Consider the following 72089-nt stretch of genomic DNA (forward strand, 5'->3'; position numbering starts at 1 on the left):
GCCAAGGAAAGCTGAAGGAAGATTTTAAGTATAGGTGTACTTTCACTTCGTGACTGCTTTGCTCATTGATCAACTTAGTGGTCCTAATTGTTGCTAAATGAGGACTGCCTGTATGTAATGAACCCTCATGATGTTTGAATGGGATTTTGCTGTTCATAAGTTAAGCATCTCATGGGTACATGCCTTTGTAGAAACTGGCTTGCTGAATCCTGAATCCTAAGCCAAAATCTCCATGGAGAACATGCCTAAAGGTGGCAGAAAACAGGCTTTGACTGCACTAGCCTCAATTCACCAAGACTGTTTGCCACCATGGATATCTTTGGTATGCCAAAACATGTGTCAGGAGAATTTGGAAATCACCATAAATCCAGAAGAGCTATGCATCTCTATTAGGGCTGCTCTCACAATTGGCTGAGGATAACCCCAAACTTTTGCCACAAAAGCATATTCTTTGGGAACAGTTATTGGGACATCTCCAAATTCCTTGCCGTGGGTCACACAGAGGATGGCACAGATTTTGTTTTGATTAGAAGACCCGTGTTCAAAATAGATGAAGGCAACTTCAGAAGGTTTCTGAAGAAAATCTCAGCATGCAAGTTTTGCGGTGCAGAAGACATTTAATTTGGAATTGTGTAGTTTCCCAGCTTGGAGGATAAACACCACGGGCCCATTTCCCCCAACATTTTGCCATTCTTGCTTCCGTCTAGCTCAAAGCAATGCCAACATTTGACAAAAGATTAGACTTTCAAAAGCATAACAAAGAGAAGACTGAGAATTGATTACTATCATGCTGAGATTCTTTCACCCGTTACTCTAATTTCCTATTTTTAAACATTGCCCTTTCATCATCATTGGCTTCTATAAACTACAGTTATCAGCCCCACTCATCTACAGCAATACAACAGTACACATATCATCCTCACTGAGTCACAAAATTCAATTATTAAGTGAACTGAGAAACCAAAACAGTGATCTAGAGCTGATGTCAGGAAGTCAGGGCAACAACCATTGTTATCTCGGTTGGAAGCTGAAGTGCTTAGGAAATTTACGGCACATTTAGTTGCTCACCTACAGCAACTTAAACTAAGGGGCTTTATCAAGGTTACCTTACAACCTTGGGCTGAGAAAGAGGGAGCTCACACATATTAATGTATATAACCAGCGAGATTTTGAGTACGTTTCAAGGGAAAAGTTCTCAGAGAAGGTTCAATATAAAATAAGACATGCAGATATTCTATCGCTGTACAATTTTTTTCCCCTATAGGAAAATAAAACCACTCAATAAATATACTCTCTAAACAAGGGGAATATTACAGAATCCAAAGCTAACATTCAAGATTTTAACACTTAGAGTGATTCAACAATGACTTTTAAAATTAAAGAATAAGGTCATAGGCAGAAAGAAACTGTAGAAGGAAAACTATAGGTTATAGAAATTGAATAAACAAACAAATCTAAAATGAAAAAAATGGTGAAAGGGGACTTGAAGAGCAGATCTGAATAAATAATACTCATTAACAAAACAGCACATTGTTCACTTTCAGATAATCTGTAGGTAAATTAAAATAATCACTTTACAACTGATGCTTTTTTTAACATGGGCTAAAGGAGGAAGAATAGATTTATGGGATTAGAAGTTTTCCAAACAATGAAAGAAGAAGTTCGTGCACTGCCCATTGGTATATCCAGGTTTTGAGGTAGGTTTCTAAGCTATTATAATACTGAGTTTGAGTTTAGTGTATAATCTAAGCTTGAAATATTGAGTAACCAAAATAAAGTGGTAACTAACTGTTTGGTTCTGATAGACGAGGACTCAGAGTGGTTTACAATGAAAGAGTTTATTCAATACACATAAGTCAACTGACAACTGTCAAATGTTTCAAGCTTTTATAGTAGAACTGTTTAAACTGTAACCAATCATCAAACACTATTTTCCCGCTTCTTGTTACTTTAACCAATGGTTGCACCAGAATCTCCCGCTTAAAAACCCTACTTTTGCAACCTGCTATTTTCCCTGTTTGCAACTATTTACAGACACAACACTAACTATACAGCAGTGTATAAAAAGGGAATGGACAGCTTGTGAAAATCTGTGCCCATTTGTTGTTGATGGTTCCTGATGGCCCCACTCAGATGTCAAAAAAACATAATCTAACATGACAGAAAAATGTCACAGCATGGATTGTTCTTACATATCCTCCCCATCATCTGTCAACTTGTCAATAAGAATTTGGAAAATTTTGCTCTTGGCATTAACTATGGTTAATTCTTTGCTGAAAACCAAAATCTACCTATGTTTTTTTATAGTTGGTTTGTTTAAACAAACATGAACTTATATTAACTACAGATTTGGAATTCAGGTGGTGAACCAAGTACTATCTTCAATTAATATAAGAACACTTAATATTTTTATTTTCACACCTATGCCCAAGACTCAAGATATCTTAAACTGGAATATAGCTTGGTTCACGCAATACATTAAACCATAGTGCATTTTTGCTTATTATTATGTATGAATCTACTGGGATTCTTCTATGAAGCTACTATTGTTTATCCACTATGTTTTATGGTATAGCGCTGAATGAACCACTGTAGTTTATTCAGTGGTGGGATTCAAATATGTGAACAACCAGTACTCTGTGTGGATGTCACTTCCGGAAGTCCATTCTGGGACTGGGCAACAAAAAATTAGCTACCGGTTCTGCCGAAGTGGTGCGAACTGGCTGAATCCCACCACTGAGTTTATTCAAGAACATGTGCTCGAAATAAACAATGGCATACTATGATTTTTGAATCCAGTTACTGCTTTACCATGAGAAACGTAAACATTTCTCGTAAACATAAAGGTTGATAGGAAAACACATCCATTATTCAAATGGCATATTTACTTCCTGTTTCCTCTAAAATGGTAGATTTGTTTTGTTTTTTTTTTCTATGAGGAACCCCCTGCGCAAAACAAGTAGCACAACAAATGAAAGCTTTGTCATTTCAATGTCCTTTTTGTTCCTTATCATTTTATAATTAAGGAACAGATCGTATTCCAGGATTGGTCTTCCATATGGACATCCAATGTTGATGAGGCACCACTATTAAAATTTATAAGTGATTCTGATACAAATGAGATGCTTGGTGTGAATGGTAAGTGAATCTATGTCCTTGGATTTAATGAATTTGTCCTGTTATTAAGCAATTACCATATTACTAACTAGACATACAGTTCTAAAGACACATGTCTGCTGAAAATTGTTTGCAAAGCAAGGACTCCTAAAGAAAAAGAGCAGTCGTGTGCTTGCACCTACCCAACCTCCAAAATATAACTAAGGCACTACTGAAACTACGACATATGGCCCACATTTAGGAGCAATTTAACAACTTCCTTGACTTAATATGCAATATATTGTGCAGTCCAAATGGCATTAATATAAAAATGAAATAACCTAGGCTTATATAATGTTGAGGTATCTTCCAAAAAATTGTTGCAATACCAGCACAAAGACACAAATGGAGAAAACCTACATTTGATTTCAAAACATTTAAAATTAAAACAAATGGACATAAAAATAATGTAATGTATTTAAGAAGTTTCCCTTTCATTTCAGTTTCTTATGGTATTATGATCAAGATCAATAAAGAATTTTCTAGTTCTATTACAATAAAATTAAAATTTGATAAGAAAAAAATATTTGGATGTATAGCAACGGGGGAATACTTAATCAGTCAATATACTTTTATAGTCAGCTACTAAAGCTGAGTACAATTTTAAAACAAATCTCTAAAAAGGACAGTTAATTTTAAAAGTTATTAAAACTACTGAATAAGTTACCAAGCAAAAAAAGAAATCAAGAACAGCAAAATACATACTGCGGCATTCCTGTGATCCTACACCCACAAGTTTACAAGTTGTAAACTCTAATGTAAAATATAAAGAACATCGTTGAATAGTGTAATAGTAAGCAAACATTTTTGAATATTTAGGAAAGAGTTATTGGTGCAGTTATGGGATAAGCTTGGAAAAAATTTCACTTGCTATCTTGTGTTATAAAGGGAATATATTAATCAAAAGTTTGATTCCTCTGTTTGACACATGGAGAAACACACATACATAAAGAATATTAAATAAATAAATAATAAATAAATAAATAAATAAATAAATAAATAAATAAATAAATAAATGGTGGGAGGGAGGGAGGGAGGGAGGAAGGAATTTTCAATTTATATAATACAAAATTTAAAAAAATGAAATAAAATTTAATTGGAACTGATACAAGAAAAAGCTACATCAGTTTAGCACTTGAAGAATCCATATTGCAATTGATTCAGAAATTGACAAAACTGCCAAGAAGAATTATCACTCAAATTAAGAACAATTTAAGAAGAGTTAGCAAGAATTTCTAACCAACCTGGTCCTAGTCCTGTAGTCTTCGGCTGCAGCAATAGGGGGATAGCATCAAGTCTATGTGTAAAATTATAATCCATAAAAAGTTCCCAAATGGAGGTAAAGTTAGTATGAGTTATTTTTTAGAGATGAAATTATTTTTGACAATAATGCATGCTCTTAAAGCTTAATATCCCTGTCTCCTAATGAAGGAATTTAATGTATTTCCCAGTGGGAGGCATAGTAACTAGCATCCTAGTAGCTGTTATCATGTCAATATTTAAATTTTGTTCCATCCTATGATGAATTATCTACCAGAATTGCTGAGCTTTGCTGCATCAGCATTGAAAAATTGATCTAACCTGATTGTTACATTTCCAGACATTTTTTTAATGTTTTATTCATTTTGCCAGTCAACACAAGAGTATTGCATAAAAAATATACTAGTTTTCTGTGAGTATAATATTCACATAATATTTCAAATATTCAGTATAATATTTGATATTTCAAGTAATGTTTCCAGTATCATTCTTTTTTCTGTTTAAATTCTGCACCCATTTAATCATGCAATCTTTGAGTTGTCTGGTTTGTAAATACTTATGTAGCAAGTTTTATATGATCCGTAACAGATACTCTGAGCATTTTATATTCAGTCAGACCTAATGGCATCTTTTGTTTGGGCTTAATTTTGAACTGTATTACTTATCTGGAGATACTGAAATCAATTAGGCATTTCTCACCATTTTAAGGGGTGAGTCTCAAAAGATTTCATCCTTCTTGCATTGATGTCAGTCAGATGGACTAATTCTGCTTTATTGTAAGGCTACGTTACCAAAGGTTTCTGAGTCTGAAAGTATCTATGGAGATTCTCAGTCATCCAGGTAATGATTGTCCCAAAGGTGCTTTTTCAAAAGGCAACTGGACTTTGTTTTTCCTAAGAAAATATAGCCTTCCTAGGTAAAACAAAGTCCAGTTGGCTTTTGAAAAAGCGCCTTTGGGACAAGTCTGGAAGTAGATTTCTTTGTGATCACTTTTACAGTGCAAAAAACTAGAGGGGACCCCTTCTAAGATGTCTGCCACATCCATGTTCCTTCTGTGGGCTAAGCTGCTTTTTGTCAGGCTGTTTCCTTGGTTGTGGTTTTCCTGCTGCCTCCCAAGGTCTTTCCCATATACCCTTAAATCTCATGAATTATTATCTCTCTATTGATTATTTTTATTTGCCTTCCAATTTAATATTGAAGCAAGAGGTGATAAACCAGGGTTTATTTGCCTTTCATATTAACTCCATGCTTTTAATACCCTATTGAACCATGTCTTATGTACTGAACACTTACATTTGTATTAGAGATGTAGGAGGAGTGGAGGAACCTGGGTGTGGAGTTAAAAGAGGGATCAGCCTAGAATGTCTACATAGCCATAAGTGAACTCCCCCCCCCTTTGAATTCCATGGATCCTTATCTAACTCCAAGCAGATTCTAACTGTTAGTTGAGAAGATTTGTGTGCACAGGTATGAGTAGCAATGAATAACTTGAACTGGACTTTCGCATATGGACCTGGTTGTTTGTACCTGACCGAAGAGAGTAATTTACAAGGGTTTTTAAGAGTCTTGATCCTTTTTAGAAGTGAACCAGTTTTATAGTGATCCAGGTCAATCTCGTATAGCCAACCCACCCCATTCTTTTGCCTCTTGCAGAATTCTGAATTTCATCCTGTCTTTTCTTTGATTACATAAAATTACTTATTTATCTTTTCTATCCACCCAATAACTTTTATTCTATTTTTAATTGGGATTATTTAGTTAAAAATATTATTATTATTTTTACTGCCAACATTTTTTCTGCGATAAATTTTCATCATAAAATATCAACAATTCTCGATCTGTAAATAATGTATTGAATAAGTCTTTATTGTTTCTAATTCAGCAAATTTCTAAATATTTATTTGGTTGATTTGATTAAGCCCTATTCTTTGTTTTAAATGTGACTTTATTTCCTCTTCATATGCATTCCACATAAACTGTGCATATTATGTTCAAACAATAACACATAAACAAACTGTATGGTTGTATATATTCTACTACTGATTCTATGGAATTAATTGAGCAAAATGCAACTTTATTAACATTATACTCTTGATTTGTTCTTCATCCTGAAATTTTAGTTTCTTGTTGTATCATCTTTGCCAATTATTGTAATCCCAATAAAAACAGAGGGGGAAAGGGGGGGGGAGGAAGAGAGTCATTTTGTAACGATACATTTAGTGATAGAAATCCATTTATATTACTTTATACATTGTAAGTCCTCTATGAATGAAGGGAAAAATGAATAACCACTGATTTTCTCCAAAATCAAGAATATAAAAGGCCATTCAAATTATCTAAAATTTTCGCTATATGCAGAAAAGCCATACTTGCTCCCTTAGTTTTCTGATTAATATTGTTAATGCCATTAAAATACACAGGGACAAATCCAGTCTGATCAGGTGAATATATTGGCTAAAAGACTATTTGATCTTTTTGCAAGAACAGCTGTAAAAACTGTAATGAGATAGAGTTGTATGACATTTGACAGATTGGGCTGTCCCCATTGTTACAAATCAAATATATGAAAGTTTCTTGTCATAAAGAAGAAGTAGTTGTCATCATTTTATTTCATTTACTACCTAACTTAACAATCTGATCAAAATATCTTTGAAAGTAGGAAGCAAACCTCATGTTCACATTACCTAGTTGGATCATGAAACATCTGCAAACAAAAAATCACGTTCACAAATCACCAAGATAGACTTATATATTGAATTTTTAAAAGTCCAAATTTATTAAATTTACTATTGCTTCCTTTATTTTATTTTTTGCTTACTCAGGAATTCCTTTTGCTGATTTGTACATTTCATAATCTGCTATATCCAAATATTTGATAAGTTTGTCATATTGTTGAAAACTCTATTTCAGGAACTGATTCACAATCTCTTCTGAAGATGTGAAACACACCTAACATCCCAAACAAAAGTAAAAGGCCAACCATTTGTCTGGTTTGTTATCTCTTGTAATATATATCTGCATAACAATATCCATCTACAATGCATCCAAAGGAACTAGCTGATTTCAAATCAATTTAATATGTTGTTCCATAGCCATCAATGGATTCTGATTGTACTTTATATGACATTCTTTCTATTCAGTTCAAAAGAAATAAATATTATTCTCATAAATGTTTTATTGGATTCCCATACCATGAATTGAAGGGACGCGGTGGCTCAGTGGGTTAGGACGCTGAACTTGTCGATCGGAAGGTCGGCAGTTTGGCGGGTCGAATCCCGAGTGCTGCGTAGCAGAGTGAGCGCCTGTTACTCGTCCCAGCTTCTGCCCACCTAGCAGTTCGAAAGCACGTAAAAATGCAAGTAGAAAAATAGGGACCACTACGGTGGGAAGGTAACAGCGTTCCGTGCACCTTTGGCGTCCAGTCATGCCGGCCACATGACCACGGAGACGTCCTCGGACAAGCGCTGGCTCTTCGGCTATGAAACGGAGATGAGCACCGGCCCCTAGAGTTGGAAACGACTAGCACGCATGTGTGGGGGAACCTTTACCTTTACCTTACCATGAATTAGAAAAAACAGACGCTGAATAGAAGGTGTTTAACGCAAATTGGCACATTAATTTGATATTGTAATAATAATAAACCATTCAATCTTCATCTTTTTGATTTAGTGCCTCTGTGAATTATAACAAGTTTTGAATTACAGTATGCATATGTTTCAGCAATTGCTTCAAATTCTACTTTTATAAGTATTTTTTATAAGTTTAGGTAACAGTGAAAGACATCCAAAATATATCCATTTCTGATTAAGATTTATACAGAGAAAAATAACCTTCCTGTAAAGGTACTTATGTTTATACACATCTAGAGAGAAAGCAACAACATCAATCTACAACAACTACAGTGAAGTGCTTAAAGTTAAATGGCGGCATTATTACAAAGTCAGCTTATTGCCCCCAACAATCTGGGTCCTCATTTTACCTACCTCGGAAGGATGGAAGGCTGAGTCAACCTTGAGCCTGGTGGGATGCGAACCTGCACTAATTGCAGGCAGCTGGTGTTACTTAGGGAGGCATTAGCCCACTGTTCCACCAAGGCTCAAGAAAAATCAGAATTAGTGGTTGTGGCTTCACTGGACACATGAAAGGTTTTTGATATGATACAGTGGAAGTTATAAAACAGTTGAAGTAGAATACAGTTTATCTATTTTTTTCTTAAATGGATAAATATATGGTATTCTATTTCTTCCAGAGTAATCACAAATAGATTGAATCCTCCAGAATAAGATATCTCAAGGATGTGCCCTATTAACTTTCTTTTTAATCTGGTCTTGGAACCATTACCCTGCTTTTTTAGGGAAAAAAATAGACAATGAAGAATAATAGTTGATGGAACTGCTGTCCTGGTATATTATGTTTTGTTGATAAGTACATATTTTCTAGGCCAAAGTCCTAGACTTCCTGTTGACTTGAACGTTTTATCAACATTTGTAATAATTGGGTTGAGTTGTTGCTTGAATGCTTTTACACTAGGCACACAGCTCTTCTCACAACTATTGATAAAAGACTGTTTCTCCTTATTCAATCACTCTATTCAAACACCTCCCTGGAAACTAGATGTATCCCTTGGAGACATTTATCTAAAGGGTTCCCAACAAACAGAAGTGGAAGACAAGGTTGCATACTAGTTCCATTGCTTTTCGATTTATATCTCAATCCAGTAATTCAAGCACTTTGATGTTTCAGCCCATCATCCATCCAATCTGCCTGATTGTGTGATTCCAGCACTACGTTATGGCAATGATAGGGTCATTATGCTACTTCATTTAGGAAAGCACTTAGGGCAGGGCAGGGCTTTTTTTGTAAAAGAAAAAGGTGCCGGAACTCACACATGTCACACAACCTGCCTTGCCTACCCTACAAGGTTCCATCCAAAAAAGGTGCCGGAACTCCGTTCTGAGTGTTCTATGAGAAAAAAAGCCCTGGGGCAGGGGTCCCCAACCCCCAGGATGTGGCCACTACCGGGCTGTGGCCTATTTGCAATCGGGCTGTGCAAATGGCGGAGCAGCATGCATGCATAGCTCAACTCGTGCAAATGCCGGGCCGGCACTCATGTGTGTGATCACAGCTCACACAGCTAGTGGGGGAGAGGGGAACCAGGCCACATGAGTGGCCGGCAGGCATGTATGCAGCTCAACTAGTCAAGCTGCATGTGCAAGCATATGCACACCGGCCCGCTGGTCCCATGAGTCAAGCTGCACATGTGTGTGAGCCTCCCCCAGCTGGGCTGCCAAGCCACAAAGGTTGGGGACCACTGACTTAGGGCACTTGCTTTATTTTGCAAAGAACAAAAAACAAGTAAATTATCAGAAAGCTAAAATCTAAGTCTTTAGTGTCTACCTGGCGTTATCGTAACATTCACAAACGGCAAATAAATGGGACTCCAATTGAACAGGTGCACCCCTAGAAATTCCTTTAGAATGCAATTTCATGCTTCCTTCTCCTGGCAGGTTCATTTTTCTTATTGGGTAAGAATTGCACAACGTACCTCTGTTGCTATTGCAAGACTTTACCACCCAAAAAGGAGCCTATTATATTCCCACAGCTTGCTAGGTCTTCCAAACTAAGGTGGTCCCTTAGTTTCTTTAAGGCTCCCAAATTCACTTCTTTAATATTTATTTATTTTATTTAGTTAGTTATATTTATATACCGCCCTATTCCCTGAGGACTCAGGGCGGTTTACAGGGAATTAAAAATCCAAAGTACAAAAATTAAGAACCAAATTAAAAAATATTAAATTAACCCTGTAGTCAGTTAAAAAGAACCCCAAATTAAAAATTCCTCCTCAGTCTGGGCCCGAGAGCTCAAAGAGCCAGGTCTTCAGGCCCCGGCGGAATGATCGGAGGTCGGGGGCGGTCCTCAGCTCCACCGGCAGCTGGTTCCAGAGGGCAGGCGCTCCCACTGAGAAGGCCCTATCCCTGGGTGTCACCCGCCGGCAATCTCTCACCGGCGGAACCCTGAGCAGACCCTCCCTGTGGGAGCGCACTGGGCGAAGGGCGTTTGATGAAACAAACTATCCAACATACGTTTATTAGAGTCATCTTGATAGTTAAAATCAATATTAAAAATGCCATCATACATACAGAAACAAGCATGGTTTCACTGGGTGATAAGAGCATGGTTCCTTCTTCTTAACTTCTGGCTACACTTAATTCTACTTCCTATAGGCTTGGCCCCATTAGTATTTAGGGATCATTTTATATCATCATGGCTTAAGAAAGCCCTTGATCAAATTCAATTGCTGGGCTCCTCTGTGGAAAGTCTGTGCTCACTAGGTTTGATAATGCTAGAACTGCCTTAAGAAACAAATAGCAATAGCACTTATATACCACTTCACCGTGCTTTACAGCCCTTTCTAAGTGTTTTACACAGTCAGCATGTTTGCCCCCAACAATCTGGCTCCTCATTTTACTGACCTCAGAAGGATGGAAGGCTGAATCAATCTTGAGCTGGTCGGGATCAAACTCAACTGTGGGCAGAGTTTGCTTGCAATACTTAATTCTAACCACTGCCCTACCAGGGTTCTTTTTCAGATATAGATACCTAAACAAGTAAGGTGTCATCCTATGTATGCATGAGATATATGCATAGGATTCAGACACTTAATTCTACAAATCAACTGGGTGTTTAGTTCCCATTTAGGAATGAATCTGACAAACAGACTTCATTTTCCTTTAACTGTTCAGTGTTCTATAGACATTGCCTTTTTTTAAGGGAAAATGATGATCAAAACCATGATGATAGAATAATCCCATAATCTGTTTTTTTAAGGGGGGAAGGATTATTTAATCCTCATGCTTTTCATTCCATGATCAAGTTTCTATTACTACTGTATAAATGCCCAATATTTCTACATCACATCAGATTGTTATAAATAACTAAAAAAAATCACTTCAGGGCACATATATTAGGAAGAGTAGATGTTCAAAAACTATGCTAAAGAGTTTCTCTTTGCATTTCACTCAAAACAAAATAGAATAGAACATCTTTATTGTCATTGTGTAACTCCCATCAAAATTAAGTTCACAATGAGATTAAGTATATTTAAAGTATATTTAAATATTTAAAATATTTAAAGTTCAGGTTCAATTTGTTAATGGATCAATTAGGGCTTTTGACCCAGATAACATCCTTGTAAGGAGTACTAAGAAGCTGACTATCAGTCAACTCTTACCTCTGTCGAAGCAGAGAAATAGTGTCTGGGGCCATCAGCAGCCATTATAGAGAAATGTTGTCCTTTTAATCACTATTTATAATACTGAATGCAATTTCACTGTTTGCTGCAAACTCACATTCTCATTTAGCTCTCAAAGGAAATTATTACATGAGAAACTAAGAAATAAGAGATCTTGCATATAAGTGGCTAATTTATTTCAGAATCCTTAAGACAAAATTATACTCCCCATAGATCTTTTTCTATTTTCAGTCAATGGGCGCAAACCTCTTTGGCAAATTGAAAGATGTGATTTCTAATCCTCATTAATATGGTTTCCTTCAGACTTTAGAGACTGTTGTGAGTGCTCAGGATTAATCTGACAAAATACAGCACCACACAGCCTTGTTTACCATTTCAGCTTTTTTTTTCTCCTTTAGTGTTAGCATAACAAGTACCAGCTTATTTGCAAAATTTACTTTTCCAGTAAGATATAAGGAACTGGAATTCAGCTAATACCATATTTTCCGGTGTATAAGATGACTGGGCGTATAAGACGACCCCCTACATTTCCTGTTAAATTATAGGGTTTGGGCTATACTTGCCGTATAAGACTACCCCTCTTCCAACACACACCAAATAAAAATTAAAAAACATCAGATTTGATTTTAATATGGTAATTTTAATTCAAATGCTTATGACATGCAGGTAATTAGTAGGAAAACTGTCACTTATAAACATAAGGCTGTTTGTCATCAAACATGTAAACATAAAACAGTGCAAGTAAAATAATAATAATAATAATAATAATAATAATAATAATAATAATAATAATAATAATAATAATAATAATAATAATAATAAGTTGGAAGGGACCTTGGAGGTCATCTAGTCCAACCCCCTGCTCAGGCAGGAATCCCTATACCATTTCAGACAAATGGCTGTCCAGTCTCTTCTTAAAAACTTCCAGTGTTGGAGCATTTACCACTTTTGGAGGCAGATTGTTCCACTGGTTAATTGTTCTAACTGTCAGGAGGTTTCTCCTTAGTTCTAGGTTGCTTCTCTCCTTGACTAGTTTCCTTCCACTGCTTCTTGTCCTGCTTTCAGGTGCTTTGGAGAATAGCTTGGCTCCCTCTTCTTTGTGGCAGCCCCTGAGATATTGGATCACTGCTATCATGTCACCCCTCACCATTCTCTTCGTTAAATTACACATACCCAATTCCAGCAACTGTTTCCTATTTTCCTAATTCACTTTTTCACTTTTCCTAATTCACTCTAAAGCTTTCCCTGTGCAGAGCCTTAAGTAACACCAGCTGCCTGCAATTAGTGCAGGTTCTCATCCCACCAGGCTCAAGGTTGAGTCAGCCTTCCATCCTTCTGAGGTAGGTAAAATGAGGACTCAGATTGTTGGGAGCAATAAGCTGACTTTGTAATAATGCTGCTTGTGGGGGGGTGAAAGCTCCCTGCACAGACTAAATGGCAGATCCGCTCCAGGTTTTCCAGCCAGCCCTGTCCCTAAAGTTTCAGCACCCGGCGTATAAGACGACCCCTGACTTTTGAGAAGATTTTCATGGGTTAAAAAGTCGTCTTATATGCCGGAAACTACGGTATATGCTAATGGTACTGTAATTCTCTTGCCTTGGCATCCTTTAGGGTCTTTCTACAAAAAGGGGTGGCATGTAGTACCATTTCTTTAATTGCCCTTCCATTCCTAGATTAACAACCTCACTGTTGTCAATAGGCACAACATGAGTGTGTGCCTATCTTAAGCACAGCTGCAACTAAATTCCCCAAAGAGTTAATCGAGGGTTTCTGTTAAAACTCAGCAGGCAAGCTCTTGCAACTAGCAAAACCAGGATCTTCTTTTCCTTTTGAATATCTGTACAGTGTCGCCAATGCAAGGGTAGAGGTCCTCTGATATAGTAACCCCCAAACCAGTTTCTCTTAAATGGCCGTCAGTCACCCTAGTACTTTAAACCCCTTCAGCAGCCTGAGACTGCCTAATTTCATCTCCGTGACTATCTTAAACATAGTGACAATTCAATTTCTATTTTTGTCCCTCTTTCTCCAACTTTAGCCCAGCCACTTAGTCCATTTCAACTTCCCACTCCAATAAGACTGTAAAAAATAAAAAAATAAAAACCCCACTCTTACAAGATGGTTTTCCTGTATTTAATCTATCAGTATGCATGCAAATGCAGTTTGCCTGCTGTGCATAATAATATTATTCTCAGAATCTAGGAAACAGAAAGGAATTGTTAAAACAAGGCAAATAAGGAACAGAACATCATTGCAGCCTTTCTGCTTGTAAGGCTTCAGTTTCTCAGGTAGGGAATCTGTGAGAAAGACATTTTAATAACTCCAGGGACCCCATGCAGTGTGCTCAGTCATAAACAAGGGCTGCAATTTTCTTATCTTATCCCCTTTAAAAAAAAATCTAACCCCTTCTGTCTAGGTCCCATTCAGTGGCAAACCCATATCTCATTTGCTCCTGTTTCAATTCACTCAATTAGCAGTAATACCAGCAGATGTTCTGCTCTGGCTTATCATAATTCTTAGTATTCAGAATTAACAGCATCCCTACAGTTTTCCTTTCTTTTGGTTTCTTCTCAATTAATAGAATTTTGTCTTTAGTTGAAGGCAAAGAAGATGCCACAACACGTTATTTAAATAGAAAACAAGAGGAAACACAAGCATTGAACCAAAACATTAAAGGAAGGTAGAGGTGCACCATCCATTGGATAGAAGAATATATCTAATTTGGTAAGGGGCGGGAGGGTATAATCATAATGTTGTGTGTGGCCACAATGCAGTGATAGCAAAAAGAAAAAAGAGCCACTCTTGATAATTGATGAACTTGGAAAAGTGAGAAATACACTTGTCTCAACTCCATCATTATTTCTTTAATCACAGTCACAATAATACTTTGGGAACAAATCCATCGATGAAAGTGCATCACCAGCAATTTCTAACAGCATGGCTAACTGTTATGTTCCAGCCACAATCTTACAGATGCCAGAAACTTTCCTCCTCCTCCTCCTCCTCCTCCTCCTCCTCCTCCTCCTCCTCCTCCTCCTCCTCCTCCTCCTCCTCCTCCTCCTCCTCCTCCTCCTCCTCCTCCTCCTCCTCCTCCCAAAAATAGTTTGATATGCAAGCAGCATAACATGCCTCAGTATTATTCTTAAGTGGACCCCCTTTTACATATTCTTCTTTGCAAGAAATAAACTGCCTACAAGTCAGCCCCCAATTTTCAGCCCCAAGTATAAAGAAGAAATTTGTCTGGTTCGTACGTTGAGGCAAGCGCACCAAATCTGTACTCTTGAGCAAAGGTGTACATTGTGCACACTTCAAGGAGAAGACAGAGAGCTGGGACTGTGAAATCACATTTGAAAGAGGTACTTCAGAAAGGTGTCTGTGTGGGCCAAACACCTTTCCTCAAAATGTTAACGCACTTTCTTGTTTGTTTGGAGAAGTGTGAATGGTTGCCTTGATGGATATTCCCAGTTGTCTCTGGATACAGAGAGGATCAGCAGAGAAGTGCCCTGTCACTTGATGGATATGCAGAGACTTTTTTTGGAAAGGGGCAGTAGGAGTCTTCCAAAGATTGTGGCTGCTTTCCATGCTTTCTATCTATCCATAATTCAAAACCGAGTAGAATCTGACACTGAGAACCAAAACGGAGTGTGTTTCCTTAGGCAAAATGATCAAAATTAACAGCACATTATAAACATCTTACGGTTTCATAACTAATTGGATAATATTTATGCATTGAAGAAAAGTGCTTTTCTTACATAAACATATTATGCTTTGAACGCTTTGCATGGGCTTAGAGGCTGTATTCTTTTCCATAAATATATATATATATACACTCCCACCCAATCAGAACACACTTACTCCCCCACCCAATCAGAGCACACCACCCACAGAACACACCCCATCTGGCAGTTTAAAAAAGAGGAACAAACAGCCACATGCTTCTCCCAGAAGAAGGAAGCAGAAGCCACCAGCCTGATGATGACGGATGGGATTCCGTCGAAACGTCGCCCCTACACCTTTAGTTCTACGCGGGGAAAAACCCGAATATATATATATATATATATATATATATATATATATATATATATATATATATATATATATATATATATGTTTCAAATGTTAACTATTTAGATTACCTTGCTAGGCCTCAAACATGGGGCAAATCTTTATTTCCTGTTTTCAGCCTATCTTGAAGGCTATCGAACAGGCAGTAGTCACACCGGACAATTCATATATTTGTGTAAATTACTAACAAAGAATTAAAGGGAAACTGAGATGCATTTCTGACTTGTTAGTCGTCATCAGCCAGCTATACCCATCTGAGATTCGAACCAGGGCTGATTGCATATGAGGCAGTGTTATTTGCCTCTAAGCCACAAGGTCTCTCTCGCTCTGTTAGCTTTTTTTCTGCAAGGGAAGATATGTTTCAAATGTTAACTATTTAGATTACCTTGCTAGGCCTCAAACATGGGCCCTGGTTCGAATCTCAGATGGGTATAGCTGGCTGATGACGACTAACAAGTCAGAAATGCATCTCAGTTTCCCTTTAATTCTTTGTTAGTAATTTACACAAATATATGAATTGTCCGGTGTGACTACTGCCTGTTCGATAGCCTTCAAGATAGGCTGAAAACAGGAAATAAAGATTTGCCCCATGTTTGAGGCCTAGCAAGGTAATCTAAATAGTTAACATTTGAAACATATCTTCCCTTGCAGAAAAAAAGCTAACAGAGCGAGAGAGACCTTGTGGCTTAGAGGCAAATAACACTGCCTCATATGCAATCAGCCCTGGTTCGAATCTCAGATGGGTATAGCTGGCTGATGACGACTAACAAGTCAGAAATGCATCTCAGTTTCCCTTTAATTCTTTGTTAGTAATTTACACAAATATATATATATATATATATATATATATATATATATATATATATATATATATATATATATATATATATATATATATATATATATATATATATATATATATATTCTCTAAAGATAGCTACAATGGATTTGCAGGATGGAAAGACCTTCCTAGTTCGTTGGGATGCTGGCACTATGCTCTGAAACACGGGCCTTTTATTTAATTAAATTATCATTCATTTTTATGAATGCTAAGGAGGAAAGAAATTTAGAGGACACTGGAGAAATTACTTATTGGTACTTTATTGATGACAGCAATGATGCTGGGGACTCTTGGTTGTGGACAAGTGTATTTAAATGAATTTAGTATTTTTGTGTTAGATTTATTTCAGAGCTTTTTCTGAAGGTTCAGGATGGTTTATAGGTCATCACCCTTCATTTTGTCCCATAACAACCCTATGCAATATGTTGGGCTAGAAGTGAATTACTGTGGCAAATGTGTTTTCATGACTAACCAATCCCACCAGCCCCCCCTCCCACACACACACACTCTAGACAGGAGGCTACTGATTAGCAGGGTAATTAAGCATTTAACTGCATAAAATTCTTCACAATTACTTTTACAGGAAGTCGTCAGTTTACAACCATTTGTTTACTGATGGTTACAATGGCACTAGAAAAAGTAACTTACCCAAACTGACCCCTCACAAGACCTCACAAGATCTTCACCTGACAATATAGTTTCTGAACGTTTCATTACCAAACTAAGTAACATCATCAGCAGTATATTCTTGTCCTATTCTCCTTAGCTTATAAATGACTTGTGTGCCAGTGTAGTCAGCTGATCCTGTGATAGATTATTTGGAGCTATATTTAAATTCTGAGCAGCTGATTGGTTCTCTTGTTGATTGGCCGTTCAAATGGCCTTACCCTTCTTACCTATTCATATGCTGGGTCTAGATCAATATGCTTATTAATTGCTACTTTGGTAGAATACCAGGCTTCAATAAATTCACGTGTGTCGCAGAAGGAACAAAAATCATTGGCCATGTCGACACCCACCACACATAATTGTCCTAAACCTATCTTTTACCTGAATGCAAGACATGCTACGATTAAAACAGTACAATTCAAAACTGGATAGAATTTGGCTCTCAGAAATAAAATGAAAGGCAGCTGCTTAAGCTATCTATCTACTTATCTACATATGTATGTATGTATGTATGTATGTATGTATGTATGTATGTATGTATGCATGCATGTCTCTCTCTATATATCTATCTATCTATCTATCTATCTATCTATCAAGATATAGATATAGATATAGAGTTTAAAAACATATTGCAAAGGAAATATTGTACGGCGTCCTAACAAATTGGATAATATGTCACAGGTTCAAAACCTTGAGTAAATCAGAAAATTCAAGGAAAATACTACACAATTATGGCAAGGATTAAAAGCCTCTTTTGCCACCTACCAATTCACCCACATAATTCAAGCTACAAGGAGAAAAGGTGATTTTGTGATGAATTAAAGGACATCTTGCCTGCAATTTTGCAGATCACAATAGGTTGCTTATTTTTTGAAAAACAAAACGAAAACTAAGAACAATTTATTTTAATGACAATTTCCCTGTAAATTATTTATCAATACTTACTTTTAATTAAAGTCTCTGGTGGCAATTCCCCAATTTTTTTTGTATTCACAGAAACCCAGAATAATGTAAACAATATGTTAATATTTGTGAAGTGTAGGTTTATTACAAACACAAGAAAATCACTAATTGGCATTATCATTCCAAGTTAATAAATGATTAATCACTATGGCAATGTTTTCATTTCATCTCAGAAGTTTCATATAAATATAAATATTTATATATGTTTGTGTATATAAACCTGTTTTACATATAAAGCATCCTTTACTGCATTATACAGAAGACTGAATTAATATTTATTTTATTTATTTTTATTACATTTATATGGTTAACTGCTTTCCACTGTTGGGCAAATATTTCTTGTAAGTTAGCAGAGATTGTTTTTATCGCATACACCACCGACTTCTTAAATGGATATTTTAAGTATAAATTAAACATGTGTTTAACAACATCCATAGTATAATTATGTCTGAAATAAAGTGAGTGCTAGCTCTGCAGTCCTAGGGTGCATCAACAGAGGGACAGCATCAAGATCACAAAAAGAGATGGTCCACTATATACCGCACTAGCGAGGCCACACTTGTTCTTACCCCTCTTGGTTGTTACAGAAAAAAAAGGGGATTGACATATTCTCTAAAAAGCATCAAAGAGCAGGACAAGAAATAATGGGTAGAAAATTGTTGAAGAGAGATGCAACTTAAAAATAAGGAAACTTTTCCTGACAGTGAAAACAATTAATCAATGGAACAGTTTGCCTCCCAGCTCCATCACTGGAGGTATTCAAGAATAGGCTAGGCCACCATGTGACCATGATGGTATAATTCTTATTCTGATCAGGAAGAGAATCCAAAGCATTTACACATTCATTTATTACAAATTAATTTGATATTTCCATATGTCCCCTTTCTACAATAAATAACTTAGAAGCTTCCACATTCAAAATTATTTATTTATTTATTTATTTATTTATTTATTTATTTATTTATTTATTTATTTATTTATTTATTTATTTATTTTTGGGACTTATATGCCGCCCTATCTCCCGAAGGACTCAGGGTGGCTAACAACAATAAAATACAATGATACAAAAGTTAAAAAGAATTAAATGGGAGAAGGGCGGTATATAAAAACAAACAAACAAACAAATAAATAAATAAATAAACAAATAAATAAATAAATAAATAAATAAATAAATAAATTAACAGCCCCAATAAAATAAATTACAATTAACACTATTAATCATAGTGTTATAAACAGAAAACTAAAGTCAAGTTAACATTAACAATCAAAATCAAAAATCTCAAGTGATTTTTTGAATATACCAAACAACGAGAGACAAAAAAGAGCCAATCATAGAATTATAGAAATAAATCAATCAATGAAGTGAACATTAAAGTAAATTTGACTACAGGATTTTATTAGACAGTGTGTTCATTCTACAAATTGAAAGTGTTTCTGTACATACTGTATGCAAAAGGTTTTTTTTCCAAAATCAATTCAGAAAAAATATAAAATTCAAATTTTCGGAACCATTTTTCAGATCAGTTTGAACTGAATCAAACTAAATTGACTCAGTACCCTGTGTTTGAATTGGGTTGATCCACACACCCTTATCCTTCAGTATCTTCTGAAAGAATGAAAGATAAAAGTTCATAAAAGCAAAGAAAGGAATAGAAAGTGGGCTTATTTGATCAAGGCATGCACACACACACACACACACACACACACACACACACACACACATGCATATATACATGTATGTTGTTGTTTTTGATAGCTCTTAATGGCTTTTTCTTGAGCAGAATTGAATGGGAAGAAGAGACCCGTGGTTATATTTCAGATAAAGTTTTAAATTGTTGTGTTAAAAGGAAAAGAGTATAAAATTGGTTTATTTGCTTAAGGTTAAATATAAAGATTTTGTAGTATCAGAGCAGGTGGTAAGTTACTGAATTTGTACTTTTTCTTGATGAAGGGGAAAGTCGTTTGTTGATATATCTTTTTTCTTTATTTTTTTCCTTTTCCCCCGAACTATTTAAATATTTTTTATTAGTTTGTATTATTTTTAATCTTTGTATCTTTAAATGTTAATAAAAGTTATTATTAAAAAATATTCATTTATTTAGCATATGTGCCCAGTTCACCAAATCTTTGTAAGAGAAGGAAAAGGGCTAAACTTTGCCAACTTAAGGTTGGTGGTACATTATATGATGAAACAGATTTTTTTTTATTGACCATCAATTTTGATTTTTAAATTATTAAAAAATAAATTATCCAGATTGCCTTACAGCAGACATGTCAAACACAAGGCCCAGGGGCCAGATGCAGCCCGCGAAGTGGTTTCATGTGGCCCATGAAGCCATCCTGGAAACAGTGAGGGAACGGCCCCCACTGCCTTGGCCCTGGCCAAGAGACCCTCCTTCTGCCAGAGACCCTCAGATCTGTCCCACTCCTGCCCGGGCCCCCATAGGCACCCTTGATGCGAACGATGTAGAGCTGGCCACGCCCACCCAGTAGGCCATATGCACTCTAGCCACGCCCACCCAGTAGGCCACGCCCACCCTGGCTATACCCACCCAGCCCCCTGAGGGCAACTGCAATGCTGATGTGGCCCTCAATGAAATTGAGTTTGACACCCCTGCCTTACAGTGTAACTGAGCTTACACATTGTATTAACCAGTGGTGGGATTCAAATTTGTGAACAGCCAGTTCTCTGTGTGGATGCTGCTTCCGGAAGTCCGTTCTGGGTCTGGGCAACAAAAATGAGCTACCGATTCTGCTGAACTGGGGTGAAGTGGCTGAATCCCACCATTGGTATTAACTCATGTTTAGTGAGGAGTTTGGCATATTGTAAAAATGCAACAAAAACAATAACAACAACAAAACCAACCACAGCTTAACTTAATGGGTTTGTCGAAGAACCCAAGTAAGGAAATTAACTACTTAAAATTATAACAAGGGTGTCTCTCTCCTGATTTTCATTTCTAACTTTAAACTCAACTAACTTTAAAAAATATTCAATAGTTACATGCTCAACAATTCATTACATAGATCAGTGGTTTCCAAATGAGCACCTAAAATAAAATTTCTGCTCATATTAACTTTGAACATAACTTGAATAGAAGTGCTTCTACAGAAATCAATGTATATTGATTGCCAGCGAATTGCTTCCACAAATCTGCCATTTGGTTACTTAGAAACTATTTTTTATACTTAAATCTGGGTGAGGTTCCCATTTGGATTATCCCTCTGACTCCATTCTTGTAGCCGACACACAAAATCTTTTCTTTATATGTTCTTCCCTAACTTTCCCCCCCCACACACACACGCACTCATCTTTCACTCAACTGAGAAGAGAATCCAATTTTTCAACAGTGGGGCTATCATTATTAGAAAAATCTTTTCTCCAAATAGTTGTATCCCCAAAGGGAAAATACAACTGTTAAATATGTTAACCTTCTAATTGGGGTAATTCCCTTGCCATTATAATATTTATTATTGAATGTGGCTGAACAAACCTCTCCAGTTGAAGAAAAACCCAAGCTGTATATCTGTGTAGAGATTCTTATATTTTATTGGTCTTCCTGCTACAGTTAGTGCTAATAACTTGATGCTCTTTGAATTTATTGCTTCTACTAATCAGATTTTCTGATATGTAAGACGAATGTTTCCATAGTAAGCAAAACTGACCACCAATTTATAAGACCTGATAGTAGCAAAAACTTTAATAAAGATTGTAAGAACTGTTGTTTGTGCCAAAAGTGCACAAATTATACTGGACTGCACTTAGTTTTAAAGAGGAAGTAAAACTGCTATTTGTTTCTATTATTTTTTGGATGAAGGACGTGAACGCTATTGTGTCTTGCTGCAGAAATTATAACAAATATTTTGGTGTGCGTATATTGTTTCAGCTGCAATAAATACCACATTACGAGTTCAGAAATATAGTTGTGGAATTGTAAGAGCAAGAACAAATGTAGAAAATATATTTCAGTGATCTTGAAGGCTGAGTAGGGAGCAAAGAGTAACACATTGCTGACTATTTTGTACTCCGAGAAATGTGTTCTCCCATTTTCTGTAAATTTTCTGCCTCAGCAGTTTTTTTTCCTCACCTCATTCTGAGGTGCATTAAAACCACCTTTATAATTTTCATTGGTGGTTTTCAGTGAACTTTATCAGAATGAAATGCCAAGAGTAATAATAGTGTCTCTTCCACTGTCCAGTTTAACCGGTTTGGAGTAGTTTTACACATATACGCCAAGTTTTACCATGATAACTTTTCTTGGGGTTTAATTGAAAGTTAGGAAGTCAATACACCTGCACACTACTGATTGAAGATGGAAAGACAGGATACTACCAGATACTACCACACAATCAAATCATAATACTTTGATTCCAACATCTTTCTCACAAGTAATGTTATCATCAACATAACTCTGTGTATTTTAAGAATACAGGTAATCCTCAATTTATGACCACAATTGAGCCCAAAATTTATGTTGCTAAGTGAGACATTTGTTAAGTGAATTTTGCCCCATTTTACGATTCCACAGCTCTACACTTTCTTTGTTTCTTACAATCATTTTCTTTTACATCCCATCTTATTTTTAATACAGTAAAAGAAATTATTTTTTCTAGTGCTGGGCATTTGTTACTAATGTCATCTTAATCTGAGGTTCCTTTTTCCTGATCCTAGACATTCAGTCCATGGTTCTGCCATTTTCTTGATGACTTGGACCTCCTTTTATTTTATTTTCCTCTTTTTTAATTTTAAAATTAGAACTTCACTGTCACACTGGAATATTCTGTAATCTTCCACTTTTTTCTCCCACTGGAATTTATTTCATTTGTTACAATGCAGTATTACAGGCTAACTCTACCCAACTCCTGGAGTTCGATCCTGACCGACTTGAGGTTGACCCAGCCTTCCATCCTTCCAAGGTGGGTAAAATGAGGACCCAGATTGCTGGGGGCAAGGGGCTGACTCTGTAAACTGCTCAGAAAGGGCCATAAAAGCATGGTGGACTGGTATATTAATCTAAGTGCTATTGTTATTGCCTCCTTCCCTTCCTTCCCAGTAGTTAGAATGCAGCATTCATTGCAGGCTGACTCTGCCCACAGTCTGGAGTTCAATCCTGACCGGCTCGAGGTTGACTCAGCCTTCCATCCTTCCAAGGCGGGTAAAATGAGGACCCAGATTGTTGGGGGCAATTATGCTGACTCTGTAAACTGCTTAGAGAAGGGTGAAAAGCACTATGAACAGTACATAAGTCTAAGTGCTATTGCTTTATTGAGTCATGAGTGGAAACACTCATTCTTGTTGAGCATTAATGTATGGAGAAAAAAATGTTTAAATGATTTTTTTTAAGTGGTAGTACTTAACAGCAACACTTCTATTTCATGCTATTTTCAAACATTATAGACCTGGAAGGATCCTCTTTAACTGCCTTTCAGACTGTTTTGGAATGATCCCTGTTATTTTATGCCAAAAGTGCCTCCCGCACCAGACAGATTAAAGCTGGTAAATTCCCAGGGAGTGATTTCATCAGAAGTTACCTGCAATAATTTATACAGTACTTTTGGACATGAGTTTTGCCTTTGCCTTTCCCCTGAACACGCAGAAAAATAAATAAAAATGAGGCACAGCTCCAGAGTTTCCATCAGACACACAAAAAAGGGGGGGGGGAATGAGTTACCTGCCAATCAGTCTCCCATCAGCCTTCTGGGGCATAATCAATAATATTGTGTGCAAGACATTTCTACATTCTTGGACTGACTTGAATCAAAATATATTCTAGCTGCAGAACAGTCTGGTTTTAGAGTCAGATGCTTTCATATTTTTCACTCCTTCATTTTACAACATCCGATCAAAAGGTATACATCTAAATGCAGGACAGCTTACGTAGCACTTCGTAAACTTTACATCTGATTTTGAACTGATCTGGAGAGCAGCGCTGACACAAGCTGTGGCATAAATCAAGGAGTCAACAGTTGACAGTTATTTATGCCTGAGTTTTTTCATGGAAATTCCTGATGGGAGAGGGTCATTTTAATTACAAAAGTCTGATTAAAAGAGATGCTAGGCAGGTCACTTTTTTCTGGCACCCTTATTGTTTAATTGATTTACCAATCTGCATGCTGACAATGGGGTTATATTTTCAGAGACCCCCAGTCAGTTTCATCTCTTGGAAAGAGGATGGCTTAAAAATGAAGTACGGTAAGACCAAAATACTCTTTTTTGCAAAGTGACCTGAAGCCTGTGTTTGGAACCTGAATGGACATGTAATGGCATTCCAGGCACTTGATGCCCAAATTACAATTACAAGGTTGTACACTGTCCCACAGTTATAGGACTGTCCCACAATTTGTGACCTTCTTTGCCAGTTTTCTATAAGCAAAATCAATGGAGAAGCCAGCAGGCGGTTATAAATGAAGCCTGAAATGGTATCCTTGGCTAATAACCCCTGGTGATTTGCTTCATGACAGTGACTAGATGAGAAGAGCAGCACATAAATCTAATAAAAAATAAATAAACTAGGTCTGCCAATATTTCCATTGCTAAGTGGCATGATCACATGATGTCACACTTAGCAAGAGGAATTCAGTCCTAAATATGGCCTTTAAGTGAAGACTACCTGTAACTTGCAGTGTTGTTCTTTCCCTTTCTGGTCCATAAAAATGCATAAGAATACAACTGAACTGCCCCAGGATCTTGAAATTGCTTCTTAGATTTCCAAAGTCTATTGTTGTAAAATAAATTTGTTGTGTAATTCTTTTCCCCCTTGGAGAGTAGAATTAAGAATTGTCAGTAGACTGGTCTTGGGATTTGACCCTTCTTCCAGAGAGACAGTAAATTTCATATACTATGGGTTGTGTCAACAGTTGTTTGATTCTTTGCAATATTAAGTCATGAGATTCTGCAAAGGTTTGTATTTGGGGAGGCATTACAATGCCTCCTCTGTTCCTCAGGCATCTACTGTCCCATCTCCTGTCTAGAGTATTTATTTTCTTCCCCTAAAGGCACAAACACCTTTTCTTCCTTGAACCCCTGAAAACCTTTCTGAATTCCACTGGTGTAGAAGATGTTCCGTTTCCCCCTTCTGATTGTTCCTGTTGACCGCTTTGCTTGCTTCACCCTTGCCTTCTTTATGGAGACTTGCTTCCATTTTCAGAGTTAGGATCTTATTTGATCTGATAAATTTTCATCCTTTGTCAGCCATACACAGTTTGAATTTTTTGACGTTTTCTTCAAGGACTACCACAAACCTGCACTCTTCGCAAATATACGTCCAGCTGATCTTGTGCAGGAACAGAAATATGCCTCAAGCATTACAGGTCACAACTGAAAGCTTCTGTCTTGTTTGTCTTTTAAGGCACCACCAGCAGAAAAAAAACATTTCTTGTTCCCTTCTCAAGGTTTTAGTGGAGCCATGCACAGATTTTTGATTATTAAAAAGTCAATTTTAACATCTACTGGACTCTCATGTGAGCAGTCCTATTCAGATGTACAGAATGCCCCCTAAATATCTATGGAGATTCTCAACCATACAGGTCAGGGTTGCTATAAAAGTGCTTTTCACAAGAAAACCAGATTTTCTTCTTTTTTTCTTTGGAAATGTTTTGATTTGGTTTGGAACCAAAGAAGCTTCTTGGATGAGAAGCAAAATGTTTTCACAGAAAAAACCAAGAAAGTCCATTTGCCTTTTGAAAAACACCTTTCTGAGAATGTCCCCTACTTCTTCCTGTCCACATACTTCTTGTAAAATTGGTGGGATTTGAAATACATCTTGTTGTGTCACCAGATCCTGTTGACTATTCAGAAAAGCAAACAAACAACAAACAAAAACTATATTTTGTTGCTTAGTTGTGCAAAGTGTTTTACTTTACTTACTTTACTTTACAAGTTCATGACTTTCCCAAAGTTAGGTACTTCGTTTGAAAAATCTGAAGCACTATAAGATTTTATATATGTTTTACATGCATTCTGAGCAGTTGAAAACTCAAGCTATGAGACTCTCACTAGCCACCATAAACCAGCATCTTATACAGCTGGAAAGGTCAAGTTAAAGTAGAAAGCCCATTTAGTCAATCATTGTAGAGAATGCCCAAGTCAATGTGAAATAACTTTTCTCCATTTTGCAACATTGCTGGTTTTGTTTCTTTCTCCCTTCAAAATATACAAAGCTCTGTTAGACAAAAACCTTGACTCCACCAAGCAAAAAATGCTGTGAATTGAAGCCTTCTGCATTCAAAGTATTCATTCTTTCTCCAAGCTATTGATAAATAAAATTGAGTAGTTTCCTGCTTTGTTGTGTTATAGATAAAGAAATTCAATGTGCTGGCTTGTGTCAAGAATCCAGTTTAGAAAAGCTATGCAAATAATTGTCTATTATTATAATTTATGTTTGGTCCATGTAAAGCTAAGTCACATGTTTCTCCAATACTCTGAGATACTAAAATATAACCCTGAAAAATATCCTTAACATGCAGTGTTTAGGAGAGTTAGTTGTGTATACACACTTCTTTCAATAATGCCACTAATCTTAGTTTCAACCATGACGAACAAAAAAATTCTTCCCCTATCTCAAAACTTGGAATCCTTAAATAATATTTTTTTATGTATTCAGTTAGTGTTGACCCTTTGAGGTGAACAAGACAAGAAACAGAACTACATGAACTAATTCTAGGGGTTTTTTTGTTTTTTGCAAGGCTACATTAATAGAGTTTTGCAAATCTGAAGGCACAACTCAGCACACCATTTTTAACCATCTGACCAATTAGGGCAAGAGCCCTAACTTTAGTCTTCCTCTTCCCTTTAAGCAACTGTGGGCTCCTCTCTCTTTTCTCTAATTGTTAGAGACATCTAGACATCTCTTTCTCTCTTCCCCAAAGGTCATTCAGGCATGTTATTACATTTAGGAAGATGTTTATTTTTATTTCACTCTAAACAAACAAAAAAGACCCTGCTAATGGGATTCATTTGTAAATCAAATGAATCTAAACAATAATGTGATAATTTACAGTTTATCTTCCATTTAAAATACTTTTAACCCAATGCAACACCATTAAGCTAGCATTCTTTTTCTCTCTCTAATTTGTTTAAATTATGCAGCACATTAATATTGCTAATTATGGAAAGGACCCCCCATGAACCTGTGAATGTTTAGCATTCAGAACTGGAATGTTGTGCAAAATTAGTCATATGACATTGCTGAAGGAGCTTTCATTGGGCTTTTTTCCAGCAACTTGTTAAAAGTTTAACTGTGACTACAACAAACCGCAACCATGACACTCTCAGCTCACTTTGGAAATCAATTTATGCATGCTGCATGCTCTCCAAATACAGAAGGCTTTCTTCTATATATAGGATTGGTACAGTATTAACAATAAAGCCTGTGTGTTTCTAAAGAAAAAAAACTGAAGATTTGCCATTTTACAAATCCCTGCCTTATTTGAGCATAAGAATGGCAGTTGAAATACACAATGGAAAAACTTCATCCAACTCTTGAGGTTAAAGACAACATACCAGTTCCTGCAGGCAAGAAAGATCAGACTCTTAAGACCAACCTACTTGACGTATTAGCTACACTACATGGTTTATATCTCTCTCTTTTTTCCCCTTGAAGCAGGAGGGCTACCTGCTTTATGCCAAAGTTTCATTTCCTTTCTGAGTGGAATAATTCAGAAATTAGTACAGCTAGTTTTGTGGAGTGCTGAAGGCATCAGGTAGAAACCAAGATTTTTGTGAGTTCTAGTCCTGCCTTAGGCACAAAACTAGTTGGGTGACTTTGGGGCAGTCATTCTCTCTAGGAAGAAAGCACTTGCAAACCATTTTAAAAATACTGCCAAGAAAACTGGGAGGGGACTTGCCCAGGAGTCAGAATTGACTTCAAAGCACATATTTCCAGGAATAAAATAAGAATTGCTTTCATGACATTTTAATTGAAAATTAAACTGCATTAGCTATTCTAAATATGATTATGTTCTGTGCATTTAAGAATGTCTGTTACAAAGTGACAGATGCAGTCATATCACAATGACAATAACAGAGATAATTTTCAAAAGAACTGGGGGCTATACCCACATTTTTAGGAAACTGCACAATTCTGGTTCACATACTGTATATTTCTGTTCTTATGGGCGTATGATCCCATCAGAGCAGGACTATTATGACCATAAAGTGGAGGATCAATCCTTCTCTTCTAAAAACCTTCTATCTGGCATTTATAGAGATAACTGCCTGTACTGGTATAAATTTATATTTCTTTCTTTAGTGGTCATTCTAGAAACCATTTGGTGTGGGAAGCAATTGAGGCAAGAAGGAGCAATGTGTTGTTTGCCTCTAACCTGATTAAAATTGAAGCAGAAAATAAACTGGGTCTTATTGGTGTTCATCTTCTACTAAGGCACGTGCTAAGAATCCGAGATACTCATACTTCATTGTAGGAACTATATTTTCTTGTTAAAATGGTACAACACAAAGGCACAAAGAAAGATGGATCTTTAAAGAGAGATGCAATAGAACCACATCTGAACTTTTCATTATTCCCTTTTCTTCTTTAATTACAATTCTTGCCAAAGTAAAATGATGCTCAGCAACTAAATGCTGAAAAACACAGGCAATATCACCTTAATCAAGACTTTTGAAGTGAATAAGTGGTTTACAGGACTTCAGCCTAAAGATCTTTTGATTGATTATAGAAACTCTGAATATTAGCTATTATTGTATGCCATTGCATGGCATTCGCACAGCATCAGGAAGAAAAAAAGGGTGCAATTTTATTGTTAATATGTAAGTGAAAACCACTTCATCTCATTCCAGTTAGATGATTACATTCAATTCTCATTTCATAAAGGATTCACAGCTGAAATGTCAAAAATGAGGTAATGGCCAACATTTGCAAACCTCTGAAACTTGTTCCATAAAAAGCAATTTAAACATAAAAGGTTGGTTAACCTTGAATAGTCAGATTAATGATCCGGCAAAAAAAGGGAAAAAAACCCCAAACCCCTCAATGTAAGTTTCAGTGAATAAACAAAACTTCATATGCAAACTTCAAAACATTTTGTCAGAACAAAAGAAAAAAAAAAACCTCAAATGCAGATGCCATCAGCCTGTCCTACAAAGTTATCAAGAATCTATCAAAACACAAAGATGCATGTTCCACTATTATAACTATTTTTGATAATATGCTACAGATGTATTTCTCTGAGGGACTTCAAGTCTAAAACATAGAATTAAATGTAACTGAACAGAATATCAGCAAAATTGGACAGTTTTAAAAGTTAAAATTGATTTAAGAGAAATTATTGTTAAATCCCATCCCTCAGAGGTGAACTGATATGTAAACATATTTAAGAGACTGTATTCAAAATATAGAATTGCTTTCTTCTTCAGTCCATCCTTCTTCTTAAGAACTTTCATTTCTCCAAAGTCAATTAGGGCTGCACCAGGGGTCTTCAAACTTGGCCCTTTTATGACTCGTGGACTTCAACTCCCAGAATTCCTCAGCCAGGCACACTGGCTGAGGAATTCTGGGAGCTGAAGTCTATGAGCCATAAAAGGGCCAAGTCTGAAGACCCCTGGGCTATACAATCTGAGGCTAAAATGTTTATGCTTCCAATAGGGTTTTTCTTTTTTTAAAAAAAAATGTTTCTTCTTTCTCCCTCCCCATTTGGTGAATGGACAAGCTCTTGTCACAGGGTTGAGTAGTCCTGAATCCAAGCAGTTGATGCAGCTGCCAAAAATGTTATTTATTATCAGGCCTAGGAATGATTGTGGTCTTCTTCCCCCTCTAATTCATCTGGAGCCATCTCTGGAGCTTGGATTTCATGTGGATCTCAGACTTTCCCACTCAACTTTCTATTGTTAGAATGTCTACTAATATCATCAGAAATTGCCTTCAGAAATCGTGGGTGCTCCATCCCTGGAGGTTTTTAAGAAGAGACTAGACAGTCAGTTGTCTTAAATGGTATAGGTTCTCCTGCTCGAGCGGTAGGCTGGACTAGAAGACCTCCAAGGTCCCTTCCAGCTCTATTCTATTCTATTCTATTCTATTCTATTCTATTCTATTCTATTCTATTCTATTCTATTCTATTCTATTCTATTCTATTCTATTCTATTCTATTCTCAGCTTTGCACATCTCAAAACTTTGAGAGCTAGAATCTAGAAAGAGAAGATGGGGCTACTCTAGTATCCGGTGGCTGGACACTATAAAGGATGACACTGGAATGATTATGGCAAATATGAAGGAGGCCTTGAGAGACAGAGGGGCATGGAGAGTGCTGATCTGTAGAGTGGCTGAGAGTCAGACGCGACTGAATGGCTGGCAACAATGAAAATATAGATACTGGCACAATCCACAGTTATGATAGAATAACAGAATAACAGAGTTGGAAGGGACCTTGGAGGTCTTCTAGTCCAAGCAGGAAACCCTATACCATTTCAGTCAAACGGCTGTCCAATCTCTTCTTAAAAACTTCCAGTGTTGGAGCATTCACAACTTCTGAAGACAAGCCATTCCACTGGTTAATTGTTCTCACCATGAGGAAGTTCCTTCTTAGTTCCAGGTTGCTTCTCTCCTTGATTAGTTTTCATCTGTTGCTTCTTGTCCTGTCTTCAGATAGGCATGGGAAGAGCACCCTTAGAATTGGAGCATGCATAAGGGATAGGCAGTAGCCCAGTTTGGGGATACCAGGGCTAGTCTTTCTTCTCCAACCATCCCAGGAAAACACAAAGGACTTACACAAAGGTAATGCAAATACTTATGTTCAGAGAGTCTCTTCCAGATGGCTGAAAAAACTGTGAAATAGGCTTTATGACCTCTTAAAATCTCATATTAGTGGTAAACAACAAAGAGGCCACCAGTATTCTTGTGTGACATTTGATGCTGCTGGATACTTTTATATTTGCATCACTAGCACCAGACATAGGGATGTTGTTCCTTTGGCCAGGAAGAAAAAAAAAATAGTGGCCTGTTTTGTTCACTAATCCTCTAATTACCCAAGATTTCTACATGCTACAACGTTTTGAAAAATGTTCTTCACTGGAGAGAATAATGAACAAAATAAATGGCACCTTTAACTTTCAAATAGTGTCTACCACTTGGAAAAGGTGATTTTTTCCCCTTCTGTTTCTCAAGTTGTTGTATGTTGGCAAGGGTCCAAATGTCTTTTGTTTTTAGCTGAATCAAACAACAAGATAATTAACCTCTCTTTTTTTCTCTCCAAATTGCACTGATACATTGAATATCATTCAAAACAACTGGGAGGAAAAAAATGAGTAGTGGGATGACATCTTTTCTGCAATTAAAACCAACAAAGTTTTAGGCATCACACAGAGAAATGTAGAAATGAAACTTACAAATTCAAAGAACTTTTAAAAGAACCCACCTAATGGGAAAGAAAGGCAAACAAACAGATAAAACAACTCAAATGAAGCAAATAACTGACAAAAGAAACAATGAATCTAAATGTCAGTCATTTTCAGATATGTAAAGATGACCAACAAGCAAATACTGGGGCACCAGACGTGTCCCTGGACGGCAAAGTCACAAAACGGGGTCTCACTTCTTTTGTCCATATCAAGCGGGGAAATTCACTGGAGAAAGCAACTATGCTTGGAAGAGTTAGGGGTAAAAGACCTCCAAAGAACATGGTGACTGGACACCAAGAAAGCTTACACCAGCTAGACCAGGGGTGTCAAAATGCCAGCCCGCAGGCTGGATGTGCCATGCCGAAACTGTGTCCACCCCATTGCTGGCAATGGGAAAAAAGTCGTGATACATCGTGACTCATCACATGAAGTTGTGAGTTTGAAACCACTGGGCAAAGAACATAGACCAACTCAGAGAAGTAGTGCAAGATCGGAAGATGTGGAGACACCTGGCCCACAGAATTGCCAAGGGTCAGACACAACTGAATAGCTAAGATCATCATCATTATCAACATCATCAAAGGGTTGAATGCAAACATCTTAACTGACTTAAGTCTACTCTACTCTAGTTATGATTCTGAGTCTACTCTAGATATGATTCAGTCTGGATCTTTTCCAATGGTTGTGATCCTTCCCTGAACTGAACGCAGTTTGTTAAATATATTTGAAATGGAAGGTGGGGGTGTTTGCACATAGCAAAATGGATGGGATATTAGGTAAGCCCAAAAGAAAGGAGCAATCGTAATTGTTGTTACAAGCTCTATTCTGCCAACCTATTTTACGATGGCAAGATAAATTTTAAAAGGCTTTGTCTGAAAATTACAAAAAAAAGTGCTGTTGGTGTCATTTATAACACCTTATGTGGAACATTTTCTAGCTTTGTAACCACTCTTGTCCTCCAGGGAAGATGATTTTACTGAACTGATAACTGAGAAACTAGACAGAGTTTATCCTTTAGCCATCCATATGCTGACTTTTATGCATCAGTCTGCTTCAGGTTCTCATGACAGCTATAGACAGCTAATGTATATTCAATAACTATTTTAACACCATCACAGCTGAGGAGTGAAGATCCTTCTGTGGGCATTTCCAGGATGCAAAGACAATACCGTGAAATTGTAACAAATATTTGGCAAGTGCTTTTCAGTCACTTGCCAAATATATTAAAAATTATGGATGTTTTAGCTAGTGCACGGCTGAGCGATTTGCCACTGCAAAGGTATTTTCCTGAGGAAGCAACCACGTGAAAAGTTTCCGATGCCAACGAAAGGAAGAAATGGTCATATTAAAGAGATTCAGCCTATCATACACTGATGCTGATACCTTTTGCATCAGTACAGGAAACCTTTATCTTCCGACTACAGTCGGGCCTAGAATCTTGTGGTTGGTGAAGTGAGTCACACCCAGTTTTGCAACCTTTTTTTATATGGTTGTTAAGTAAATCATTGCAGTTGTTAAGTAAATCATTCGCTTGCACAGTGCATCCAGCTTCCCTGTTGGCTTTGCTTGTCAGAAGGTCACAAAAGGAGACCACGTGGGCCCGGAACCACTGCAACCATCATTGTTATGCAGTGGTTGCCAAGTGCCCTAAAGGGGACAGCTGTGGTAGTTGTGAGGACTGGCTGCAAGTCACTTTTTTGGTGCCATTATAACTTCAATTAGTCACTAAATGAATGGTTGTAAAGGTAAGGTAAAGATGTCCCTGTGGGTTTTGCTCCACTAGTCATAGCCGACTTTAGGGGGCACTGCTCAATTCATTTTTTTAAGCCGTTGAGACAGCACTGTCTGAAGTCACAGCAGCTAACTGACTTTGCACTGCAGTGTGATGTTATGCTGGCCACATGACCACACACAGCAGCGCAAAGCATATGGCAAAACGTGGAATGCTGTTTCCTTCCCACCGAAATGGCACCTATTTCTCTGCTTGCATTTACATGCTTTCAAAGTGCTAGGCTGGCAGGAGCTTAGGCAAGTGACAGGAACTCACCCGATCATGTGGTGGTAGGACTCAAACTGCCAGTGCACATCTTTTAAATCACTGAGTCATGGCACTTCTTGAGGAACACTGTTGTGATTCAGGGTCAGCCTGTGGGTTCGGCAGTTGGGTCGGATGATTCAGAGGAGGAGGAGGAGGAGGGGTTTGGAGAGCCTGCAGAAGAAAGTTCTGAGGCTTCGCAGAGCTCTCAGCCAGGTCCCTCCCATCTGGTTACTACGCAGTCCCAGCTGTGTGAGCCTGACAGCATGGATGAAGATGACCCACAGCTGGCCCTGTTCAAGGACGCCCAATGCAGGAGGCAGTCAATCAGGAGTAAACAGAAGAAGGCAATGGGGCACCTCGGAAGGAGGCAGAGAGAAGCCACGCCTTGAACTGTTTAAAAGGGGAATGTGTGGGAGGGCTGGTTTGCTGAAGGCAACCTTTGAATAGCTCCTGTTTTAGTGGTTCGTATTTTGTTTTGCTCAGTTTGCTCTGTTTTGGATCTGTTTTGTGTAAATAAATTTGGCGGGCTTACTTCCAGCCTTTTGCCTTTTGTAAAGGGGTTGTCCCTGCCTTTTCTGCAGGGCTGGTAGTAGGTTGGAACAGAACAAACACCTGCAGCTGCTATTTACTCCCATAGTAGTGGTTGATGCATCTGCTGCCTTTTGGGGGAGCTGAGGCTGCTAGAAACCCATCCAACTGACCAAAAACCCATTTTGACAGCAGTGATCCTGCCTGTAGCAGATGCAGCTCAGTTCCTACTGGAAGGTCTAACTAATGATCATTGAAGTCCCTGACAAAACATTAGTGCCATTATTGAAGTAAAGTAATGTCCTGAGCACTAAAAAGTCAGCTATAAATAGATATAGCGAAGGAAGGAGCAGAAGATAAGAGGTTACACATCAGTAAGGAGATATTTCATCACTTTTTAAAAGTAACACATTTCCTAGCTTAGGAATCACAACTCTTGAGTGCTCCTACCATCCTTGGGGCTGCTTTGGCCTTTAATTTCCACCTCCTCTCAAGCTCCTCCTTCAGGCCCTGGTCCTCCTTCAGTTTCTCATAGACTTTCTTCCTGGTGTTGCTGCCGTTTGGCACCACAACATCTTATCATCCCCACTGTCTTCCGCCTCTTGTTTAGTACCACAAAGCCTGGTTGGTTTGCCAGTACCTGCCTGCCTGTCTGGATCTGAAAGTCTCACAAGATCTTACTGGACAAGAGAACCCCATTGATCCAAATGTTCTCATTGTAGTTGTATTATATACACAACTAGTTGGAAACACTACCCTGATAATAAACTGTAGCATAAAACAATACACAATTGTTAATAGAAGATGGCAACATCATTAAATGTAAGTACGATCACCACACCCTTTAAAATATACTAGTATCCTCATTCACTCCTAACACTCAGCTATAATTTTCTTTCTTTCTTTCTTTCTTTCTTTCTTTCTTTCTTTCTTTCTTTCTTTCTTTCTTTTTCTTTCTTTCTTTCTTTCTTTCTTTCTTTCTTTCTTTCTTTCTTTCTTTCTTTCTTTCTTTCTTTTTGGTGTGGGGGGTGAGCAGATTATCATCTGCAAATTCAGCTATTGTTTATAATTATGTACATACCAGACCATGAGGGCTTGTTAAACCCTCCACTTCCCCAGGTGAAAAAATATCCTCATTAAGTAGAATGCATGCATTCAGGAAGGGACGTGGTGGCTCAGTGGGTTAGGATGCTGAGCTTGTCGATCAGAAGGTCGGCAGTTTGGCAGGTTGAATCCCGAGTGCCGCATAACAGAGTGAGCGCCTGTTACTCGTCCCAGCTTCTGCCAACCTAGCAGTTCGAAAGCACGTAAAAATGCAAGTAGAAAAATAGGGACCACTACGGTGGGAAGGTAACAGCGTTCCGTGCGCCTTTAGCGTCTAGTCATGCCGGCCACATGACCACGGATATGTCCTTGGACAATTGTTGGCTCTTTGGCTTTGAAACGGAGATGAGCACCAGCCCCTAGAGTCGGAAACGACTAGCACGCATGTGCGGGGGAACCTTTACCTTTACCTTATGCATTCAGGAAATATGAATACAAAGTGAAGACAGAGAGAATAAGGGGCTAATTGTTACAAACAATTAAAAATAAAAGGACTTTTACTTTTTTTCAAACAGCACAGAGTACAGAAGCACAATAATAGTACTCAAGTCATTAAACCTCACATTTTATATTTCGTGACGCTATAAAGGAAAACATTTGAGCCTTTTTTAACCAGTTGTTCATTCCATTTGGTGGAAGAGAAGTTGCTATTGAAATTTCTCCCAAAGGAGAAAAAGTTATGGGAGAAATTTTCAGAGGTGAATGCAGTGGTCTTGTGCTTTCTTTGCTTAATTGATGTCCAGAAATATCTTGTGCTATATTGAAAAATTGTCCTTTCTGAGAGCTGCAGACACCTTGGCTTCTCAACCTGCTACTTAAATTTTAGAGGAAGATCTCCAGAAGATACTCTTCTCAAGCAGCTTTTTCACATTGGAAAATATGGACAAACAGGGAGATTGGAAAGTGATGAAATATAAGAGAAAAAAAACAGTAGCAATAACTACCATCTAAAAATATTTTTTTAAAAAAATGAAAGGAATACAAGAAAAAATTATTTTTTAAAAAAATCTCAAATATCTGGATGGTAAGATAACAAAAGAAAACAATCTTTCTCTTTTTACAGGGGAAACACACTTTTCAAAAAATGTTCAATAGGTTTTTGGAAAATTTTTGGTGTTTCAGTTTTTAAAGTAAGAAGAACAGCACAATAAAAAAGAATGAATCCATGTTTTTCGAAGCTTAGCTACTGTTAAAAAAATGCCTACCTTGTCCTAGAAACTGATATGGACAGGGACTTTAAACATCTGGTTCTTTATTAACAGCTCGGGATATGAATCAGATGAATTATTAGCTGCAAATTTGCACAAGGCTTCCTGCATTCAAAAAAGTGGTTTTTAGAATGCCAGCTGATGGGTGTAGTAATATCTCCTTTAAGCCACCAGTGTATTTTTTTTATTATCTGTAGGCTAACACTCCATTACCACTTTGATATAAAAATAACATTTCTGATTAAAAAATTTAATGGCAAACATTTCATATGATTACAGACAAAAAGTCAAAATTTGCATTTAAATAGACATATTAAATACTCAGCAGCACACCATAAGAGTGGAAAGGAACTGTATAAATCAGGGAGGGGGGAAAAAGTCAAAATAGGTACTTCAACACTAACACAATTGAAGGATTTGGAGTGTAACAGTTTGAAAGAATATTTAATGTATATTTCCTAGGAAGAATCTCTGAGATTCAACATTATTTTGTGTCATAGGTCCAGAATCAAAGGTGGTACAAAATGGGATATTGTAAACCATTGTTTAGCTAACTAAACCACAGTTGGCAGAGTTTAAAACCTTCTGCTAGATCAAAATCTATTGATCACTGTGTGCCAACCCAGTTGTTTGTTATAAAACTTCAAATATATGGTGACCACATTTATAAGCTGAACTAAACCATGTGTGATGTCCCCAATTACACCAAACCATGTTTTATATAGATCACATCAAATTCTTTACTCTTTTACACACATTTGTATTCTCCTCTTCCTCGTATGATAAAGGGCATCTGAATTTTTGAGATATCTTTTTAACTGATCACTATATTATTCAGACCAGAGAACAACTATCACCATATCATATCCATTATCCTTGATTTTAATTTGTCCCCATTTCAAATAACCCATAGTTAGTTATTAACCACCCAATTTGGTGGAATTTTGACCAAGAAAGCAAATTTGTACAGCATAAAATGAATGACACGCATGCTTAAAAACCAGGGAGTATGCATTATTTCTTGACATTCCTTAAGAATATATGGGCAAAGATTTTGCATACTGAAAATGAACACAAAATGAATCTATAGTCATCCTCTAACTCAGGGGTCTTCAAACTTGGCCTCTTTGTGACTTGTGAACTTCAACTCCCAGAATTCCTCAGCCAGCATGCCTGGCTGAGGAATTCTGGAAGTCCACAAGTCATAAATGGGCCAAGTTTGAAGACCCCTGCTCTAACTACAGCAAAGATAGTGATTTTATACAGGTAGTTTCGCTATTATGAGTTTGCATTAAGCTTGAAATATTTCACATGCTACAAAGCAGTGGGCCCAAATAATTATACAGCCTTTCTTAATTTGTGTCCCTTGAAGCTACTCTGGATTTAAATGAAAGGTAGCTTGTTCTGAAGAATTCACTGTTCTGTTGATTGGCTTTTGCTTAGAATACAAAAATCTGCATGCACAATTAGCCTCATATTTTTCTCCTCACTCGATTTCTCAATCCCTTACACATTGGTTCTCTTTACTTTAAAACTGCTTTATGAACATATGAGGGCATCATTTATTTATAACCATTTGTAATACTCTGAAAATATAACATGGACTCTCTTTTCCTCTTCAACGCAAAGCCTGAATCCTCTGTTTTGACACTTAAGTCAAAATCAAGCAAACTACTTTATGTCTTATTCTGTGATAAATGCAGACCTTGCAGTTTATAAAGCAGAAGTTATTGCTTAATTCTGCCTGTGAACTCAATCACAGATAACTGGTTAAAACAAACAGGAACACAACACGACTCATCAACCCCCTTCTAGTTATCACTGGTTAAAAACTGGGCTTTCAGTCTCCAGCAATGAGGCCAATACAGTACAAGAATCATAATATTCATTTCAGGCTTCCTGCCCCTGAACTTAATAGAATAGGATACCTGAGTATTAAAAAAGAAGCGGGTCTATATTTTAATATGAATCAGTGCAGCCAATGAAATCTGGTTTGTGGAACAGAAGGAAGAGGGTCCTCAGACCACGGATTAAGCGAGAGTCCTTACGTCCTTTCATCAGGACCTGATCAGCAGAATTACGCCAGCCATCCCGGAATGGACTAATTGAGACTTAATTATCTGGGATTTAATGAAATGCATCTGACAAACTATTCGAAACCCTCTGGCAAGAGACAGCAAATCGGCGCTTATGAAAAATCCACTACTGTATTTGAAGATAATTGTGGTACGAATATTGAGAGCCCTGTGAATTAATACCTCCACCTTTATTGATTTATTCCTTCTACTGTACAGGTTATATTACAAAAAGCCCAGACTATGAAATTATTAGACGATTATCGCAGAATGCAAGGGAAGCAAAAAGACACAAAGGTTTCCAGGGGAGGCTGCCAGCCCTACTTACAAAATTAATTCCATATAACAAGCTCCAGATATTGTGACAAAAATTTAATGCCGTGCTATCTCCCCGCCCCCAGTTTCTTTCAAAATTTCTGTCCTTATACTTTTCCACTACCACCAATGGCAATAGAAACAAAGAGCTCCCAGGCCTATTTCAAACATGAAAACCCTCTGAGGGAGATGAACTGATAGATGGGGAACCCCAAAACCTCTAGATCTTGCTGGAATCAACAGTTTTAACTTTAAAGAGTTCCAGTTAGAGTGGCTGGCGTTGCTGAGATATTGCAATGTGGCAATATCTGGAAAGTCTCCCTCCTTTTCTATAAGCTGTCCTATTTGTTGCTTTTCCCCGGTTTTAGAGATTTTGTGCATTGCTGAGAAGTTAACCTCACAATAAGTAAAACATGGGGAGGAGTAGCTCATCACCATTCCTGGATTAAGTCAATAGTCTGAAGGACGCATTTTCAAACGCAGGCTTGCTGCATATGCGTTTTCTTTTCCCCGATGTATTACAGTATTTTAACGATACACTTCAAAACGTAACATTTAAGTGGCTTTTATCATTCAGTCCTGAACATGGTTATTTGGAAATAACTCCAGTTCGGAGTATTAGGAATTTATAAGATTTATAACAGCATCGCCTTCCAACAGCATGGGATAAAGAGGATGCATGTAAAATACTCCAGGGAGGTTATAAAAGTCAAGTTTTACAGCTTTGTTCCTGCAGAAAATCCGGAGATTTAAAGTCTTGATGTTCTGGACAGCCCCTACCATTTTAGATCCTAGCCTCCCCTGGTGTCTTTGCCTTTGAAGCCTGACATGTTTGGGAAACAATCTCCAGAGAAAGAAAGGAACAATACAGGTAGTCCTCAAGATACAACCAGTGGTGGGATTCAGCCAATTTGCACCACTTTGGTAGCTAATTTTTTGTTGCCCAGGTCCAGAATGGACTTCCAGAAGCGGCATCCACACAGAGAACTGGGTGTTCATATATTTGAATCCCAACACTGGATTGTTGAGCCCAAAATTTCTGTTAAGTGAGTTTTGCCCCATTTTACAATCTTTTTTGTTGCAGTTGTTAAGTGAATCACTGCAGTCCGTCAGCAAATCTGGCTTCCAACAAGCAAACTCAATGGAGGAAGCCAGATTTGCTGAATGACTGCAGTGATTGACTTAACAACTGCAACAAAAAGATTGTAAAATGGGACAATGGGAAGGTTACAAGTGGAGATCACATGACCGAGAGAAACTTTTCAAAAAATAATTCTTCAAGGGAGGAGACCAGAACAGTCTTCTTTGGAGTCTTCTTCCTTCACTTCAGAATTAGGATTAAAAAGCTTCTCCCCTCACTCAAATTCTTGGCCTTTGCAAAGGAAGCCTTCAGGACTGTATACGGGAGAAAGTCCAGATGTCCTTTGTTGGGAAAATTCTCATCTGTGTGCACACACACAAAGCTTTCAATTTTTAAGCCAAGAAAGAAAGAGAGAAAGAGAGAGAGAGAGAGACAGAGACAGAGACAGAGAAAGAAAGAAAGAGAAAGAAAGAAAGAAAGAAAGAAAGAAAGAAAGAAAGAAAGAAAGAAAGAAAGAAAGAAAGAAAGAAAGTCACCTGAAAATAAATCTCCCTGAATTTACTGTGGATTATCTCCCAGTACACATGCCTAAACTTGGGTTATATAAATCTGTCATTGAATTTAAATGCAAAGTTCCTCATATCACTATCATCAATGGATATGCCACACCATTGTTGTTCCTTGTCTTTTTCCTGTCATTCTATCTTTTTTTTGTTTTTTAAAGCAATTAATCAAGAGGAGGGAAACCAGGAGAGGCAAGGGGGAAAAATGGAAAAGTTGATGACTTAGGAAGGACATCCATCTATTCAAAGAGAGACTCTAAAGCAAAGTGTAGGGTTTTTTTCTTTCTCGCTTTCTTACTTCAAACAACAGCTGCTCTCTGCCTATACATAACATTGTCGGCTTCACCCAGAATGATGAAGGCAAGCAGAGAGAGAGACTCAAGGACACAGCTCTCTGATAAGCTGGTTTTATTACAGATTAGAGTAAAGCCATAATAGAAGAGAAAAACTAGCAACTGCCAGCTGCAACAAACCTCAACTACAGCATGTATACAGAAGCCCCAAAGATCAAACTTTTAGTCTCTTTCCTATCCATTTGCGTAAATGGATAATAGGATGTTTTCCAGTGGGGAGTGCTGAATGAATAAATGAACCTTTACTGTCAAAGTACAACCATGCATACATTGAGATTGGCTGAGCCTCCCTTCGTGCCCCCCACCACAATTCACAGTGACAACAAACCCTCCATCTTGTTACACCATGTGAGCTAATTGCACAACACACTGGCCTCGCAAGTCAGTCACACAAGAAATTATAAAATTATTTCCCGTTCAAGAGCCTAACAGCCCATGGATAAAAGCTGTTCTTCAGCCTGTTGGTACGGCTGGCTATACTTCTATATCTCCTACCTGATGGTAGGAGAGTAAAGAGATACCGACCAGGGTGTGAGTCGTCTCTGAGAATCTTCCTCACTCTTCCAAGGCAGCAAGCCCTGGCGAGGTCATCCAGTGGTGTCAGGGGACAGCCCACAATGTCTTGCGCTGTGCTCACCACCCTCTGTAATACTTTCTATCCGTGTGTAGGCTAATTTAGCCTCTTGCACTACACTGTGCACACTCATCCATACACACATTATTCCAATCACCACACACCAGTACCGGGAGCTCAGGGCCGCTGCGTGTGAATGCGCTGCCATCTTGGGGAAAAATATTATTATTATTGACACCAGCCTGTCTGGTCTCTGGCCCATTCCAGGCTGACCCTGTCTTTCTCACTCTCAAAAATGCAGGAAAGAAAGTGAAGCTATTTTCTTCTGTTAAAGCACTGAACATTAGGAACAACGACTTTCAGGAGTCATTCCTGGAAACACATTAGCAGGCGAGGCAAAAAGCTAAAGAGTAAATAATTCCATCTATATTTGCATCCACTTTGGGGGACTACATTTACACAGCAGCCAGATCTACTGCACAGGAGTGAGTTCAAAGCCCTGTGAAGGTGAGCTGCAGTCTGGAAACCATGCCCTATGAGTAGAAGAGCAGCAATGAAGAAAGTAAATTGAGGGACAGGGCTCTTCACAGCAAATCAAGGAGAGTAATCAACCTGTTTGGAACTGTCCAAGATCCCAGGGCTTTGAATAGTGGGGCTGACTTAGAAGAAAGTAGATTCTAAACAGTACGATGCTTTGACCAATTCCGAAGAGTAAGATAATTAAATTATGCAAGCTTTACAATCATCATCATTATCATCGATCATCAGGTCCTGAGCAGTGCACATAGGGCAGCAAGTGTTTTCTGTTTCAAGAGTTCGTTCTTTCCTGGGATGTGGATTGGGGTGCAACATCTCCGGCATCATCCCAAGGGACATTAATAATCTCAAGATCTTCCTTAAGTGTTTGGCACCAAATTTTCCAAGAACAGCCTCATGTCCTCTTTCCTCCAGGAGGTACCCAACACAGAGCAATTTTTGGATGCCAGTCTTTAGCCATAATTAAGATATGGGCAACAAGCGGCATTCAGTGTTCATTCACAGTTCTCGATAGCTGTTCTAAATCTGATCTCTGTGGTGTCTCTTTGTTAGTGACACAGCCATGATATGAGACTCGGATGATTCTTCTCAAGCAGCGTTGTTGGAAAACAACATTGTTGTACATCTTGGTGGTACACTTTCATGTCTTGCAAGCATATATTGCAGTTGGTATGACAGCCCTGTTGAAGACTGTTTTACATTCTTTACAATGAAAGGTCCAAATTTGAATTAAGGAGGAATTTTCTGAGTCCAAGACCTAATAAGCAGTGAAATAGCTTGTCTCCTGAAGTTGAGTAGTCCCCATCATTGGAGATTTTCAAGAGTAGGTGGCCACTCTTTGTCCAGAATGGTATGAGGATTCCTGCATTGGACAGGAGACTGGATGTCTATGGAGATTCTCAGTCATCCAGGTCATAGTTGTCCCAAAAGTTTTTTTTTTAAGGCAATTGGACTAGTTTTTGAGGAAGAAGAAGAGAACATTTCATTTCTCATCCAAGAAGCTTCTATCCCCCCCACCATCCAGTCACAAATGATGAAGCTTCTTGGATGAGAAGCAAAATGTCTTCTTCTTCCTCCTCAAAAAACAATCCAGTTGGCTTTAAAAAAAAAAAGCATTTTTTTAATGCTTTCAACCCCAGGATTCTATGAAGAAAGCCACCAAGGGCCCCCTTGGCTAGTTGTGCCAAGTGCAAGTTGTGTAGACATAAGTTAGGGATGTTTTAGTTTAGACTTCTGAGAGACTGTGAGAAGGAGGCAAAGAAAAGGAATTTAATTTAAGTGAGAAGAGATAACACAGCCCATAATTCAGAACCATAGGGAAGAAGGAGACCAGGCTTAACTGATGCATTGCAAATCTTCCTCAAATTTTACTCCTACATTTCTGACTTCGACATTCTATCCTTTGCATGATAAAAAGGATGACATATGAGTTTCACATTTCATTCTAATTCTGGGGCATTACAAATCTCAAGGCTTAAAATGTCGACAAGTTGCAAAGGTAAGGCACATAATAGCTGCAGCCAAATCAAAACATCACCATAAAACACCAGGCTTTGAATGTTTATATAAAACAGAAACAGAAATCTTGAAGTGTAAAGATCAGTTGGAAAGGCACAGCTGCTAGCAGGGCTGGCTTGCATTAAATGGGGAGGAGTAGAGGGTTTTTTTAATGACAGGGTGCTCTCTTCAATCAGAAATATACTGTAGATATGCAGTTTTCAACAAAACAGGCTTGTTCACCATAGCATTTGAAAAGGACCAGATTGCTCTTTTAAAATTAAATTTGTTTTAATGTTTGAATTTTTGCAGCTTTTATTCTCTTCATACATCATTAAACTGTTGTAATTCAAGATAGTTTTATTATTTTATTTTTTTGGTACCCGGTTCTGTAGCTCTTCAGCTGGGGAGTAGTGGAAAATAAAATGAATAATATGAATGGGCTCTAAAATGTGGCTTTGCTTCATGGCATCCAATGTGTCATCCTAAACAATTGTATGACAGACTTTTCTAAACCGACCTAGTCTACCAACTGACTTATTTTACATAATAGTCCATATAATGCATCCCTTATTCCAGCTTCAGCCAGACAGCCATCCCCATTACATTCAGCAACAGGCACTGTGATTCTTCATTGAATCCAATGCATACAGTCCTTGTAGCTTTCCCAAATCTGGCTTGGATATTCCTCACATTTGTAGTTTAATTACATTTGGTGAAATCTGGCACTTCCGACCCCACCATCAAAGTCTCTTTGGGCTGCAAAATTGGTTCACCCTGATTTAAAACCAAAATAGGAATGGGAAAAAAATAATCCGAAAAAGAGTTTATCATCATGTTTTCACAAGGATTTAAACCAAGATCTATTTTAATTCATTGGATTCAGGTTAGATTGGATAATTTGCCATTTAAGCTCAAGCATCAGACTACTTTTGGGTCACAAAATTTGGACCTTTAACAGCATTCAGTAATAAGTGCATAAAAATATAAATAAAAGCCATCAATAATAAGCTCTCCGTACGATATAAAAGCAATGACACATAACATGGCTTGAATTATATCAATATCAGGATTTTAGAAGCTTTTAAGAGAAAGCAAAAATAAATTAAGCCCTATTTAATTGGCTACGGGGATGTGTCCAATGAACAGATTTTTATAAGCGAGGGACCATGAGTGAAAAGGTCTCCGCTTTCAACTTAGTAGACAATTATGATAACCACTTACCTAAAACTCAGACCAAGCTTTTCCTGTTATCTTCCATGAAATCATTATTCTTGGCAACCTGATGAGCTATTTGCCTTTGAGATAAATTCACAAGGTATTATTTTATCCTGGAGTTGTCAGAGAGTGGCATTTCAATAATTGCCCATTATTATAAACCATGCATATCTAGGAGAAATTGCTACATGGTTGGAGAAAATAATTGTCCATGCAGAGCTAGGATTATGGCAGGTTACTGTTTTCCCAGCGACATCCACATGTAAAACTTTACTCCATACTTAATGGTGTTAAATTCAAATCTTTTCTTAATTTTATCAAGAGAAATCACCTTTTGCAAATAATAGACTGTGGAATATTATGAGAACAGTCATCACTGATTCCTTAGAACGAGGTGCAAAAATACCAAAACCATTTTCCTTACAGCTACATAATGATCTATTTTCCCTCAGCATGGAAAGTTACATAAACAACCCCACCATCAATTCTAGATTTATCAGCCTCAGCATATTTATTTAAATGCATTCTATTCCACCTTTTTACATGATGAAATGGATTGGAAACGGTTACTAAAATTCTAGTTTTCCCTAACAGCTCCATGTATTACTTATTTCTACAGTGCAATCCCAAAAATAGAAATGCAAAAGTAGATTCTCCTTGGTTGAATGAAATTTATTGCCAGTTAGCAAGTAAAGGAGAGAGGGGTAACCTTTGGCATTGTTGATGCCCTTTCAGCTTGGCGGTTTTCTTGCAGGCATTTCATTACCCAACTAGGTAACATCATCAGTATGAGTCACTGATGAGGTTACCTAGTCAGGTAATGAAATATCTGCAAGCAAACCACCAAGCTCAGAGACCACCAACAATGCCACGGTTCAGAAATTCTCTTCTAGTGAGTAACTTTTTGTATGCCTCCCACAGAGCCATTTTTGATCAGAACTTCAAAAAAGGATAGGGAATTTTCTAGCAAACAACACCCCCCCCCCCCAAGCAAAACATAGATGACAGTATCATGTTGCCAGAGATTAAAAACAGAAATAAATAAATTCCCTCTTGGACTCATCGAGACAATGCAACAACAAAACACAGAACGTGGAATCACAGGTGTGCAAAGGACCTTATAGCTTTTCTAGTCTAAGGAAGGAGACCTTATACCTGGGGTCCCCAACCCTGGACTTCAACTCCCAGAATTCCTCAGCCAGCCATTCTGGGAGTTGAGGTCCACAAGTCATAAAGTGGCCAATTTCATTTACATTTTCTAAGTTTTTCTTTTCTTTTTCTTTGTATTGAGTTAAGGAGAACTGTATGCAGTTCAGTTAACAAGAATGAAACAAAAACTTCTAGATCAGCCAGGTTGCTTTTTGGACTTCAGTCTTCTCAAATGTTTTAAGATCCTCCCCAAACAGAAACTTTACATAAGCCAAATGATTATCTTTCCTTCTTTGCAGAAATGCCACAATCTTATTGTTATGTATCCAGGTGACGAGAACACATACACACTTACATAGCAGTCACCACCAGGGGGCGTTGAACTTTAACTGTTTTGGTGGGAGCCCAGTTTCGGCAGGAAACAGAGGTTCAAACCGATTGGCCAGCTGCTCACCTGGCCAGGTATAAAAGGTAACCCCTATTCCCCAGTACAGTCACTTCCACCTAATAAAGATCTGTCATGCTGTACTCATCATCTCAGCATCCTTCCTGCTCTCCAGAACCCACTACACAACACTTATATTGGATTGATAATCTTAGATTTAGAAGCTAAGGATTTCCCCAATAAATTGCATGGAGAACAGCTGCATTTCCCAGTAAATTAAATGGAGGACAACCATATTAACTGGCTACTAAAATTAATTTGCTATCTTCCTATCCCCCTCCCCTAGATTACTTACTTATTTAGCAAATGTATATCACCAACCATCTCACAAAAAGTGACTTACAAGCAAAATAACAAAGTCACATCAAAATATAAAAAACATCAGACATAAATAGCAACCGAAAGCTAACAAAAAACATAAAGGAATGAAAAAAACATAAAAGATAGTGGGAGGACAGAGATAAAGAGGGGGCAGGACCTACATAAACGAAAAGAATTGCTTTTTTCTCCCCACACCTTTAGATCAACCTACATTAAAGTGCAAACCATCTTCAGGGTGATATTATCTACGTTGATGAACTACATGCCTTGAAGTTATATTTTTCTGGTCTCCGACCATGCCATTTAGAATTTTAAAAGGAGAATGTAATCAAATGGGAAACTCTGGGATGAATCATCACTGCACCTTTTTTTTTTTAAAGCAAAAAAGGAACATTTTGGAAAGCAGTCCAACTTGATGAACAAACAGCACACGGCACATTTTCCACTGACTTAAATCAACAGATTACTGGCCTTGGGACCATAGATAGCAAACAAAGCCTGGTCCACCCTAATATTTAGCTCCAGAAGACGGCAACTCATAAAGGTCAGCTGAAGAAAAGAAATCCTTGCTGCAAAGTGAAATTGCTCTATTTATCTCTCATAACGTTTTCTCTTGTCATGCGGGAGTACCGTGCTGGGTATGAATTATGTTGCACTTAATATCCAGCTTTCCAAAATTGGGAAAACCTGCAGGGAACCGTGTTCTTTACACTCAGCTGTAGAGATGGGTGAGAAATCTGTTGCTTTCTATTGAAATACAAGCTTACTGCCCTGCGCTATATGGGATGCAGGTAGGCTATTTTACAAGTAAATCAATAATCACGTCAGGAATGCGTAAAGCAAGCGATTCAGCATAGGGTTAGGGTTTTTTCCCCGCATGTACATTGAAATGTTCATATGTATTGGTGAAACTGAAAAGACACCCAACAGAATCCCTCGAAGGATCCCTCCCTTAAAGTTACAACAGCAATGAAAAAAGTGACTTATGACCGTTTTCCACAAATACGACCATTGCAACATCCCCGTGGTCACGTGATCAGAATTCAGACTCTTGGCAACTGTCTCACATTGATGACGGTTGCAGCATTCCGGGGCCACAGGATCCTCTTTTGTGACCTTCTGACAAGCAAAGTCAATGAAGAAGCCAGATTCACTTAACAACCAGGTTACTAACTGACTACCTGTTCTGAAAGCATGCTTGCACATTAGCTAGAATGGAATAGAATAGAATAGAAAATAGAACAGAACAGAACAGAACAGAATAGAATAGAATCATGGAATAGAATAGAAAAGAATAGAATAGGGAATAGAAAAGAATACAATGAAAGAATAAAATAGAATAGATGACAGAATAGAATAGAATAGAATAGAATAGAATAGAATAGAATAGAATAGAATAGAATAGAATAGAATAGAATAGAATAGAATAGAATAGAATAGAATAGAATAGAATAGAATAGAATAGAAAATAGAACAGAACAGAATAGAATCATGGAATAGAATAGAATAGAATAGAATAGAATAGAATAGAATAGAATAGAATAGAATAGAATAGAATAGAATAGAATAGAATAGAATAGAATCTGGAAGGGACCTTGGAGGTCTTCTAGTCCAACCCCCTGCTCAAACAGGAGAACTTATACCATCTCAGACAGGTGACTGTCCAGTCTCTTCTTAAAAACTTCCAGTGATGGAACTAAAAACTTTGTACTGTGTATATGGTTTATGGCTTATCTCTGCAGGGGTGACAAAGACAAAGATGACTTTCTGGGAGGTAAAGTGTTCTCTCTCTCTTTAATGGACCCACAGAGACACTAATAGCCTGGCTTCACCACTGATGCCTCAGTTCCTAGAACTTTATCATTAAAAATTTTGGTCACTCAACTGCAGTGGTAATTATCATATAAATTAATGGAGGCAGAAAAAAGAGGAAAAGGACATAAAATGGGACCATAAAGCAACAGCAAAGAATAGGACTTAATTACCCAATAATATTTTCAAATCTGTCATCGGAGATGATCCAACACTCTGATGGGCTACAGAGAGAATGCCAAATAATAAGGAACAATTCACTCTTTGGTATTATGCTGGCCATTGACCAAAATACAGATTGGTTGTTCTTGTACTCCCTGTATCACACTTTTTATTGAGGACCTGTCATAATAAAACAATTTGGGAGATATATTTTGGGATAATACAGCAAGGGAAGGCTGTAGGGCAAAAGGTGTCATTTTGTGTATTGTCTCTTTCTTCTGCTCTCAAGATTAGGGTCCCGGTTTATGGGTGGCCAAGATGGATGGACAACAGTTGAATAGTTAATTGGATCAGCTGCAAAAATGACTTGCAAAAAATTGTATCAGCAGGATGGATGGATGGATAGACAGATGGTAGATAGATGGATAGATAGATGATAGATATTTGATAGATAATATAGATCATAGATGATATAGAATGATAGATGATGATAGGTTTATGGATGGATGGATGGATGGATGGATGGATGGATGGATGGATAGAGATGATAGAGATAAATGATAGATAATGGATGGATAGATGGATGGAGATAGATAGATAGATAGATAGATAGATAGATAGATAGATAGATAGATAGATAGACAGACAGACAGACAGACAGACAGACAGACAGACAGACGGACTATTTTTATCAATGACCAAATGGGGAAAAATATACAGAAACAGCCTATCCCAACAACTCTGAAGACATGCAACAGAAAATTCATAATACAATACTATCAAAATTAATATCATCTGGTTTTCAAGATTTCTTGGCTTTTTTTTCTTTTTAATTCTTTTCTTTTTCTTTTGCTTGTCTTGTTTCTATTCAATTTTTTACAAAAAATTAATAAAGTTATATAAAAACAAATCTTTTAAATAAAAAAGGTGGGAAATCTCTAAAAAAGAAGTGAATGTTCAAAACAAAGGTGGGGTATATTGACAACGTGAATATAAATAGGACTACAGATTCTAGTGATCCAAAATTTATTATTTAAATAAAGTATTTACATTGAAGGCTGTTCATATTTCATTCCTGCATAGGGTAGGAAAGGAGGGGAGACCAGTTATAAAGACTCCATTCATGGGTTGCAACGGCCAGTTCTTAGTGCACATTTACAGCAGCTATAAAAGCACAGTAGAAGAAAAATTAACTTGCATCTTTGAAGTGAGTGATTGCCTCAAAATTCCAGAAAGTGGTCCAACTGCAATTCTAGTATGATTTGTGGAATTTCCAAGATCAACAGTATCATCTGAATTATTATAAATTCATTGGGAGTTAACTTTTTGCTATGTATAATCAGGATTGTAAATCCAGTCTCTGCAATATTATATTCTATTAAATTGATTAAACTATTACATTATTTTACTACTCATGTATCTAGGGTTGTGTATGGATGTTTACCCCCCTAAAATTCATGTTTCCATTGTCACCTCCCTCAATGTAACAATTGAAATTAAAAAAAATACTGCAATAAACGAATGAAAATTGCTTTGATTTTTAGTAACAACATAGTTCATTGTCTGCAGAAAAAAACAGCCAAAGCTTTAAAAATAATCTACAAAGTTTAATTCCAGTTAACCATAAATACAGACAACAAAGTATTATTTTCTTATTTTGCATTAATTACCATATGAATAATAAACCAGTCAACTCCTTTTAAACAACCCTACCCTAATGTATGGACATATGGTATATTTCTCAGTGAAAAATACAATTCACATATACATGTATGAAATCATAAGCTACATTAGACAAATCATTTTGAAAAAAAAGGTTTTGCAAGACTTTTGGTTTCAACTTCACAAGAGCTACAATAAAGAGGGGGAAAATAAACTTTTAATAATTTTCTATAATGCATTATGCTCCATTTATGTAACTAAAATTCTTTATGTCTTTAAAGACTTCTTTGTTTTCATGACTGGGCAACACTCAGTTTTTCAAAAATTGTATGTATGTATGTATGTATGTATGTATGTATGTATGCATGTGTGTATGTGTGTGTGTGTAATATATATGTATGTGTTTCAAATGAGTTCCTCTGCTTTTCCAGACTACAATAAACTTTCTGTATGGAAAAATATTATTCTCTTGTGTTCTCAAATGAACAGATGCAGAGGCCATATGTGCTGCTTTGTTTAACTTTATTCCTTTGAAATAAACAGGAAGCAAAAAATAATAATGCCTCAATTTACCGATTCTCTTCCTGATAACTATTCCAAGGAACAAATACTCAGTCCACCTCACTAAGAGCTTGAAAAGGGCTGGGATGCAGCCCAAAAGAATAGTGTCAGACAATGAAGATTGCAGATGGATGGTTGAAGAAAGGAAAGTGTAGTAGGGAAGGTTCCTTCTGGGTGCTCCATCACTGGAGATTTTCGAGAAAAGACTAGATAATCATTTCTCTGGGATGGAATAAAGTCTCCTGCCTTGAACAGGGAGTTTATTTATTTATTTATTTTATTTTAATTCCATTTATATCCCGCCCTTCTCCGAAGACTCAGGGCGGCTTACAAGCTTAGCAGTTGGAGCAGAAGACCTCCAAGGTCCCTACAATATGTAATTTCTCCACTGTTTGTGTATGTGTGCGTGCATGCTCATGTGTGTGGGCGTGCATGTATATTGGACTCAAGAATTATTGAAGAGGAGGTACTTCATTTTCTTGTTTACATTTTATGCCTGATTCATTTATGATTTAATAGGTCCTTTCAAACCAGTATTGACTCTTTTGACTACACAGACAGATCTTCTTCCAGATGATCTAGATTTAACCTGACCTTTTAGATCTTTCACTGGTGCATTCATTGCTGCTTAATCAAGTCCATCCACTCCACAGCCTATTTGCTCATCTTTCCTTCCAAAATGAACTAAGGAGTATTTAGCCAGTATTTGTGCCTTGGGTAAGAACCCTGGATTGATTAGTTTAATTATCCATTTCTTTCTTGTCTTGGCTATCGATAGTGCTTTCGAGACTGTTCTTCAAAACCAAGGTTCAAAAGGTTTCCAAAAGTTTAACATGAACAGCAACAGCTTGTACAATTTGGATCTGTGTAGGAATAGGTTTTCTTCTACTCCTTTAAAGTGTCTTACAATTCGCACACAAGCAGCTTGTAAAATTCTCTGACCACATCTCTGCTGTTAAAACTACCTTCTGCCAGTAACATAATCCAGTGTTTCTCAACCTTGGCAACTTTAAGATGTGCGGAGTTCAATTCAGCTATGCTGGCTGAGGAATTCTGGGAGTTTAAGTCTGCGCATATTAAAATTGCCAGGGTTGAGAAACACGGACATAGACAACTCAACTTTCTTTTTGAGTATTCCATCTAGGTGTCCCTTTGATTTGTTTTGAAGAATGAGCGAGGGGGAAAAAACATAATGGGCTTTATTTATTTATATGGCTACCCAACCCAAGCTCAATGACTCCTGGTGGCTTACAATGATAAGATTGGCAGAAACTGATAAAACTGTTCTGTTCATTTCTGTTTCCTAGGCTGTTCAGTTCAAGTACATTTTCTTCTTCACTGTTTCCGAGGTTGGCATTCCCTTCTCCAACCCCAAGCAGCAAATCTTCTCTTTTATGTTTTTCCATGTTCTGTCGATTTCAAATTGAACTTGGCCATTAAACTAGTCAGATTGCTCTTTCTCTGCATGAGTGGCTGGGGCATAAATTTGTATAACCATCATATTAAAGTGTTGTCTGCAAAATTATGCCATAATTAACTGAATTGCACCCAAATACTAAGCACACAATGTTGTTCCTGACTGGGAAAGCAACACTAATCAGTGGAACGGCTTGCCTCCAGAGGTTCTGGGTGTTCCTTCACTGGAGGCTTTCAAGAAGAGATAGGACAGCCATTTGCCAGGAATGATATAGGGTCTCCTGCTTGAGTAGGGGTTGGGTTACTCCAAGGTTCCTTCCAGCCCTGTGATTCTGTTATACTAACTATCCTTTGCTTTTCATGACCTGAGTAATAAAATTATGATCTGTAGGCATCTTCTCTCGCAGCATCTTGTAAATCTCAGAACACATAGAAAATATAGGAATAGCACTTAGACTTATACGTATATTGCTCCATAGTACATGCTCTGGGAGGTTTATAATGTCAGCATCTTGCCCCCAACACTCTGGGTCCTCATTTTACCAACCTCGGAAGGATGGAACGCTGAGTTAACCTTGAGCCGGTCAGGACTGAACTCTCGGCTGTGGGCAGAGTTTGCCTGCAATACTACATTCTAACCACTGTGTCGTCAAAGCATCTGAAATAATAATAATAACAACAAAGCCACAGTCCAACATTCAACCAAGCCAGACGACTGGCTCTGTCTTACTCTCAGGACCCTAGATTCGAACACAAAGCTACATCTTCAAGACCACACAGAAGGCCATCAGAGAGGCTGGCAACTAATTTGTGGGGGGTGGGAAGGATGGCATTCACAGAGTGTGTGCCACGACAGAAAAGCCCCTCTTGAATGAAGCTTTACTTCTCTTGACTGCAACTCTTCCCCACTAAGGTGAAACCTTGCATAAATGGATTAATTATTCATAATTTCCAGGTTTGTGCCTTATTTCCAAGCATTACCATATGTGCATGTTATGCAAGTCCAATTTTAGCTTCTGTTTTGACAATGCAGGAATGGCTGTACAAGGATGGGTGAAGGCTGAGACGTGCTGTTCTTTGAACATGGTTCTACTGAGATCACCTAGCTAGACATACAGTAATTTCCATTTTTGCTCTGCTGATTTCGGTATATGTTTAAATAGAGAACTGACATTCAGTGAATGGGGTTGCCTATAATACACTGTGAACATTTCTGAGCATAAATTAAATACTAATCAAAGCTTAAATCCTGCTATTGGTCAGTGGCAATATTAAAAACCTGACCTGAAGTTTGAGAATCAGTGTTTTGACTTTGGAAAAAAAGAAAATCTGGAACTTTGTTGTTAATGAAGGTTGAGAGCAGTGAGAATGTGCTGTGCACAAAAATGCAAAGATACATTAATTCCCAAAATGAAAGAATGGCCGAAAAAATTGATAGAGCTAGCAGACACAGCCAAATTAACTGCTTTATGAAAGAAAGAAAGAAAGAAAGAAGAAAGAAAGAAAGAAAGAAAGAAAGAAAGAAAGAGAATACATCCAACTTCATTTCTACCTCTACTGTAGATTTTGTGCTTGAGATAGAAAAAAAAATGAAACTTTGATTTTGGAATTTGCTGATTACATAAGTTTGTTCTTATAAATACGGCTAATGTGTATTAAGTCAGCAAAAATAAAAAGATGGCAGGTGGACCAAGAATGCAGTCATAGAATGGGTCCCACTTGATAAAAAGCATCCACGAAACAGACATGTAGGCAAATAAAAACATCACTGGTAAATATACTGCTCAAAAAAATAAAGGGAACACAAGATAAGACATCCTACTATTAAATACAGTACATTGTGTTGTTTAAGTGTTCCCTTTATTTTTTTGAGCAGTATATTTGCGTAGTTTTGAAGATACGTAGCAAAAGGAAACTCAATAACTTTCCCAGTAACTTATTCCACTTATGAATAGCTCTTATTGTTATGAAATGTTTCTTAACATTCTACTGGTCTCTGGTGGCCAAAATTGTGGAAACCTTTTGGGAAAAGTGTACTTTTGAGGTTTGATGGTTAATAACACCACTTCTTTTTGGAGTAGTACATAAAATTATAAGGGACGTGGTGGCTCAGTGGGTTAGGACATTGAGCTTGTCGATCAGATGGTCGGCAGTTTGGCGGGTCGAATCCCGAGTGCCGTGTAACAGAGTGAGCGCCTGTTACTCATCCCAGCTTCTGCCAACCTAGCAGTTCGAAAGCACGTAAAAATGCAAGTAGAAAAATAGGGACCACTACGGTGGGAAGGTAACAGCGTTCCGTGCGCCTTTGGCATCTAGTCATGCCGGCTACATGACCACAGAGATGTCCTTGGACAAGCGCTGGCTCTTCGGCTTTGAAACAGAGATGAGCACCGGCCCCTAGAGTTGGAAACAACTAGCACGCATGTGCGGGGGAACCTTTACCTTTACCTTACATAAAATTATATATCAATGGAAAGATAATTTAATCAAGAATGTAATGCAACAAAGTGTGTTCAATTATCTGTATTCTATGAAAGGTTATAGCCAAATAACCAGAAAAAGGAAGCACAACTTGCTTAGGTTGACATCAGGTAGCTTTCTTCATCTGATTGTAGCCAAAAAGCATGAGTGTTTTGAGAGCCAATCTGGTGTCCTCTTGTTTTGGCAATGAGCCAATCAGATCACAGTAAGATTCAGTTATTGATGTCATGTATTGAAGCTGAGAGGAGGACATTTGTCAGTGTGTTATGTGATCGCTTTCAAGATGGTTGGGTTTTTTTGTGTTCTTTCATTTAGTGAACTTGTAAAATGTAATAAAATTAAAGTAATGGTGCAAAGAGTTGACTGGTTGCCCAGAAAGTGATGTAAAATAGTAATATTAAGTGAACAAGGCTACAGTTATAAAGAAATTAGAAGAAAAATTGGTGGAAACTTAACCAAAGGTGGCATTTCTACTGTATACTTTGCCCAAAAGGTTTCCACAATTTTGGCCACTACTGTATGTAGTTTTAGTTAATTTACCACTCTGATGCCTAAAATAAGATGGATTGACAACATCAGCAAGTATTGTGGGCCCAACTGGCAAAAAAAAGCTCAGGATCATGTTGGTTGGAAACACGCGAAAGAAGCCTTCATCCTGCAGTGGGTACACCATGGCTAAAATGATGATGGTGGTGGCGGTGATTCTACTGCACTGAAAAGAGTCAGAAATTTTTTTCCCCCTTTGCACAACATTCCTCTCCTTTCCTCCCCTTCCCTCCCTTCCTTACTTTCCCCTTATATTTTCACTTGCATTTTATATTTTGGCAAGATTAATAAAAAAATAATGAGCGAGAGTGTGTCAGTGTTTCATCACTGAATTTTTTACGCCGATACCTGTTAGAAAGCACATGTCTTGGGGCATCAGAGTGGTTAAACTGACTAAAACTACATAGGTGCAGTGAACCAAGTCCAGTTAATGAGACCAGAAGAATGTTAGGAAACATTTCATAACAATAAGAGCTATTCAGTAGCGGAATCAGTCATTGTGTAAGCTATTGAGTTTCTTTTTGCTGCATTATCTTCAAAACTGAGCAAACATTTTATCAGTGATGTTTTTATTTGCCTACATGTGGTGACCAGGGAGTTGGACTCAGTGGTGTCAATATTCCTTCCAACTCTTCCTTCCTCAACCTCCACCCTTTCTACATTTTGTTCTTTGAGTGTTTGATTACATAAAATCAAATTTATTATACCCCAAGGCCAGATACAAACAAAATACCTAATAAAAGCAGTACTACCTCCTTCTATATACTATAACAGAAAAATATAATCAAAAATAATTAGGAACAAAGATATTGAAATAAACCCAAGGAAAATACTTATAATAAGAAGTTAAGTAACGGTGTGGTATGCCATATAAATGGTAGCACAAACTGAGGGGTTATTTTTGAGTCCTTGTTTGAAAGAAGTAACGTTAAATAGAAATCACACTCCATAGCTGGAAATTTCTTCAACACAAGTTATATATATATATATATATATATATATATATATATATATATATATATATATATATATATATATATATATATATATATATATATATCCTTATGTAGAGAAGAGTATATTAGCACAGAGTTCCCCAAACTTTCCAGATTTGCGGACCAGCAACTGGAGTGTGCATGCACATGCTCATCCACTTCTCATGCAAGGGGATGTGCATGTGCTCACCTGCTGCTTCGGCGGCCCAGTTCCGAACAGCTCACAGCCCAAAAGTGGGCTGTGGCCCAGGGTTTGGGGACCTCTGTATTAGCAGTTGCCTTAGAACAGGGGTCTTCAAACTTGGCCCTTTTATTACTTGTGGACTTAAACTCCCAGAATTCCTCACCCAGTGTGCTTGGCTGAGGAATTCTGGGAGTTGAAGTCCACAAGTCATAAAAGGGCCAGGTTTGACGACCCCTGCCTTAGAATTTCTGTTCAACCAGCACCAGACAGACATAAACAGAAGTGGATAGGAGTATCCATAAAACATGACAGTGGACAGTCCTAAATGTGAGAACTTGTCATAATTATTTTTCCCCCACTGCTTTCGTAACTTCAAACTATTGCTAAGCCAATGCTTGCTACTCGAGGTAGAAGTGAACTGTATGTCTATATCATTTGAAATATTTTTGCAGCTTAACCATATTTGGTTAAAAATAATGTTCTGTTTTTATACACCATGCTAAGCCCCAATTAATACCAGTGCATTATCGTTCTTGCCTGTGGTTCCCAGACGGGGACCCTGGACTGCTTTTGATTAAAGAAGAAAATAGAGGGGATAAATGTGGGTGTCAATGACTTGATTACATTGGCTGTGATACTTTTAGCACCTCCAAAGTACATCACAGCAAAACAAAGTGTGGAATTTACTGCCTGGATAAATTTTACTGCAATCCCTGAGTAAATGAGATTATATAGAAAAAAAAGATACTATAATAACATGGGCTAATAATTGATTTTATGTGCCCAATCATGTCTGACTGACACTCTTTTTGTCTCACTCTTGTTAATTGTTTTTATTCTCACACACTTCCACCCTCTTATTTTAATTGCTGGCAATAACTTTTTAGCATCAATATTTGTTTTCAAATGCTCTTTACTGCCTCTTGATATTTAATCTTTTCTGAAGTGCTTGCCAATAAGTGTAGAAGTTTTTTGGAGTCCCACCATTTATCCGTAGGAGGGAAATTCTTAAAAAGACTTGACACACCAAGAGACCATGCATGACACACCAAATCCTCTTCTACTGTACATCGTTTAATCCCATCATCTGAGAATCCTGGAAAGTGCATTTGACCACATCTGCTATTCATTCTTATTTTCAAGCCACCCCATTTTTTATCCTACACAATGACCAGTGCTTTTTTTGTAAAAGAAAAAGGTGCTTGAACTCACACATGTCATACAACCCACCTTGCCTATCATACAAGGTTCCATCCAAAAAAGGTGCCAGAACTCCGTTCTGAGCGTTCTATGACAAAAAAAGCCCTGACAATGACACAAATGAGATCTATATTTAGAAGAGGAAGATTGTTCAATCTCATCTGTAGAGCAATGGAAAAGAACAACAGTCTCCACAAAAAGTCCTTGACATATGATTGCTCACCGCAGTTACCTGTCAGGGTTGAGATAATACAAAACACGATCCTTCACAAAGGAAAGTGAAAGTCACACAAACAGACACACTAAATTCCAAGGGAAGAAATCTCTAATGTTTGCTCTAATAGTAGAAAAAATGCCAATGTGATTGATGGATTTGCACTTCTGAATTTGAAGCTGAATTAAATGTGGCAGGATTCTCGAATACTAGAGCAGAGACCTTGGAGTTGTTCTAGAGTCCACCACCTTGCTCAAGCAGGAGATTGAAGGAACTAGGAGTATCTGGTCTAAAAAACAGAAGGACCATGTGTGATATACAACAGGAGTCTTCCAGTACTTGTGTGGCTATCACAGAGAAGAAAGGGTTGACCTATTTTCCAAAGCACCTGAGAGCAGGATAAGAAGCAGTGGGTGGAAGCTGGTTAAAGAGAGATCCAATCTAGAATTAAGGAGAAATTTCCTGACAGTGAGAACAATTCATCAGTGGAACGTCTTGCCTCCAGAAACTGTGGATGCTCAAACAGTGGAGGTTTTTACGAGACTGGGCAGCCATTTGTTCAGAATGGTATAGGACAGGGGTCAGCAACCTGAAACAATGAAAGAGCCACTCGGAACCGGTTCCCTCACAAAAGGAAAAACTGGGAGCCGCAAAAATTGTGTGCACATGCGCGCATGCGCAGAACAGGGTTTGACTGAAGAGTGGAGCCAAGGCGAGATATGCACCTACCCTGCATATTTGAATTGATTGAACTTTTTTAGTTCCACTTTTTTTTTGGACTGCAAATGGCAGAGGACTGGGAGCCGCAGGAGATGATTGAAAGAGCCTCATGCGGCTCCGGAGCCGCGGGTTGCAGACCTGTGGTATAGGATCTCCTGCTTGAGCAGAGGGTTGGGCTACAAGACCTCCATGGTCGCTTCCAATTTTATTATTCTATGTTCTATGATGCCTAGAATAATGTTCATACCTAAAAGCACATCTGATGCAGAATTCAGCTGTATCCCAAAGGTGCTTTTTTCATGAGGCAACTGGGCTTTCTTGTTTTTCCTTGAAGACATTTTGTTTCTCATCTAAGAAGCTTCTTCAGCTCTGAGTGGATGGTGGGGAATGGATTTATACTCCTTGCAGATAGCTGGTCATTTGCATTCTTTTAGTGAGTCATTAATGCTATCTGTGTCTTCAGGGTCACCTGAATAGTGCAAAGGGTGTGAAGCCTTGGAACTGCTGAAAGGACTGTGTTGTAGACTGGAGACATATGATGTCATTTCCCTCCCCCTCTGTAGAAAGAGGGTTGTTCAGTTTTGACCTAGACAGCCTCTTTCACCCCTCTTTCAAATCAGCGGTCCTCTCTGTCCAGAATGTGGACGTTGCTGTCTTTGAAAGAGTGGCCTTTGTCTTTTAAAGACTGCTGAATCTTGTCCTGATAGGTTTGTTCTCCAATAGAAATTCCTTAGAAATTCAGCTCTATCTGGAAACCATTCCTAGATTATAATGTAATAACATGGATTTGTACTGTATATCCTTCCAATATGGGGTCTATTATTATACTAATAGGCAATCCACTGTTTCTTTTAGATTTTTGAACTTTGATTCAAGGAGTTTAGGGTAACCTGCAAATAGTTGCCTTATTTTTACTCCTAAAACCACAGCATAAAGATGTAATTAACCAAAGTTTCTTAGCTAAAGTCATCCAATGCATGGCTTATTTACTGCCTACCTTTATTCATGCATTAAAGAACCAGAATAGGTACATAAACTCTCATCTTCCCAATTCTCATTTTGCAATTAACTTAGCATTGCCTTATTGAATGTCCCTCATGGCTTTTGTTCTATGGAGAGAGAGAGAGAGAGAGAGATCAGGACATCTCAGCAGCCAACTATGTTTTTTTATTGCCTTAGTAAAACAGATAAGTTTTATAGAGACAAAAAACACTGCAAAACTAGCACAGTCGTGTTTACATATCTGCAGAAAAGCTGAGACTTTCCACATTTCCCCCTCCCCCCCAGACGTAGTTCTGCATCTACTTTGGTTATGAACTCCATATCCAGGTATTGATATTTAGCTGAAATAAGATGAGCATCCTAACAAGAACCCAAAGTTTAGTTATTAGTTGTTGAATCTAAAATTTCTACTTCTTCTCAGAGTTACATTACTGAACAACAAACGTCTGTATGCACATTACCTAAGGTAACCTTACATCACGAAACATTCCCAACATCTCCTTTTTATGCCTTTATATTTTTGTGTTGTCTTTAGCTTAATGAGCTGTTTACTTTTAAATGAAGTGCACCCATCTAAGAGAGCGCCTGAATTGATGAAATTGTCACACTCTTAGTTATGACTACACGAGAAATAAAATGATTGTTGCTGCTAAGGAGACTAGTATAAATTCTAAAAAAAACAAAAACTGCAATTAGATGTAGTGAAAAAAAAAATCCATGTGCCATCATTTCCTTTCCTTATAAGCAAAAGAGGGAATATTGAGATGAATGATTCCTCTTTAGAAGAACTATTGGAGGAAGGGTGGACTTAGCCCTGAGCCACCAATGGACAATACATGGACTACAAATTGTTGCAATATCCATTACCTTCCTTTGCTCCTCAAAACGGGATGTTCTTTATGCCTCTAGATTACATCACATATCAATTATCCTACCTTACAACATAGCAAAGGAAGAAATAAAACTCCAAGAACATTATTAAAGTTCACTCTTCGATTGTAAATCCATTCAGAGAGAACATCCCTCCTGTATTTGTCATTTAACCAGTTTCTAGAATGACTGACATGTTCTAATGAGCATCAAGATTCCAGCGAGAGAGAGAATATTTTTCTCTTAAAAGGGCAGCCTAGGAAAGTTTATAAGTATGGCTGGCTGCCTTGGTTATTTGCCTGTCTCTAAATGATTTCTGTGTTGGCATATTGAAAAGGAGCTAGGCTGATACACATATAACAAATATGTTTATGCTTAGAAGCGCACACCTAAATAAATGGTCATTATATAGCAACAAGTTGAGCAGATCTGAAATTCCAGCAGAAACCTGAGAGACACTGAAATGTAATGCCAGTATTATAAATGAGATACTAGCATATTCTCTTTCTTCATTGCTATCTGGAGAGCAGATGTGAACCAAAGTTCATATTTCAGGATAAAATACCATAAAATATCAAAATCAGCCTTTTTCTACATCTCTCTGCGTGCACATATCTACATGCTTTTAATTAAAAATTATAAATTGACCTGACAAAAAAGTAGAACAGAATTACAAAACTAAAAAAGACCAGACTTTATATACCTTTTTATGTTCAAATATGTTGGCTACCTTTTCTGTGCAATGAGTATATTGTATTCAATTATGATTGAATCGGGTAACTTGTAGTTTATTTTCACACAAGTGTTTCGAGGGCAGAAATTAATTTTGACAGAACTATGCTAACAAGACTTAATGAACAATAAATCAATAAATATATATGTATTTACTTTCAACTATGTCCACCTGGAATTTTGGGAATTGGAGCTCAAAAAAAACAATATAGCTATTTAACAATAGGACTTATTTACCATCCCATAATGCTTTACAGCTCTCTCTAAGTGGTTTACAGAGTCAGCCACTTGCCCCCAACAATCTGCGTCCTCAGTTTACCAACCTCGGAAAGATGGAAGGCTGAGTCAACCTTGAGCGAGTCAGGATCGAACTCCTGGCAACCAGCAGAATTAGCTTGCAATACTGCACTCTAACCACGGCACCATTGTGCCATGGTTAGAACAAAAGTCTTTACGTAACAAAAGCCTCTAGGTAATCTCTAATTATGTTTAGAATATTTCTTTCATAGCCACATTTTTTTTCTATATGGCTCTGCCCAAGTTTGTCTAAATCTTTTTGTTCTCCCTACAGAGTTTCCAGAAGCTGTCCTTTCTGCATTTTTTTTATACATTTAAGAGATTTCATAGGTAAAGTTTTAAAGATTGCTAACATATTCAAGATAAACTTCTTTTCCTTCATGGTAGGCCTTTGACTATGTGCTTTTCTAGGGCAAGACTTGCAATATCATTATTGTGTCCAATAAGGAGGCAAAATTAGTTATTTGACACAAACTGAAGTGTTTCCATGAGCCTGTAAAATAAAACTTAAAAAACAGAATGCAATCTACATTTAAAAAAGAAATGCCAAATGGAATAAATCAGAAAGCTCTCATTTTTACTTTGAAAAATGCTCATATATTTCATACCAGAAACAATAATAATGAAAACATAATCATCATCAAATCCACTGAAGACAAATAACAATTAATTTTATCAAGCTGTGACCCTAGAAAGAGAGAAGAGAAGAGCAACAAAGATGATAAGGGGTCTGGAGGCTACAATCCACCACTTTTGCTACAATCATTTTGATAATCCAGCTATTGCTTCCAATGGTGTTCTAATGCACATGTATAATTTCACTGCTACATTTGAATATAAATAATGGTTAAACAGTATAATACAATTCTTAATGGGGAGGCTATAAATTGATCTAAGAGTGTCTTAGCTGGCCTATTGCTTTGATTTAAAAATATAGGAAGCTAGTTTATATTGCTGCATCAAATAATAATTCCATGCAATTTAGTAATTGTTCCTGACAATCAGCACCCATTTCCAATATTTTTCATCGGTAGCCTTCTTAATCCCTACCCTATGTAAAAATGATGTTGCTGGAAATTTTACCTAGAACATTTTGCATGCAAAACAAGTGATCCACATGCAAATTACAACACTTAAATGAGCTATATTCATTAAATTAATTAAAATATATTTCCATTTTGTTCTAATCTCCACATTACAGGAATTCTTGAACATACTCAAGTGTGAGATCTCTTATAATTTATCAAGAAAAGCTTCAATTAATTATAAGTCTATAAAAATATTAGTTTTTTAATTAATTCCCTTATAAAATAATAAAACCAAGAATAGCTTCCAAAATGAAATAGGCGTGGTCTTAATGATTTAAGAACTGCAGTTGTTGATTGAAAGTGAAGAAACAACATCAAACATTAAGCGAAAAGCCTTCAACTCCTGTTAGGATTTCACAGACTCAAATGGCTCAGTTTTCTTAAAAGCAGGACTTCAATAGTTTTCTTTTTAATATTTTAATACCCCCAAACCCTACTTCAAGCTGAGCAGATGCCAGTTAATTAATGTGGAATTTTAAATAGCATTCATTTTTACTCTTCTGGGTAAAAAAAGTTAAACTGTTTACTTATAAACAATTCCAACACAACTTAAAAGCACCAGGTGTTGTGCAACCGGAGTCATGAAAATCTATTCAGAGATTACGTTGAAAGCCAAGGGTATTGTTATTTGTTTCTAAGTCAGTACTTTCTACAACTGCAAATTTGTGTAGGGACAAGTTCTCACTGTTAAAATGTGCTGCTTGTATTGTGAAAGGCACTCCTTTTAAAACAATGACGAATATTCTCCAAACAAGAATTTTTTTAAAAAAAAGAGAAAGAGATTCCACAGAGATTCCAAGAGACTAGAAGATAATAACAATAACAATAGCAATAACAATAATAATGCCACCTATGCAAAGAAGCTGAAGAAACAGTGGACCACCTGGTAAGCTGCTGCAAGAAGATCACACAGACTGACTACAAGCAGCGGCATGACAAAGTAGCAACAATGGTGCACTGGAAGATCTGCAAGAAATATCATTTGCCTGTAAGCAAGAACTGATGGGATCATAAAATAGAGAAAGTCATCGAAAATGATAAAGTTAAACTGCTCTGGGACTTCAGAATTCAAACAGACAAGCACCTGCAACGTAACACTTCGGACTTAACAATTGTCGATAAGAAAGACAAAAAAGTCTGGATAGTGGACGTGGCAGTGCCTGGAGACAGCAGAATAGACGAGAAAGAACTGGAGAAGATAACAAAATACAAAGACCTACAAATAGAAATAGAAATAGACTGTGGCAAAGGCAAGCAAGTGTAGTACCAATGGTAATAGGCGCCTTGGGCACAATCCCAAAACAACTGGAGCAGCTCTTGGACACCATCGGCATTGACAAATCCCCCATCAGTCAATTGCAAAAGACGGCTTTACTGGGAACAGCTTCCATCCTGTGACGATATCTGTAACACCATCAAACATCCACATCTGCCTATCTCAGTCCTTCGAAGCACTTGATGGTAGACAAAAATGCCAAACCCAGTCTGAACATCTGGGTGATTGTGTGAATAACAACAACAACAAAGACAGCAGCAACAACAACAATAATAATACAGAGGTCATGTGATGAAATTTGTTCAAATGGGAATGGGAAGAAATAAAAGATTCATTTTAGAGAAGAGGCCAAACTTACATCTGTCTCTCCCCGTCTTCCACCAATGTTCCTTTAATAGGAGCACAAAGCTAGGCAGAATGTACAGATTTAATACATTTAATCTGCTGTGGAGGAAAGATCTTGTGCAGGTGTAAGGGACAGTAAGAATTGGAAATCGATAGTTCACAGTCATTTATTCCTGATCAGAAGATGATTTGAGAGAATGTCAAAGCCACCCTTTGCTGCTGCACAAAGTCAATTCATTTTACTTTTATTTTTCCATCCGTTCCTTTAGCCACATGAGGTGACCCTTGCAAGGTGCTGAAAATCAAATCTTTCTAGCAGACTGACTTTTTCCTGTTCTTCTGATGTGTGCTGGAAAGCTCTGATCTTCTGGAGCCCGGGCAAAGCAAAATAGCAAACTTTTTAGTGGGCAGAATTAAGGAGAAGGGAAAAATTAACTGCAGGGCGGGGGGGGGGAGGAAAACAGTCCTTTTGATTCACTGTTCAAATTAAAAAGGGAATTATCTCTCAAAGGAAGGTGACATACCCTTAGCACAATCCAATGATACTTTGCTGGTTTCAAAAGCTGCCTTCCTCCACCAGCACCTTGCCACCTGCTCAAGTGTGCTGTGAAAACACGGCAGAATGCCATCTGTTAAGGGGTGGCGGAGAAAAATTTTTTGGTCCTGCTTGTACTCCAGGGAAAGTCATGGCATTTAATCAATCTGCTTGCAATTGCTTTATATGATTAGTGTCTAATGATTCAGGTAGGTCTTTGCCCCGGACATCTTTTTTATTAGTGCATTAAACAGTTGCAATTGCAGAAGGGCCCCATATAAGATACAAATGTTTGTGTGCTTTGAGAAAGTATCAGAAGACTCACCTATGCACACAAATGTCCATCTAATATGGCCTCTATGAGGAGGAAAAGAAGAGGGAATTAGTGTCAAGATGGAGTCTACTAAATGGATAAGGAAGAAAGTTTTGGGGGGGATACCCTTGAAGACACTTTGACTGATAGAAGTTGGCATTGTTTGGTTTCTTCTAGAAGAGGCAATGCATTTTGGAAAGGTACAGAATCCAGGATCTCACAGAGAATATCCTGGGCGCGTGTTCTGAAACCTAGAATCAAATTTTCACACTTTCCAATCCAGCACCTATGTAGGGCAGACCTCCTGTATGCCAATGGGACCCAAAGAGACAGGATGAGGAAGAAGAAAGGAAAAAAAAACCTGTGAGTCAAAAGACACAATAGTGAAAAGTGATGTACCATTGTGGTGTTGATTTCTGTTATGAAACTAACTCATAAATCAGGAGGGTTTAGTGGGGCCCCAATGGAGGTATGATATCTCCTCCTTTGCACAGCTTGCTCCCTCCCTCTCCATCCTCTTTAGTTTTACTTCAACTGAACTTTTAAACTTAAGATACTTATTTATTCTTTCAATGTTCCATAGATGTATTCTGTCCAATGTCTGTAAGCTGCCCAGAGATACCATGGGCAAAATGGACAGCATACACCAGGGTTTTTCAACCTTTTCACCGATTGCACCACTTTTAGAATATGGCAATATTCAAGTACCACCAGTCACCTAGCAAGGTGTCAGAAATGTGATGACCAAAAAAAAACAACGGAAAAAAGTGATAAAGTACAGGTAATCCTCAACCCCCTTTAATATCATCTCTTCCCTGCCCTTCAGCAGGACCCGGGCAGGCAACGCCTTGCGCAGCTCCAGCTGAATCTCTGCCTGAAGACTGGGTGAGGCTGCTTGCCACTCCAAATCAGCTGGAGCTGCGTGTACTGATTCTGCTGATCCTGGGCTCTCCGCAGGACCCAAGCAGGCAATGCCTCATGTAGCTCCAGCTGAATCTCCACCCAAAGACAGCGAGAGGCTGCCTGCCATCCCCAAGGCCACCGCCAAGCAGCTGGAGCTGCATGCTTTGATCCTGGTCTCTCAGTTGGACCCAGGCAACGTGCGGTTCCAGTTGACTTTCCCACAAGCCTGCGCTGCTGCCGCTTCACCTCATCCACGTTTACACTTTTTAAACTTTTTTTTACAGTGCTGTTCAACTTGCCATATGCATACCACCTGCCAGGTGCCAACGTAGCACTAGTGGTACACCTGCCACCAGTTGAAAAGCCCTGGCATACACGTTTGATAAAAAAATAATAAACGCCATGGTTTTCTTTCTTCTTCTTCTTTTTGTTATGAAAACAGCATGAAGACACAATGGTTCAACACGAATTCTTCAGCAGAAATTATCCAATTTTTCTCTATTTAGAGAAAGAGCTCCAAGTGGGGAGGAGAAAACCGAATGGCTCCTGCTTGCCAGTCATCAATGTTAATACTTAATTAAGGAGAACTTTGATGTCAAACTTACCCGGCAAGGTGAGGAGATGGGGGTAATGTTGGATAGGACCATCCCTTCTCTTCCATCATACTCTGGAACATTCAGAGCTGGTTTGTATTCCCTACACCAGGGGTCCTCAACCTGTGGGCCATGGACCACTACCGGGCCGTGGCCTATTTGCAACCGGGCTGTATGAGTGGCAGGCCAGCACGCATGCATCCCCACTTGTGTGAGTGGTGCCTCAAAGCTTTTCTTTTGTGTGAGTGGAGCTGTGCATGCACAGGTGCCGGCCCACCACTCATGGGGCCCTGTTCCCCTCTTCCCCACCCCCCAGCCAGGTTGCCAAGCTGCAAAGGTTGGGGACCTCTGCCCTACACAAAAGCCTCCCTGGGTAGAAAACATAAATAAATGCAGCTACTAACATAAAATAAGTAGCAAAATCTCCATTTGCCATGTTAAATACACTCTTTCCCCCTTCTTCTAGAAATCATGGGCACCAGAGAGTAAGAAATTTGTTTATTGGAATGGAACTAGTAAACTCATTTAAAAACATATTGCTTTAAATATGCTTTAAATGTTTTATGCTGTTTCAATTTTTGATGTGGGCAAAATTTGCATATACTAATAGGTATTTACCACACAAAATGCACAAACGTAAATAGGAGTGTTTTTGACAAAATTCGCATATCAGGCTGCACAACAATATGAAGGCTGGGCTTTGGCTTAGTCTGTTGAATGAATCCACGCTTTGAAAACTCAGGTTTAGCATTATGTGTGACTGCAAATAATTCAACAGACTATAATTAAGTCAGATTTGAGGCTTTCTTAATCCAGGTAGTGCTGTCTAATCCAGGTGCTATTTAGTTTGTTGCTGTAAAATGAACAATTAATAGGAAATTCAAAGCAGCTGCTATTCTTTATGTACAAAGTGACCTTGGAATAGTTCTTGAAATGGACACTAAAATATTTTCAAATGGAAAATCCTCCCCATAAAGTTTGGTATATGAGATTGCATTTTTCTCTGTGTTCTCCCCCCCCCCGGGGGAATTAGGTGTCACTTCACAAAATTGGGAAACGAATACAGCACTTTAAAGATCTTGGGGGGGGGGACACAACAATCTGAGTTTGTTAAATTTCTCAGCACCACCATAAACATTCAAATTTCACATCTCAACTTACTTGCAGATGCCTGCCAAGGATCTAATTATAGAAGCCTTTCTGGTCTGAAACATACTCATGCATTTTTTAACAACCCTTGAAAATAATGAAGAAAACCGTCTTTTTGATAGGTCACCTGCCTCTGTGTTTCCTAAATTATAAGCTATCTTATAAATTGCTAATGTACTACATGTGTAGGTCATGTCACAGGTGACTGGGATGAAATGACTAGCCATATGGTGGTCTAAGCAGTCAGCTCATCTACATTCTCTGTAAGCAGGCAACCTGCTGGATTCCAGCCTTAGCTCTGTTAAATGACAGTCAGCCCTTAGCCCTAGAAAAAGTATCGATATTCAAAGTGTCCGTCTGGTTCCACTCACAAGGGGAAACACTGGCACTAATTAGACACACTGAAATTGGGCATCATTCAACTTTTCTCAAACGTTGAGGGTCAGAAATCATGGGTGCTCCATTACTGGAGGTTTTTAAGAAGAGGCTAGACAGTCACTTGTCTGAGATGGTATAGGTTCTCATGCTTGGGCAGGGGGCTGGACTAGAAGACCTCCAAGGTCCCTTCCAGCTCTGTTCTTGTGAGGTGTTCTCACAATGAATCGTTAAAGAAGCTTCCAAGCAAAGGCATCACGCAGAGATGCAATCATATTAACTTTATTCATGATAGATCAAAGAGAAAGATATACTTGCCATGAAAGCATTCATGCCTGCATGTGAGAGAGAAATAAAATAAAAACAAGCTAGCATTACATGACTAAAACAAGGACTAAGAGCTAGGAGAGGAGAACTGGAACTAGAAGCTAGAAATGGAGAACAAAGAGCAGCCCCTCATGCAGAGGTATTTATGGGGGGTCTTGGTCCCTCCCTGACCATAAAACTCTTTCGCCAATGGGGCTGTCGGGGTCTGAGACCCTTGGCTCATCAGTGGAAGCAAAGAAGCCTCTTTGCCTCCATCTGATGACCCTTTTGGGGAACTGCCAATGGCTGGCACTAATCATCTAACAATTCCCCTTCTTGCCAGCCAATGACAGGGACCAGTGAATGTATGTAAGGGGTGAGCAGGTGTCATAGACATGCATAAAAACATTCAGAAGGCCAAACACAAACGCTTACACAGAAGGTTGTGCCGGTCAATGGGAACAGGTTTGGTAAACAGATCAGCTATCTGGTCAGCTGTATTACAGTTCTCAACATGTATAAAACCCTCTTTCGCAAGGTGCCTGACATTTTTATAGCATATGTCTATGTGGCGAGATCTAGAGCCTACTGCATAAGCCTCCGAGATTGCAATTGCGGCAGTGTTGTCCTCTAGAATTTGGATGGGCGGAGGGGGAGATGCCCAGATGCTTGTTATCAGCTCATTGAACCAAGTCAAATCATTGGCCGTGTCTGACAGGCTGGCATATTCAGCCTCGGCTGTGGAGCAAAAAATAAATTTTTGCTGTCTAACATGCCAATGTATTGGGCAGCCATTTAGCAATATGAGGAAACCGGAAGTGCTCCGTCTAGTTTTAGTGTCGCCAGCCCAGTCTGCGTCTGAGTAAGCGGAGAGCTGGGCCATTTTCCCCTTCTCTGGTTCTAGCATAAGGAGAGCATCAGCTGTGCCCTTAAGGTATCTAAGCACCCTTTTAACAGCAATCCAGTGGAATTCCTTTGGGTGTTCCACATGCCTGGACAATAGATTCACAGCTAAAGCTATGTCAGGTCTGCTCCAATTGCTGATGTATAGCAAGGAGCCAATCACAGATCTGTAAAGCGTGTTATCTGTGAACTCAGGACCGTCCTTATGGGTGTGGTTGTAAAAATCGGTTTGCATTGGGCTATGCGTAGGATTAGATTCTGTCATTTTGCATTTGGCCAGTAATTCCTCTATCTTTTCTTTTTGAGATAGAGCGAACCCCCCTTTAGTGGCCAAAATATGCACACCCAAGTACTTGTCAACCCGCCCCAAAGACTTCAGAGTAAATTTTTCTTCCAGGGCCTTGGCAAATTCATCACACCCTTTCTTGTTAGGCCCTACATATAATAGGTCGTCCACATAAACTAACACCCGTTCTGTGGTGCCCTTGGAATTGCGTGTGAAAACACATTGATCTGCATGAGATGCTGAGAAACCAACTCGTTCTAAACTCTTTCTAAGACAGTCATACCATAATTTCCCTGACTGCTTGAGTCCATATAACCCTTTGTGAAGCAACCATGTATTTCCCCCACGTTTAGGGGCTTGCTGGTAGCCAGGTGGGGCCCTCACGTAGATCTGCCGGTCCAAGTTGGCGTGGAGGTAAGCCGTCTGGATGTCGAATTGGAAGACTTCCTCTCCCAGAGCGGCTGCAGTCACGAGGGTGGCCTTGACGCTCTCTGCCCGGACGGTTGGAGAGTAAGTCTCCGAGTAGTCTTCCATATAACGCTGAGCGAAGCCCTGGGCTACCAAACGGGCCTTATACAGGTAGAGGCCATTGGCAAGTGGTTTGGCTTTGTAAACCCACCTTGTGCCAATGACTTTCCTCTCCTTTGGTGGTTGCTGGGGGGTGAAGACCTTGAGTTGTTTTAAGCTCTGCATCTCCTTCTCCATCGCGAGCTGCCATTTCTCTTGCTCTTCGATGGGCAGCTCCTGGATGTCAGAGAAGAATTTTGGGGTGACCACAACGCTGTTGACAGACGCGATGTGGCCAATGTCAATTCTCTTTGGCAGGACCCCTTTGTTGGACCACTTTGACCTCCTTACCTTCTGCCACTCACCGCTCTTTTCTTCCGCAGGTCTCTGAGGTGTCGCTGGGGGTGAAGACGGCGTGTCTTCCTCCGTGGGACTGGACGCATCTTCATCTTGTTCCTCACTTTCGTCGGTGGCAGGGTACGTGGTCGGTGTGTCCTTGCTGGGTCGGTTGGCATATGGGCTCAGATCATTTGAGTGGATCTGGGTCCAATTGGAATCCTCTTCGAAAGAGGCAGATTGGGAAGTCACAGGCCTGCCCCCTTCTCCCAGGAAACGATAGGCCTTGGAGCCAGGAGCATAGCCCAAGAACCTTAGTCTCTGAGAAACAGATCTCCCCTTCTTCCGCAGCTGCTTGGGGATGTGCACCCATGCATAGGAACCAAACACACACAAATGTCCCAGGTTTGGTTTCCTACCGTGAACCAGGAAATATGGGGTCTGGTTCACAACACTGCTCCAGGTGCGGTTTAAAGTGTAATTGGCGTAATGAATTGCCTCCCCCCAGTATGATTCTGCAACATTTGCGTCCGCAATCAGACTATGCATCATGGTTTGCAGAACTCCATTTCTTTTCTCAGCTACACCATTTTGCGAAGGGGTGAACGGTGCAGTTAGAAAATGGCGGATGCCCTTACGCTTTACCCAGTCCTGGAACTTCTGAGACATGAACTCAGCCCCGCGATCGCTCTGCAATTGTGCGATCTTGGTCTTGTACTGGGTCTCTACGAAGTTGTACAGTGACTTTATGGCGTCAAAGGCTTCAGATCTTTCTGTGAGAGTATACACGTGACCGTAACGTGAAAAATCATCAACGGCAGTGAGAAAATACCTTTTCTTTCCTAGGGATGGTGTAAAAGGCCCAACCAAATCAACATGTACTAGTTGGTATGGGTACTGAGCCTTACGGGATGACACCTTTGGTATAGGGGCAGCCTTCCTCTTTGTTTTCTTGCAAATGGCACAGTCCAAAAACACGTCACAGTCCTTGAGCTGGACTCCCTCAGCAAATTCTCCCATTTTTTTAACTACAGGGAAGCTTGCATGTCCTAGCCTTCTGTGCATGAGGTGGACACACTTATTGTGAATTGGCTTCCCTATTGACACCCTCTTGGCTCTGGTTGCCTTGAGTGGTGCTGTAGGTGCCTGCTGAGATTCAGGCTCCTTGCCCACACTGCCCTTGGAAAGCCTTGGGGCAGGCTGTGGTGGCTTGGGAGAAAAATATGGTAAGCCGTTTATGATTGTAATATTTCCAATGACCCTCTGGTCCCGGGTGACATGACCTCCCCCTTGCGAAATAAGACTTCCACTTTGTCATCGTCACACAATTTGGTAATGCTTAAAAGGTTGTTGGCTATGGAAGGGGCGTGTAAGACACCTTCAACTTTCCCAAGACCAGGTACAGAAACAAACCCCTCCCCAACAACTGAAGCAGTATCTCCATTTGCCACTTTGACAGATGAGTTAATTTTCTTTAACCTTTTAAAACCTTGACTCATATTAGTAATGTGAGAAGAAGCTCCAGAGTCCAGTAACCATAAGTCAGTGGAGCTATCAGCCTTGTGGGGGTGAGGGAACAAGTATGCAGTGAATTTCCCTTGCCCCTGCCACGCCCCCTTCCTTGCCCCTTGCCCCTTACTTGTTTGGGACCACGTTTAGGGGCTTGATGTTGATGGGGGCAGTCTTTCATGAGGTGCTCCTCACAGCCACAGATGAAACATTTAAGTAGAGCATTAATTTGCTCTGAGTTGTGGCGCCC

The sequence above is a fragment of the Vipera ursinii genome (genome assembly GCF_947247035.1).
Source record: "Vipera ursinii genome assembly, chromosome: 13".
Classification (NCBI taxonomy): Eukaryota; Metazoa; Chordata; class Lepidosauria; order Squamata; family Viperidae; genus Vipera; species Vipera ursinii.